Below are 58445 nucleotides of genomic sequence, written 5' to 3'. Positions count from 1 at the left end.
TCAGCCCTGCCAGGAGCCACCTGGGCCCCGCGGGGATGGCTGGCGCATGCCAGGGTGGGGCCCGAGGGCCAGGAGAAATGGAAGAGGAACAGGCTGAGTCTCGTACAGTCGCCCAGGAGTTTCTGAACTGGTTCTTACGGCGCCATGTGTATCCCGAGCAAAGGGAACACCGGAGAAGGGAGCGGGAGTGCCAGCGGGTGCAAGCTCTGGTCAGCAGGATCATGGCTCGGGTGCATCAGTGGAATACGCTGTTGTTCACGGGGGAAGCCATCCTGGTGGGCAGTCAAGCCCAGGACCTCCACGTCCGGGCAGAGTCCAGCAGCAGCGACTACGACTTCCTGGCCCCCATCCAGTACAACACGAACGTGATCCTGCTGGGTACCCTGTACAGCGCGCCGTGCACAGAGCTCCACTTCCTGCCTTCCTGGCTGAGCCTGAAGTCTGGCGTGCCGGTGTACCGCTGGGAGAACAAGCTGGTGGTGGATTACAACAAGGTGACACTAAGAAAGATCTTGGATGAGAAGAATGTAGACTGGGGCAGGAAGGATCTAGGCTTGGACCTCACGGAGGAAGACATCAAAGAAATAAATGGCCGACAGGTAAGTGAGATCATATCAGAATGTATCCTCCAGAGCCGTCCACACACTCAGCTCTGCCGGTGCCCCTCAATCCCGACCCGCAGCCCCTGCTAACCCAGCCCTGCCCCCGAGCCCTGCCGGTGCCCCTCACTCCCAACCCACAGCCCCCTGCTAGCCCAGCCCTGATCCCCAGCTCTGCCGGTGCCCCTCACTCCTGAGCTGCAGCTTCTTTTTATTTTGGATTAAAGCATCTGAATAAATTTGATTTCACCCCTTTTCAGAAGGATCTTTGGAGGGGCGGCATCGATCCATTTCTGGTAGCTCGAAAGTTCCATGAATTTGTCGAGAATGCTCTGGCTGAGGGTAAGTGTCGGTTTTTGTATTAATCCATTAGTGTTGCATTAATTAATCAAGGCTTGAAATGAAGATGATAAATAAACCCTGTGACACTCCTCAAACTAATCCCCAGATATGCTCGTATCACAGTCCCAACTCTCCCAAGATGCTCCGGCTAATCCCTCCCCCAGTCAATACGGCCACACGTAACCCAGTCACTGCAGCTGCAGGGCAAGGGGGTCATTCTCAGGGGCTATTGCTAGAATTAGCCCTGTGCAGGCATTTACCTTAACTCTGTATTTCCTGGGCAATACTACAGGCCAGAGCATGAGTTACCCAGGCAACCTTAACTCTGCGTTAATCAAGCTTTGGTCGGGGATTAGAATCGTAGATTCCAAGGCCAGCTGGCTTTGTCTGCACTAGGAGAATCGACCTCTCCCCTCTGGGCCTCTGTGGGGCAGAAACAGGGTAGAAAACGGTTGTAAATGTCTCTCAAGCCCTAGGCTGGGCCCAATTCCAAACCCGGGCGGCTGCCTTCCACCCTTCTCCTTCCTTCTAGGGCTGGATTTTTTAGCTCATCTCTGTTAGGAAGTTCCAAGATGGTGAGAGCTTTCAAGGAAAAGCCTCTGGTCCATGGCAGTCAGAATCCTGGTCCCCTCATCGATCCATCTGGTCATTCCAGACCAGGAGTGCTTTTGACCCGGGCAGTTGACCAAATCTGGGGAGCTGTTGGTTGTTCCTGTTAGGAGGAGAAATTGATGATAAGAGTCAAGTGTTTTCTTTGATGCAGTCTTGTTTGTTGACAAAGTTTATGCAGAAAGTCCTGTTTCCCTAAACATAGTAGGAATCAAACAACAGAAAACCAGTTTCTCTGCTCACTGTCCCAAACATGCCTTTCCTAGGGTTACCAAACGTCTGGGGTTTCCCGGACAATATCTCTTTTTTTGAGCTTCCATTCTCTGTCCGGGTGAATTTCTGAAATAACAGGAAATGTCCTGGATTTTTGCAGAGCAGATGCTGTAGCTCGGGGGCGAGGGATAGCTCAGTGGTTTGAGCATTGGCCTGCTAAACCCAAGGTTGTGAGTTCAATCCCTGAGGGGGCCATTTAGGGATCTGGGGCAAAAATTGGGGATTGGTCCTGCTTTGAGCAGGGGGTTGGACTAGATGATCTCCTGAGGTCCCTTCCAACCCTGATATTCTATGAGTCTATGAGAAGGAGCCCTGATTGGTCTGCTTCCCGATGGGTCTGTCCCCTGCATCCACAGCTGATTGGTCCATTCCCCGGCATCCGCGGCTGCCAGATCCCACCCACCCAGGCCCCAATTCCCAGCCCTGGGGAGGGGGGTCCCGCAGGGAGTCGATGACTGATGGCTGTCACTGCCTCCTGGGCTTGCGCCAGCCGCTCAGCCACCGTGACAGGGAGAGGCACTGCCCCCCACCTCCAGTGAGCACCCCACTGCAGGTAGCCCCTCCAGCTCCCCCAACTGTGCTCCCCAGTTCCCTTCCCCCCCCCAGTGTCCTGTTTTGGGGAACCTGAAATATGGTAACCCTAGCCTTTCCAGCCAGCACTCTGCCCAAAAAGCTTTTCTTTTAGCCACATTGCCAGCAGCGCTTCTATTCCTGTCTGCTGGGCTTTCTTCCTGCTTCTGTGTGTACGTGTGTACACACACACACACACACACACACACACACACACACACACACACACACACACACACACACACACACCCAACAGTGCCCAGCTAAGCCCCTGCCCACTAGTTCACATTGCCCCAGGTTACACCCAGTCCATAACAACAAGGTTTTTGTTTAATGCAACCTTTAACTAAGGCCTGGTCTGCGCTACAGAGTTAGGTTGACATAAGGCAGCTTACGTCAACCTCACTCTCTGTGTCTACACTACAGCCTTATTCCTGCTGATGGAAGTGCCCTACATCACTGACATCATAACTCCACCTACACGCTAGGCGTAGGGCTTATGTCGGTGTAGTTAGGGTGACGCAGGGTCCCTGTAGACACCGCGTTACTTACATCCGCTGTTGGCTGTCATTCATTCAGCTAGAGCCCTGCTTCCCCCACAGGTTCCCGGCTCCCTGCTCCCAGCTGGGCTGCCGCCTGGGCTCACTGATCCCCACTGGGAGACCTGCTTCCCCACCCAGGTTCCCCGCACCCTGCTCCCAGCTGGGCACCCCACCGGTCTGAGCCAGACAATAGCAGCGTGAAATCGGCAAGTATGTCAATTTCCCTCTTGGTAGGCTCTGTGCTGTGAAATGGAACCTGCCCCGAGCTCACAGCTGGGGGTGTCACCCCGGGCAGATGGGGGCCTCCAGCTGTGAGCCCCATGTGGCTGCCAGTGCCCCACAATGCCCCACTTCAGTCTGTGCAAGTGCTCCTGGTGAGGACACGCTGCCCCGGCAGAAGGAGGGCAGCACGGACACCACCAGCCCATTGAATTACTGCGGTGGTTATAGGTTGACCTACATTAAGTTGACCTAATTTTGTAGTGTAGACAAGCCCTAGAGCCCTTCATTTTTTACTGGTTTTTACCCCGCCCCTGCAAAAAAAAAACAACCAAAAAAAACCCCTCCTGGGTTTACAAAAGCTCTTATTCAGCTTTTACCAATTTTCACCCAAATTGTGGATCACTCAAGTACATGAAAATACCAGTTATGTTAAGGAAATCCAATCCGTGACATCCGGTAGACATGTTTATGTTAATAATGAATTCGTCTAAGTGTAAAAGCGAGGCTGTCTGTTAAAGCAAGGTAACGCAGTGGAAGATACACACACACGTCAGTGCTTGACTCCTAAACAAAAGGAAGAGCCAGTAGCTGGCTGTCTGCTCCAGAAGGAGAGACGGTGGCTCAGTAACATGTGGCCCAAACCCAGCTCCCTGCGCTAGAAGGAGAGATGACATCTCAGTTAGCCTCAGCCACCATCTCTCCTTCTGGAGCAGGGAGCCAGGTCCCGGGAGCTTTTAGGACTGGAGCACGGATGTACTTTTCTTGATTTGTTGCTTTTTCTCTGTCTTCCCCCCCCAGTATCCATCCCGATGTTGACCCAGAAAACTGCGACTTTAATTTTTTGCACCGATTCTCATCCATCTTTAAGTTTTTTTAATAAACTCTTATGAATTCCCAAATAAAATCCGAAGGTGAAGGGCCTTGCCTACACCAACTTTTCACGGCCTTACAAGGATTTAATTAATCCATTTTACAACCGACATCCATCTATTTCTGGCACTGTTTAACTAAGGATCTGTTTCCACAGCACACTAGTGTGTATTTCCATTTAGACCTGGGTGACATTTTTCAGCCAAAACTTTCCTTCAGTGAAAAATGCAGATTCAGGTCAGCTGAATCATTTTGCAAATTCATGCCTATTTTGGCCAGTAATTTAAAACAACAGGTTTAAAACAAACAAAAGGAAGTATTTCTTCACACAACACACAGTCAACCTGTGGAACTCCTTGCCAGAGGATGTTGTGAAGGCCAAGACTATAACAGGGCTCAAAAAAGAACTAGATAAATTCATGGAGGATAAGTCCATCAATGGCTATTAGCCAGGATGGGCAGGGATACAACCTCTTGCTCCAGGTGTCCCTAGCCTCTGTTTGCCAGGAGCTGGGAATGGGCGACAGGGGATGGATCACTTGATGATTACCTGTTCTGTTCATTCCCTCTGGGGCACCTGGCATTGGCCTCTGACGGAGACAGGATACTGGACTAGATGGACCTTTGGTCTGACCCAGTATGGCCGTTCTTATGTGATGGGCATGTGTAGGACCCATGGATCTTGAAAGGTGCATTATGGGGAGTGTCGATCATCGTAGTAGTGGAGATGTGTCCCCAGGTTTTGCATCTGTTGTTCTGGCAGGGTCTGGTGCTACTTTGAGTTGGTGAGTCCTGGTCTGTGGGGAGCTTGCTTCTGTTGGTGAGGTTGGAGCTTGTTTGAAGGCCAGAAAAGGGGGTTCGGGAAAGATTTTTTTCAAAATGGGGTCCCCATCAGTATGGGTTGTAATTATTTGATGATACCCAGTATGGGCTCCAGTCTGGGGTGGTAGGTGACAACTGTGTGCAGTTGGTGGGATTTTTTCCCCCCTGTATTGAAGCAGGTTATCTCAGCATATTTTGGTGACCCGTTCCATGACGCGATCTACTCCTCTCATGGAGTGTCCTTGTTTGGTGAAGCTGACTCTGAGTGTGTTAAGGTGGTTGTCCAGGACTTTCTCCTCGGAACATATTCTGTGGTATCTGAGTGCCTGACTGTTGAGAACAGATTTCTAGGTGGGTTTGGGGTGGTTACTGGATCTGTGAAGGTAGGTGTGGTGATCTGTGGGTTTCTTGCGTGTGGTTGTCCATAGGGTTCCATTGCTGAAGCTGATCGCAGTGTCCAGGAAGTTGATGCTGGTGTGGGAGTGCTCCAGAGAGAGTTTAATGGATGAGTGGGGGTTGTTGAAGTTGTGGTGGAAATCTCTGAGGGAGTTTAAGTCATCTGTCCAGAGGGTGTAAATATCATCAGTGTATCTCAGGTGTATCATCGGTTTTCTGGTGCACTTGTCCAGAAATTCTTCCTCAAGGTGGCCCATGAAGAGTTTGACATATTGGGGAGCCATTCTAGTACCCACGGCTGCTTCCGTGGTTTGAACAAAGTTCTCATTGTCGAATGTACAGTTGTTATGGGTGAGGATGAAACGGACGAGTGTGGGGCGGGTATCTGAGGGTTGTCCCTTGTCTTGAAGCTATTTGAGGCAGGCAGCTCTGCCGTCATTGTGAGGGATGTCAGTGTACAGGGAGGTGACATCCATGGTGGCCAGGATGGTGTTCTGAGACAGGTTGTTAACGTTGCCGAGTCTGTGGACTGTGTCCTGTAGGGATCTGATGTGTGCTCTGTCTCTTTGGCAGCAGCGAACCTAATAATTTCTGTGAGTGTTGAATGAGAGGGACTGGACCTGCAGGGAGAGGTCTCTGGGGAACTCGGGATGGGCTTCACTGATTGTTTTCTACACGGCAAGGTTTGGACTGTCAGATTCTCCAGAAGTTCGCGGGTGAGGCGGACAACTGGGGTGGCAGGGAGCTGGCACACAGTCTGATCTCCAGCAAAGCTCTCTGTTGCTAAGGCAGTGAGGTAAACTGGCTTACGGTTCTAAGTGCCCCGAGCAGAGCATCACACCGGGGTTGTATGGATTTTCTTTACTGGGATAAAAATCATCCTGTACGTGAAGTAGTTAATCAGAGGAACTGCTAAGTGTAGAACAGGCCCAGCTGATCGTATTTCCGGTGTGTGTTGATTTCAGCACTTCCGACAACCCGTAGCTGTAACTGTGAGCCGGCCAAGACTTGATTAATATAGACACAAAGAAATCCGACTTCTTCCAACCCTGCAGGAATCTCATCGTTTTCTTCCAGTTTTACCTTTGTGATCAGCCTTCTATACAAGACTCTGAGTGTCATAGATTTTAACTAGCCCTTTTCTTCTCCCATCTCTGCTTTTAGAGAGAAGCAGCCCTGCTCCCGGAATTAGTAAGTATTAAAGAGATAGAATAAGGCGCTTTGTAAGCGGAGAAATTACAAGCACCACCTATGAGGGAAATGCAGAAGGGAAACTGTTAAATTGCATAGGGTAAAATGGGAAATACATTTAAAAGGGGGCTGCAGGTTGGGATTCAGAGGTATCGGCACAGTTATGGGGGGAGCCCAGGGCTGGGCTAGCAGGGGGCTGTGGGTCGAGATTATGGGGCACTGGCACAGTTGTTTTCTGAGAAATTTTACCCTGTTCCTTCTTAATCTCTCGCACAATGGAGTTCCCAGAGTTAGGGGTTAGGGAGTCAGGATTCTTGGTTTCGATCTTCAGTTCTTCCACTAACTCACCATGTGCCCATGGAGATGAAGTTAGTCACACAATGTCACAGAGACTCAAAAGAAGACTCAGAAATAGAACCTAGGAGTCCTGGGATCTTGGCCCTCATTCCCTTAATCTTTGCCCTTCCATCATCTCAGATCTGCAAAGCTTTTATCTCTGTCTGCTTTTGACTCCCACTCCGCTGTCTTGCCCTCTCCAAGGCAACGTTAGACTGAGCGACTTTGCAAAATGCTCTGCCGTGCAGCTCAGCCTGGAGGTGGACGGCCAAGCTGTGTCTATAGACCTGGTACCCACCATCCGGAATAAAGTGGACATGTCCATGGATTGGCCAAGGCAGGATCTCAGGTGGCTTTCTGAATGGTGGGACCAGGAGCAAGACACTGAGCGGATCAAACCCACCTGGAATATCATGGAAATTTACAAAACTGGGGCCGATCTGGTGGCCAAGAATCTGTACTGGAGGTAAAAATGCAAATCTCATTTGTTCTAGCAGAAGGCAATAAAAACACACACAGAGGGGGGCTCAGCCCCTCCAGCATGGGGGAGCACAGACACACACACACACACACACACACACACAGAGCAGTGCACATCCCCACCAGCAGGGGGCAGCAGGGACACACACACACATACACACACAGCAGGGGCCATCCCCACCAGCAGGGGGCGCAGGGACGGACACACACACACACACACACACACACACACACACACAGAGCAGGGGCCATCCACACCAGCAGGGGGCGCAGGGACACACACACACCCTGGTGCAGGTGTGGGATGGGGGTCAGTCTGACCCCGTACTCCCATTCAGCCCTGTCTCATTTCGCCGACCCCTTCCCAGGCTCTCCTACTCCCTGGCTGAGACCCGACTCCTCAGGGACATTGACCTCGATGGTGCTGGGTGGAGGCGGGAGGCGCTGCAGCTGCTGAAGCAAATCAACATGGAGAAGTGGGTACCGCACTATGGCAAAGTCCTGACCTCCTACCACCTGAAGGTAACTCAGACAGAGAGGGCAGAGTGGGAGGGGGTGGGGAATGGATGATACGAGCATCCACAGGTATAGGGGAGAAAGATCTAGTGGGTTAGAGCAGCAGGGGAGGGGCGGCAGAGAGGGCTGGGTTTTATTCCAGCTCCGGGAAGGGGAGTGGGGTCTAGTGGTTAGCGCTGCGTGTTTCTTCTTCCAACTGTTTCGCTCTGGGTTCTCCATCTCAGGTGCCCATGTGCCCCAGATGCCTTTGTTGGGAGAATTTTGGTAGCGGTGCCCATTCCGCCCAAACACGACCTCCAGACATCCTCGTGCCCCATACCGAGGATATAGAGAGGTGAGCGGGAGAACCACCCTCAGTTCCTTCTCTGCCACCTGACAGCCTAAGATAGTGTCTCGTGTGCCCACTTCACCTTTGCTTAGCTTAGTCAAGCCTCCAATTTTAGTCACAATTAGAGTGCAGTGCTGTTTAGCTCACCTCATTTATTTCTTTATACTTTGTGGGGGGGTCTGTTTAATGTTCCCCTTGCCCCCTCCCTCCTCCGCCTGCCCCTTCCCCTCCATTCTGAGAGGTTTATGCTTCGGGAGTTGTCATCGACTTGGTATGCCGGGATCCCCAGGATTTCAGCTTTCCCGGTCAGTGACGGACATTCCCGGTGTAACTGCTGCCTGAGATACCCCCAAATCCCAGCTAAGTGCAAAATCTGCTCGGCGGTTAAAAGGAGAGCTTGTAAAAATTGGAGATTAAATTTAGGCTCTTCACGATGGAGCTCTCCCTCTGACCAGTCAGGGGTCCAGGCCCAGATACCCCTTGGACATTGGCCTCTGAGTGAAAACAGTGCTCTGCTGATCTCAGTCCCTGCAAATTCCCGACCAGATTTTCCTGACGTGAGGGTTTCCAGAAGTGGACTTCTTTCCGACCACCACCAACAGAAAGTGTAAGAAAATCTGTTCGAGAGGAGGTCTGGGTTATCAATCCTTGGGAGATGCCTTCCTCATTCCTTGGACAAGAGCTCTTCTTCATGCATATCCTCTGACACCATTGATTCGGAACAAGATCAAACGAGACAGAGACGGAGTCACTCTAGCTGCACCAACTCGCTCGAGCCAGGTCTGGTTCTCTGACCTGATTCATCTCACTTCCTATCCAGCCGCAGCTTCTGGTCGTTTCCTGTCTGTTGCCCCAGGACTCCAGTTGGTCTCTCCACTTCAACATGGCCATCCATGGTTCCTCAATGGTTCTCGGGGATAGAGGTTTCCTGCTCAGCAGATATAAAACAGATACAATGATCTCTACTAGAAATACTTACCTTCAGAAATGGAAGAGATTTTACCATTGGGGTCCCCAGTGACAGTTTTCACCTGTTCATTCTTCCCTCTCCGATGTTCTTAATTATCTGATGGATTTTGAGAAATCAGGTCTTTCTATGAGTTCCATCAGAGTTCGTTTCGTGGCTATTACAGCCTTTCATTCCCCTGTGCAAGGACTTTCAGTCTTTGGTCCAAGAGGTGAATCTAGCTAAATCGCTCAGTAATAGTGACCACAATGCAATTAAATTTAGCATCCTTGTAGGGGGGGATAATTAACCCCCCCACACACACACACTGTAATATTTAACTTTAATGAGAAGCAATTTGCTAAAGATTGTGACGGGCTTGTACCAACCCTGCGCTGGAGAGGTGAGGGTTAACAAACTGCTCTGGGCCCAAGAAGCCACGCCCCCTCGCCCCTACTGGGCATGCTCCCAGTGGCAGGAGCGTTGAAAAGGGAGCCGCTCGGCTCAGGCTGGGCTGACGGAGGAGGAGGGCGGTTGTGGGCAAGAGCCTCCTGCCGGGAAGCCTCCGGGGCTCCAAGCCGCCGGGGTCGAGCCGCCTAGCTGCAGCGCGGGAAGCCAGCCGGCTGCGGGAGCCGAGAGGGACGACTTGCTGTTCCCAGCGAAGGAGTTGCCGGACACAGAGCAGGGCGAACACAAGAAGGACCCCACGTCCAACCCCCGGAGATGCCGCTGGAGGGACGAGGGTAGAAAGCGACGCAGGGAAAGCGCTCTGGGGTATCAGGACATGAACCCTGTGTCAGGGTCCCTTGTTTTGAAGGGCCCTAGGTCAGAACTTGGTCGAGTAGGGTGGGCCTGGGTTCCCCTACCATCCCCACACTTGCCACTAGGCAATACTCCCCCTCTGCTATTGCTGCTAGGCAAAGCGACCCCTGGGACCGCCACTGGTGGATGTTATATCCTGGAGCGTCACCATTAGGTGGCACTATCCGTCCGAAGCCCCCAGCCAGCCCCCCGACAAAGATACAGAAACTAACAGTACAAATTTCTTTCAATACATCAGAAGCAGGAAGCCTCTCAAAGAACCAGTGGGACCACTGGACGATGAGGGGCTAAAGAAGCCCTCAAGGAAGACAAGGCTGTTGTAGAGAAGCTAAATGAATTCTTTGCATCCGTCCTTACTGCAGAAGATGTGAGGGAGATTCCCACATCAGAACTGTCCTTTTTGGGCACCAGATCAGAAGTACTGACCCACACTGATGTGTTAATAGAGGAGGTTTTAGAACAAGTGGCTAAACTAAACAGTAATAAGTCCCCAGGACCAGATGGGATCCACCCAAAAGTTCAGAAGGAACTCAAATATGAAATTGCAGAACTACTAACTGTGGTATGTAGCCTATCGCTTAAATCAGCCGCTGTACCAGATGACTGGAAGATGACCAAGCTAACGCCAGTTTTAGAAAAGGGTGCCAGAGGTGATCCTGGCAATTACAGGCCGGTAAGCCTGACTTCCGTACCAGGCGGCTTGGTAGAAACTACAGTAAAGAACAGAATTATCAGACACATAAGCATGATTTGTTGGGGAAGAGTCAACTTGGCTTTTGTAAAGGGAAATCATGCCCCACCAATCTGTTAGAATTCTTTGAAGGTGTCAACAAACAAGTGGACAAGGGGGATCCAGTGGATACAGTGTACTTGGATTTTCAGAAAGCCTTTGACAAGTTCCCTCACCACAGGCTCTTAAGCAAAGTAAGCTGTCATGGGATAAGAGGGAAGGTCCTCTCATGGATCAGTAACTGGCTGAAAGATAGGGCTGGAATAAATGGTCAGCTTTCACAATGGAGAGAGGGAAACAATGGGCTCCCCAAGGATCTGTACTGGGACCTGTGCTGCTCAACATACTCATTAATGATCTGGAAAAGGGGGTGAACAGTAAAGTGGCAAAATTATTCAGGATAATTAAGTCCAAAGCTGGCTGCAAAGCGTTACAGGGGGTGTCACAAAACCGGGTGACGTATCAGTATTGATAAGTGCAAAGTAATGCACATTGGAAAACATAATCCCAACATAACAATACATAACAATGGGTTCTCAATTCGCTATTTCCACTCGAGAGAGAGATTTTGGTCACTGTGGATAGTCCTCTGAAAACTTCCACTCAGTGCGCAGCAGCAGTCAAACGGGCTAACCGTGTGTTAGAAACTATTAGGAGAGGGATAGAAAACGAGACAGAAAATGTTTCATCTTGTGGGACGTCACGGTAGAGACGGAATGGAGGGCGGTTCGTCCGCTCGCCTCTAGGGCTCGCGGTGTGGGACACACGGGTGTGTGGAGCTCACGCACAACGCAGGTGCTGCTACCAAAAAATCTCTGCTGGACGGCGCAGGGGTGTGCGCACCTGAAGGGCAGCATCCGTCGGGGCCCGGTTCTGGGAGAACTCCAGCTGCTACGCGAGGTGAGTAACTTCTCCTTCTCTCGCAGATGGTCCTGTTTTGGGCTTCTGACCTCAACCCAGAGCCCGAGAACTGGACCACGGTGCTGGATGCTCTGGGGACCCTGCTGAAGGTGCTGGAGTTCAGCCTGGAGAAGAAACAGCTGCCCAGCTACTTCCTGCCTTCGATGAATTTCTTCGACTGGCACCGGAGTGAGGAAGAGAATTCCCTGAAAAACCGGGTGCTGGAGGTGCTCAGACTGGAGGTGAGGCTGATGAGATGCAGCCCAGAACAGTACCTCCAGCTGAGCTACGACCTGGCCAAGCCCCAAGGCCCGGGACCCTTCATCCAACGGGAGCGGGAGCTGGACGAGTTTAGAAGGAAGCATCAGAAACTCTTTGAAGAGTTCAAAAACCTGAAGGAAGAAAAACAGCCGGGACAGGGAGCTGCGAGTATCTTCTTCGCCCAACACAGACACTTGGGCTCGTGTCTGCAGTTGAATATTCTACGCCAGGGGTTCTGAAACTGGGGGTTGGGACCCCTCAGGAGGCCGTGAGATTATTACATGGCGGGGTCAAGAGCTGTCAGCCTCCACCCCAAACCTCGCTTTGCCTCCAGCATTTATAATGGTGGTAAATATATGAAAAAGTGTTTTTCATGTATAAGGGGGGTCGCACTCAGAGGCTTGCTGTGTGAAAGGGGTCACCAGGACAAAAGTCTGAGAACCCCTGTTCTACGCTAACTTCACTTGGCTTTGGATTTACCCTGGGGGAACAGAGTCTGCTTAAAAACCATGAGACTTTATTAAAAAAACCAATGTTTTTAAACAATAATAAATGCCAGGTTCTGTTTATTGGCCTTCAGAGTTTTGCAGTGGGTGTCACATGGGGACGCTCTGGGTTGAGCCAAGGGGAGCTGGGATCAGAATCCGGCCCTGACCCCACTGCAGTCGGGGGGTGACTCCGGTTTGACCCCAGAATCCAGCCCTTTGGGAGTAGAAACCGAACCTCTTTTCTCCTTTCGCCCTCAAACGCCGTTCGGTGGCTTAGTAGAGCACGTCCGCTTCCTTTCCGAAGGCCCAGCCCGCTCCCTCCCTCCGCACGCCGGGCTCCATTACGCCGGCTCACGGAGATGTCGCCGTTCCTAAATCTTCGTTGTCTCGTCTCTGTCGTCAGCGAGCCTGCGTGTGGCCCCGCTCCCCTTCAGTGCGTGTTGGAACGTGGGCTCGTTCTCCACGGCCTAGAACGTGTGGGAAAGCACCTGCCGACCGCACTCCTTTGAACAGCCGCTGCTTCGTGCCAGGCAGTCGTACCAGGCTCCTTGATACGGCTGCCAGTCAGCTGCGACCGGCAGGGGGTGAGTCCACCACGCTCTGCCTGCCCCCCTGGGAGCCCACTGTCCGCTGGGTAGGTATCCCAGGGAGCCCAGCGTGTCGTAATGAGCATGCTGGCTAATTCTTGCAGTGCATTGAGGAATACCCCCTGCGGGGACCCTGAGGCTTGGGGGCGGGTGGGGGGGAGCAGGCAAACTCCCACCATCCTGGCCACTGCATCCCATGAATCATCTGGTTCCTTGCCATTTTCAGGGAGCTGTCAGAGGTGCAGGCTCCCAGGAGCCAGTGACAAGAGGGGCAGGATGGGGTGGGCTGGATGGACAGACAAACGGAAGGGCAGGGAGGGAGGGGAACATGACAGGGTTGTGTGTAGTGAGGAATGGGGGGATGGAGTGCTGGGGGGGGGGGGGATAGACAATTCAGCCTGCACTGAAATCACACCCAACAGCTGGCCCATCTCTGCTATTTGCCCCCTTCTGGCTCCCACACACCCCTGGCTATTCCCCTGCCCCTGCCCGGCAGTGCTGACACCTGCCTTTCCACTGGCTTTTCCTATACAGCTCTGGGTGATTTCACTCCACGCTTCTGCCTCCCCAGCATGCCCCCCGCCCACCTGGGTCATCACCCCCCAGCCTCCTCCCTCCCTGTTAATACCCAGCCACCCACCCACCCCAGCAAAGTGTCACTCAGCAAATGGGAAAACAGAGGGACCCTGACACCCCGACACACTATCCCCACCCTGTTCCCCGGGGCATGTGGCACCCTTTGGTGGCAGCAGTGGGCTAGTGCCAAGGGTGCCCATACACACAGCTGCCCCCTGGTGGCAGCAGTGAGATATGGCGCAGACACACATCCCTGTGCACCCAGGTGCTCCCTGGTGTTCGTAGTGGGGTACTGCAGAGACTTTCCCAGCTCCTGGCAAAGAGGGGCTAGGGACACCCTCCCTGCTCATCCTGGCAAACAGCCATTGATGGACTGATCCCCCATGAATCTATCTAGCTCCCTTCTGAACCCCATTACCGTCTTGGCCTTCACAATACCCTCTGGCAAGGAGTTCCCCAGGTTGACAGTGCGTTATGTGCAAAAATACTTTCTTGTGTTTGTTTTAAACCTGCTGTCTAATTTCATTGGGTGGCCCCTTGTTCTTGTGTTATGAGAAGGAGTAAATAACACTTCCTTATCCACTTTCTCCACACCAGCCGTGATTTTATAGACCTCTATCATATCCCCCCTTAGTCTCCTCTTTTCCAGGCTGAAAAGTCCCAGTCTCACTAATCTCTCCTCATACGGAAGCTGTTCCAGACCCCTGGAAGCCGTTCCAGACCCCTTTCCCAGGAAACCTTTAGGGCTAGACACCGAAGGACTGGCTGACCGCGCGGTACTTTGCGTAAAATCCAGACTGCTATTGACCTGGCAACGTGGCTGGCCCTGGGGTCAGAAGAGCACTTTGTGCAGCCAGCAGAGATTTTACGTAACTTCTCCCTGGACTGGAGCTCGGTGCTGGTTGGGACCAGAGAACGGGACGGCAGGGAAGGGGGCTGGGTGGCTGCTTTTTTCAGCTTCTCCATAACCAGGGTGGGGGATCAGGAGCTCCGTGTGTGACGGGTTGGGGAGTCGAACGTCAGTGTTACCCACCAGTCGCTGGGAGGATCTGCTCCTCCCCCCCTCCCCCCGGCAGCCTGCCCTGCCCTGGGCATGTCCAGCGTGGGCTGCCCCAGGCTCCCCGGGTCACACGAGCCAAGATGATCATTAGGCTCCCTCGTTAATCTGGGGCGTGACAGAAGCCTGACATGCTCATTGAGCTCGGCAGAGCCAAAGCCCTAAAATGTGGCTGTGGATTTTGCCAGGCCGCCTCGGGACAGAGGCCGGAAGTTGGCTCAGTTCCACCCATCCCGGAGCCACTGTCCTCACCTCCCTGGGCTGTGACGTTTGTGTCACCGACGCAATCGCTGGAGAAAGCACACCCCACGGCCTGGCTGGGAGCCAGGACTCCTGGGTTCTCCCTGGCTCAGGGAGGGGAGTGGGGTCTAGAGGGGTTAGAGAAGGGTGGCTGGGAGCCAGGACTCCTGGGTTCTCCCCGGCTCGGGGAGGGGCGTGGGGTCTAGAGGGGTTAGAGAAGGGTGGCTGGGAGCCAGGACTCCTGGGTTCTCCCTGGCTCGGGGAGGGGAGTGGGGGCTGGTGGGTTAGAGCAGGTGGGGCTGGGAGCCAGGACTCCTGGGTTCTCCCCGGCTCGGGGAGGGGAGTGGGGGCTGGTGGGTTAGAGCAGAGGGGGCTGGGAGCCAGGACTCCTGGGTTCTCCCCGGCTTGGGGAGGGGCATGGGGTCTAGAGGGGTTAGAGGAGAGGGGGGCTGGGAGCCAGGACTCCTGGGTTCTCTCCCCAGCTCTGGGAGGAGAGTGAGGCCTGGTGGGTTAGAGCAGAGGGGGCTGGGAGCCAGGACTCCTGGGTTCTCCCCGGCTTGGGGAGGGGCATGGGGTCTAGAGGGGTTAGAGCAAGGGGGGCTGGGAGCCAGGACTCCTGGGTTCTCTCCCCAGCTCCAGGAGGGGAGTGGCGGCTAGTGGGTTAGCGCAGGGGGGACTGGGAGCCAGGACTCCTGGGTTCTCTCCCCAGCTCTGGGAGGAGAGTGGGGGCTGGTTAGGGCAAGGGGGGCTGGGAGCCAGGACTCCTGGGTTCTCTCCCCGGCTCTGGGAGTGGGGGGTGGTGTTTCGAGTGGGGGCTGGGAGCCAGGACTCCTGGGTTCTCTCCCTGGTTCAGGGAGGAGAGTGGGGGCTGTTGGAGGATTTGCTGCCTGGCTCCCCTCCCTTGGCCAGTTCCCCGCAGTTACACCCGTTACAGAACCTCCCATGTTCAGACTCTCAGCGCCAGCGTCTCCTGCTGCGCGAAGCCCTGGGACTGGGACCCCCAGGGCTCCTTCTCTGATCCAGGCCGGCTCCCCCTGCGATCGCCAGTGTTGCCCCCCTGCCCCTCCGCGGGGTCCCCCCCGAGCCGCCCACCCCAGAGAACCAGGCAGCTGCCGGCTCCCCGCAGCCCGGGCTGAGAGCGACCCAGGAATGAGCGTGGAGCCAGGTCCCCCAGCCGCAGTGGCCCCCAGGCCGGATACCGAGATACACCCAGCTCCGGGCAGACGGAGCCCCCAGCCCGGCGGCCTGGGCTGAGGCGGAGTTGCTGTAACGCGAGCTGTGATGAAAACGGCAGCAGGCCGCACACCAGAGCTGGGCGCAGTCAGGGAGGCTGGAGAGAGGCCAGAGGCGGAGCCGGCTGCATAGCCCGTGCCAAGGGGCCCGGCGTAACACAGGTTTGCTAAACGCGTTCCCTGCCCTCCAAGTCAAACGCTGCCTCAATGCACCCCCAGATCTGTGGGGCGACAGCTCCGTGCACCCCCCCCCGCCCCGCCCGGCTCCAGATCTCTCGGCCAAACCCCTGAGCCGCAGCAGCCCTCCGGGCACAGAGACAGGGAGGGGGGGAGCTGGATTTTATTAAAAAAACAAACAGAAGAGAAAAAACCAAAAGGGAGCAGGGAAAGGGGGCTTGGGGGGGCTCTGGGGTGGGGGGAGGGGATTGGGGGGTCCTGGGGTCGGGAATCGGGGTGGAAGGAAGGGAACGGGGGAGGAGATCGGGGGTTCTGGGGGACAGGGTGCTGGGGGGCTCTGGGGTGGGAGGAGGGGATCGGGAGGTCGGGGAGGGGAACTGGGGGTCCTGGGGGCGGGGATCGTGGGTAGGGGGAGGAGTTCAGGGGTGCTGGGGGAGGGGATCAGGGGGTCCTGGGGGACGGGGCGCTGGGGGGCGCTAAGCGAAGCAGAGGGAGAAGGCTCGGTAGCTGAAGTTGGTGAAGACGTCGACTTTGTGGCTGCTCCCGGCGGCCGTCAGCACCTGGGGGGTCAGACCAATTCGGGGGGGGGAAGAGTCAGTGGAGCCAGGATCCTGGGATCCCCTTTGGAGCTGGATTAGCTTCATTGGAGTCCCTGCCCCAGAGCCCCCCTCTTCCCAGCCCCCTGCCCTCCCCCTCCCCCCCCCCGACTAGATGCCTGACTCTACTCCAAGCCCTCCCAATTAGGTACCTTCCCCTCACTCCAATCCCAGCCCCTTCCCCAGCTCCAGGCCCCGCCTCTCTCCCAGCCCCTCCCACTTCATTCTAAGCCCCTCCCACCCCCCACCCCCCCCCGCGTGAGTGGGGCGCCCCCTACCTTGTGCTCAGGGGAGCGCTCGTTGACGCAGAGCGAGTGGACGGAGCGGGGCGTGCAGGGGATCTGAGCCCTGATTTCCCCGCTGATCTGCAGGTGGTTGATGGCCGGGCTGTGCCCTGCGGAGAGGATCTGGGGGGCAGAGACGGGGCGGGGGGTTAGTGAGAGACCTCGGGAGATAACGGAGGGAAAGAACGAATGAACGTGCGGGGCCTGGAACGAGTGGCGGGATGGGAATAGAAGGAGAGAGGAGAGAAGAGAAAAGACGGGACTAGACTGAATGACGAGAGCATTAAAAAGAACCAACAAACGAAAAGGGGAACGGGACAAAGAGGGAAAAAGCCGCAAGGAATGAACAAAAAGGCAAACGAACGAAGAGACGAACACAGGAACAGAGCGGCTGGACAGGAACAGAAGAAAAGAACGTCAGAAATCAAATGAAGAAACAAGAGAGAGAAGGAACAAGGAAAAAAGAGTGAAAAAGTGACCTAGGGGCTAGAACGACAAAAGGAAGGAAGGTAGGGCTAGAACAAAGGACTGACTAAAAAAGCGAACAAATGAACAAGCAGGGGAATGGGGAATGCCCTCACAAATGAAGAGGGCAAGAAAAAGAACGAATGTAAAAAGAAAGAAGGAAGGAAGAAGGTAATAGAAAGAAAACTATGAACAAACCAACAGGAGAACAGAACAAATGGAGAAAAAGTGAATAAAAACACGGAGAAAGAGAACGAAAGGAGGAAAAACAGAACGAAGGTGTGAATGAACGGAGAAGAGAATGAATGAAGAGAGCAAGAGAAAGAACGAACAAAAAAGAATGGAGAAAAGAACGAAAGAATGAACGAAGAGGGAAATAGACATAAGAACGGCCAGACTGGGTCAGCCCAAAGGTCCATCTAGCCCAGTGCCCCGTCTGCCGACAGTGGCCAGTGCCAGGCGCCCCAGAGGGAGGAAGGAAGGAAGAAGGCAAGAGAAAGAAAGAACGATAAGAAAAATGAAGACAAACGAATGGGAAAAGAACAAACGAAGGAAGAACCCCTGTGACGAATGAACGATAAAAGAGAAGCAAAGAATGAAAAAAGAGCGAATGGACAGGAAAGGGAACAAATGGAGGAACAGGACGGAAGGATGGATGAACGAATGAATGCTAGAAAGAATGAATAAAACAAATGAAGGAATAAATCAGGGAACAGAAAGAGGGAAGAAAATGCGTGAATGAATCAGTAAAACGAACGAATGAACCGGGGAGGAGAACGAATGAATGAAAAGCGCGAACGAACCCGCAGGGCAACAGGAAGAACCAACGAACGGAGGAAGAGAACAAAGGAAGGAAGGAACGGACGAACGCCCACCTGGGTGAAAGAACAAACGCCCCCCGAAGTGGCCCCCCACCTGCCCACCCGGGGAAGGACGCGATGCCCACCCAGGCGTGTGCCAGAAGAGGCCGGACCGGAGGGGAGGAGACACGGAGGAGCCCGGGCCTGGCGCAGGCCGAGGGGTGCAGGGCGGGGGGCACTCACCAGGTCCTGGTAGAACATGACGTGCTGCTGGGAGTGGGGCAGGGGGAAGACCGTGGTGGGGGTCACGGAGCGCAAGTGCCAGAGGGTGAGCGCCGGGCCCCCCCCGCACACCTGGGGGAGAGACGGAGTCAGACGCCGCAGGGACCCCCACAGCCCTGCTCCCCCCGCATCCCATGAGCCTCGGCTTCTCAGGCCAACCCCCCACACCCAGCTGGGAGGGGGAAACTGCTACCGGGCCCAGTGCGTCCCCGGGGCCCCCCGGCCGGGCGTCACTGGGCGGGGCGCGTCCCCGGAGCCCCCCGGCCGGGCGTCACTGGGCGGGGCGCGTCCCCGGAGCCCCCCCGCCGGGCGTCACTGGGCGGGGCGCGTCCCCGGAGCCCCCCCGCCGGGCGTCACTGGGCGGGGCGCGTCCCCGGAGCCCCCCCGCCGGGCGTCACTGGGCGGGGCGCGTCCCCGGAGCCCCCCGGCCGGGCGACCCTGGGCGGGGCGCGTCCCCGGAGCCCCCCGGCCGGGCGTCACTGGGCGGGGCGCGTCCCCGGAGCCCCCCGGCCGGGCGTCACTGGGCGGGGCGCGTCCCCGGAGCCCCCCGGCCGGGCGTCACTGGGCGGGGCGCGTCCCCGGAGCCCCCCCGCCGGGCGACCCTGGGCGGGGCGCGTCCCCGGAGCCCCCCCGCCGGGCGACCCTGGGCGGGGCGCGTCCCCGGAGCCCCCCCGCCGGGCGACCCTGGGCGGGGCGCGTCCCCGGAGCCCCCCCGCCGGGCGTCACTGGGCGGGGCGCGTCCCCGGAGCCCCCCGGCCGGGCGTCACTGGGCGGGGCGCGTCCCCGGAGCCCCCCGGCCGGGCGTCACTGGGCGGGGCGCGTCCCCGGAGCCCCCCCGCCGGGCGACCCTGGGTGCGGCGCGTCCCCCGAGCCCCCCAGCCGGGCGTCGCTGGGTGCGGCGCGTCCCCCGAGCCCCCCAGCCGGGCGTCGCTGGGCGCGGCGCGTCCCCGGAACCCCCCAGATGGACGTCACTGGGCGCGGCACGTCCCCGGAGCCCCCCCGCCGGGCGTCGCTGGGCGGGGCGCGTCCCCGGAGCCCCCCGGCCGGGCGTCGCTGGGCGGGGCGCGTCCCCGGAGCCCCCCAGCCGGGCGTCGCTGGGCGGGGCGCGTCCCCGGAGCCCCCCGGCCGGGCGTCGCTGGGCGGGGCGCGTCCCCGGAGCCCCCCGGCCGGGCGTCGCTGGGCGGGGCGCGTCCCCGGAGCCCCCCGGCCGGGCGTCGCTGGGCGGGGCGCGTCCCCGGAGCCCCCCGGCCGGGCGTCGCTGGGCGGGGCGCGTCCCCGGAGCCCCCCCGCCGGGCGTCGCTGGGCGGGGCGCGTCCCCGGAGCCCCCCCGCCGGGCGTCGCTGGGCGGGGCGCGTCCCCGGAGCCCCCCCGCCGGGCGTCGCTGGGCGGGGCGCGTCCCCGGAGCCCCCCCGCCGGGCGTCGCTGGGCGGGGCGCGTCCCCGGAGCCCCCCCGCCGGGCGTCGCTGGGCGGGGCGCGTCCCCGGAGCCCCCCCGCCGGGCGTCGCTGGGCGGGGCGCGTCCCCGGAGCCCCCCGGCCGGGCGTCGCTGGGCGGGGCGCGTCCCCGGAGCCCCCCGGCCGGGCGCGGCGCGTCCCAGCAGATCCCTAGCCCCACAGCTGAGGAGACGGTGACTTTACCACCCCAGGTGCAGTGGGGGGGCCCCCAAACCAGAGCCCCCAGCGCCCCCTGCTGAGAACTCACGCACCATCCAGTCACAGTCTGTTGCCAGGCAACGGATCCACTTCCCGAGCTGGGGCCGGCTGCATTCCTGGGGGAGGGGAACGAGGGCCCGTTATGGGGGGAGCAGTGGGGGCTGGTGGGTTAGAGCTGGGGGGTCTGGGAGCCAGGACTCCTGGGTTCTCTCCCCAGCTCTGGGAGCGGAGGGGGGGCTGGTGGGTTAGAGCAGTGGGGGCTGGGAGCCAGGACTCCTGGGTTCTCTCCCCAGCTCTGGGAGCGGAGGCGGGGCTGGTGGGTTAGAGCAGGCGGGGCTGGGAGCCAGGACTCCTGGGTTCTCTCCCCGGCTCTGGGAGGGAAGTAGGCTGTGGTGGTTAGAACTGGGGGACGGGGGGAGCTGTCGTTACCTCGTATTTGTGCACTTCGATGAGCTGGACCTGTGCCCCGGTGCGTAGATCTGCGACACAGAGAGCTTGGTGTGAGGGGGGGCAGGGCCTCCTTCACCCCCCCCCCCCAAGTCATCACCTGCCCCGGCAGAGAGACAGCGGCGGGATGCGCCATTCTCACCGCTCAGCCGGGGCAGGGGGGCACATGGACGGGTCCCCGCACATCCCGGAGGACACGGATGGGCCCCAGGCTCCGAGCCACCCCCTCCCCCAGCCCACGGGCCCCCCCGAGGATGGGGCCAGGGTGTCAGGACGGCGGCGCCGTGGGGGTCCTCCGGCTCCTCACCCCACATGCGCACGGTGCCGTCCTCGCTGCCCGACAGGCACTCCTGGGCCTGGTCCCGCAGCGCCAGGCAGTGGACGTAGTCGCTGTGCCCCCGAAACTCCTGCTGGGGAGACAGGGAGAGAGAGTGGGCAGGGGGCACGGACAGACGGGGTGGATGGGGATGGACTGACACAGAGGGACAGACAGACAGGAGGACGGACAGAGAAAGACGAGGACGGACAGACGTGAGGACGGGGATGGACAGACGGGAAGAAAGGCACACACAGACGGTGACGGACAGACGAGAGAATGGGGACAGGAGGATGGGCACACACAGACGGGGACGGACAGACGGGAGGACGGGGACAGGAGAACGGGCACACACAGACGGGGACGGACAGACGGGAGGACGGGGACAGGAGAACGGGGACAGACAGACGGGAGGACGGGGACAGACAGACGGGAGGACGGGGACAGGAGGACGGGGACGGACAGACGGGAGGACGGGGACAGGAGAACGGGGACGGACAGACGGGAGGACGGGGACGGACAGACGGGAGAACGGGGACAGGAGAACGGGGACAGACAGACGGGAGGACGGGGACAGACAGACGGGAGGACGGGGACAGGAGAACAGGGACGGACAGACAGGAGGACGGGGACGGACAGACGGGAGGACGGGGACAGGAGGACGGGGATGGACAGACGGGAGGACGGAGACAGGAGGACGGGCACACACAGACGGGGACGGACAGACGGGAGGACGGGGAAAGGAGGACGGGGACGGACAGACGGGAGGACGGGGAAAGGAGGACGGGGACGGACAGACGGGAGGACGGGGAAAGGAGGACGGGGACGGACAGACGGGAGGACGGGGACAGGAGGACGGGGATGGACAGACGGGGACGGACAGATGGGAGGACGGGGAAAGGAGGACGGGGACGGACAGACGGGAGGACGGGGACAGGAGGACGGGAGAACAGGCACACACAGATGGGGACAGACAGACAGGAGGACGGGGACAGGAGAACAGGGATGGACAGACAGGAGGACGGGGACAGGAGGACGGGGACGGACAGACGGGAGGACGGGGACAGGAGGACGGGAGGACAGGCACACGCAGACGGGGACGGACAGATGGGAGGACGGGGAAAGGAGGACGGGGACGGACAGACAGGAGGACGGGGACAGGAGGACGGGGACGGACAGACGGGAGGACGGGGACAGGAGGACGGGGACGGACAGACAGGAGGACGGGGACGGGAGAACGGGGACGGACAGACGGGAGGACGGGGACAGGAGGACGGGAGGACAGGCACACACAGACGGGGACAGACAGACGGGAGGACGGGGACAGACAGACGGGAGGACGGGGACAGGAGAACAGGGACGGACAGACAGGAGGACGGGGACGGACAGACAGGAGGACGGGGACGGACAGACGGGAGGACGGGGACAGGAGGACGGGGATGGACAGACGGGAGGACGGAGACAGGAGGACGGGGATGGACAGACGGGGATGGACAGACAGGAGGACGGGGAAAGGAGGATGGGGACGGACAGACGGGAGGACGGGGACAGGAGGACGGGGACGGACAGACGGGGACGGACAGATGGGAGGACGGGGAAAGGAGGACGGGGACGGACAGACGGGAGGACGGGGACAGGAGGACGGGAGAACAGGCACACACAGATGGGGACAGACAGACAGGAGGACGGGGACAGGAGAACAGGGATGGACAGACAGGAGGACGGGGACAGGAGGACGGGGACGGACAGACGGGAGGACGGGGACAGGAGGACGGGAGGACAGGCACACACAGACGGGGACGGACAGATGGGAGGACGGGGAAAGGAGGACGGGGACGGACAGACAGGAGGACGGGGACGGGAGAACGGGGACGGACAGACGGGAGGACGGGGACAGGAGGACGGGAGGACAGGCACACACAGATGGGGACAGACAGACAGGAGGACGGGGACAGGAGAACAGGGATGGACAGACAGGAGGACGGGGACAGGAGGACGGGAGGACAGGCACACACAGACGGGGACGGACAGATGGGAGGACGGGGAAAGGAGGACGGGGACGGACAGACAGGAGGACGGGGACAGGAGGACGGGAGAACAGGCACACACAGATGGGGACAGACAGACGGGAAGACGGGGACAGGAGGACGGGGACGGACAGACGGGAGGACGGGGACAGGAGGACGGGAGGACAGGCACACACAGACGGGGACAGACAGACGGGAGGACGGGGACGGACAGACGGGAGGACGGGGACAGGAGGACGGGAGGACAGGCACACACAGACGGGGACGGACAGATGGGAGGACGGGGAAAGGAGGACGGGGACGGACAGACGGGAGGACGGGGAAAGGAGGACGGGGACGGACAGACGGGAGGACGGGGAAAGGAGGACGGGGACGGACAGACGGGGACGGACAGATGGGAGGACGGGGAAAGGAGGACGGGGACGGACAGACGGGAGGACGGGGACAGGAGGACGGGAGAACAGGCACACACAGATGGGGACAGACAGACAGGAGGACGGGGACAGGAGAACAGGGATGGACAGACAGGAGGACGGGGACAGGAGGACGGGGACGGACAGACGGGAGGACGGGGACAGGAGGACGGGAGGACAGGCACACACAGACGGGGACGGACAGATGGGAGGACGGGGAAAGGAGGACGGGGACGGACAGACAGGAGGACGGGGACGGGAGAACGGGGACGGACAGACGGGAGGACGGGGACAGGAGGACGGGAGGACAGGCACACACAGATGGGGACAGACAGACAGGAGGACGGGGACAGGAGAACAGGGATGGACAGACAGGAGGACGGGGACAGGAGGACGGGAGGACAGGCACACACAGACGGGGACGGACAGATGGGAGGACGGGGAAAGGAGGACGGGGACGGACAGACAGGAGGACGGGGACAGGAGGACGGGGACGGACAGACAGGAGGACGGGGACAGGAGGACGGGAGAACAGGCACACACAGATGGGGACAGACAGACGGGAAGACGGGGACAGGAGGACGGGGACGGACAGACGGGAGGACGGGGACAGGAGGACGGGAGGACAGGCACACACAGACGGGGACGGACAGATGGGAGGACGGGGAAAGGAGGACGGGGACGGACAGACAGGAGGACGGGGACAGGAGAACAGGGATGGACAGACAGGAGGACGGGGACAGGAGGACGGGAGGACAGGCACACACAGACGGGGACAGACAGACGGGAGGACGGGGACGGACAGACGGGAGGACGGGGACAGGAGGACGGGAGGACAGGCACACACAGACGGGGACGGACAGATGGGAGGACGGGGAAAGGAGGACGGGGACGGACAGACGGGAGGACGGGGACAGGAGGACGGGGACGGACAGACGGGAGGACGGGGACAGGAGGACGGGGACGGACAGACAGGAGGACGGGGACGGGAGAACGGGGACGGACAGACGGGAGGACGGGGACGGGAGGACGGGAGGACAGGCACACACAGACGGGGACAGACAGACGGGAGGACGGGGAAAGGAGGACGGGGACGGACAGACAGGAGGACGGGGACAGGAGAACAGGGATGGACAGACAGGAGGACGGGGACAGGAGGACGGGGACGGACAGACGGGAGGACGGGGACAGGAGGACGGGGACGGACAGACAGGAGGACGGGGACGGGAGAACGGGGACGGACAGACGGGAGGACGGGGACAGGAGGACGGGAGGACAGGCACACACAGACGGGGACAGACAGACGGGAGGACGGGGACAGACAGACGGGAGGACGGGGACGGACAGATGGGAGAACGGGGATGGACAGACAGGAGGACGGGGACAGGAGGACGGGGACGGACAGACGGGAGGACGGGGACAGGAGAACAGGGATGGACAGACAGGAGGACGGGGACGGGAGGACGGGGACGGACAGACGGGAGGACGGGGACAGGAGGACGGGGACGGACAGACAGGAGGACGGGGACGGGAGAACGGGGACGGACAGACGGGAGGACGGGGACAGGAGGACGGGAGGACAGGCACACACAGACGGGGACAGACAGACGGGAGGACGGGGACGGACAGACGCTACCCTCCCGTTTCAGTGCGTTCCGGCCCATTTTCCCAGCAGTGACCAGGGCGGGGGGCTCCCCCTGGTGGCCCACCCCTGCACCCACCGGCTCCCATGGCCCCCCCAGCTCCACGGTGACCCCCCCACACTCACAGTGAAGGCGCCGGACTCCAGGTCCATGGCGTGCACGGCGCAGTCGCCCCCGGCCAGCAGGAGGCTGTTATCCTGCGGGGGAAGGGCAGAGAGACAGCAGGTAAGGGGGGGCTGGGGGACCGAGGGGTGCCCCCCTTCCCACAATGCACGGCGGCTCACCTTGGGGTTCAGCTGCAGGCTGTTGATCTCGGGCACCTCCAGGCTGCTCCTGGCACAGGAGAGAGAGGGGGAGTGTGAAAGCGAAGGAGGTGGGGGTAGGGGGACGGGGGCGCTCACCTGTACGGGGGTCTGCGGCTCCAGGCTTCCTTGCACCCCTGCCAGGGAGAGAGACGGCGTTAGGAGGGACCCAGGCGTCCGGGGCGGGAATAGGCGGCGTTAGCAGGGACCCAGGCGTCCGGGGCGGGAATAGGCGGTGTTAGGAGGGACCCAGGCATCCAGAGCGGGAATAGGCGGCGTTAGGAGGGACCCAGGCGTCCGGGGCGGGAATAGGCGGCGTTAGGAGGGACCCAGGCGTCCGGGGCGGGAATAGGCGGCGTTAGCAGGGACCCAGGCGTCCGGGGCAGGAATAGGCAGCGTTAGGAGGGACCCAGGCGTCCGGGGCGGGAATAGGCGGCGTTAGCAGGGACCCAGGCGTCCGGGGCGGGAATAGGCGGCGTTAGCAGGGACCCAGGCGTCCGGGGCGGGAATAGGCGGCGTTAGCAGGGACCCAGGCGTCCGGGGTGGGAATAGGCGGCGTTAGCAGGGACCCAGGAGCCCGGGGCGGGAATAGGTGGCATTAGGAGGGACCCAGGAGCCCGGGGCGGGAAGAGGCAGCGTTAGGAGCGACCCAGGCGTCCGGGGCGGGAATAGGCGGCGTTAGGAGGGACCCAGGAGCCCGGGGCGGGAGCGGCGGCCTCAGCAGGGACCCAGGCGTCCGGGACACGTGGGGGAGGGCAGCGGCACGTCTCACCTTCTTGACGATGTCGCTCCAGTTCCAGGCCCTGAGCTCGCCGTTGCCGGAGCTCAGCAGCTGCCGCTCGGTGGAGACCATGGCGTAGACCGGCCCGTCGTGGGCTGCGGAGGGGAGCGAGGGGGGCGTCAGCGCTGGGGCAGGGCATCTGGGGGACGCCCCAGCTGGGGCAGCTGGATTCGGTGCGTGATGGGAGCTCCCTGGCACGACCGGGTGCTGTGCATTCTGAGAGCTCCCCAGCTTGGTGCAATGCATCCTGGGACCCCTCTGGCTTGGCAACACGGGGCACGACACATCCCGGGATTATCCCAGGTTGGCGCAAGTGGCCCCAGTGCACGCTGGGAATCCCCCCTCACTCCCCCGCCAGCGAGAGGCACCTACCAGTGAAGGACACCACCGGCTTCTTGCTCTCCTCCTTGGCTTCGGAGCTCAGCGCCGCCGAGAGGCTGGGGGGGAGCAGAGAGGAGTGAGCGGAGGGGAGCAGCCCCAGGAGGGGCAGGGGGTGACGGGGGCAGGCTGGGGGTTACCTGAAGATGGCGATCTCCCCATAGTTGTTCCCAGCTGCCAGGTACTTGCCGCAGGGCGAGACGCTCTGGGAGAAGACGGTCATATGCAGCAGCTCCAGCGCGCGCTGGGCGTCCCTCTGGGGGCGGGAGGGGGGTGGGTTAGGGGATCAAGTACTGGGACATGCACTCCCAGTATGCACCGGGCCGGGCCGCACCAACCCGGGGGGCTCCCAGCCTGCCCCGGGCCGGGTCGCGCCAACCCGGGGGGCTCCCAGCCTGCCCGGGGCCGGGTCGCGCCAACCCGGGGGGCTCCCAGCCTGCCCGGGGCCGGGTCGCGCCAACCCGGGGGGCTCCCAGCCTGCGCCGGGCCGGGTCGCGCCAACCCGGGGGGCTCCCAGCCTGCGCCGGGCCGGGTCGCGCCAACCCGGGGGGCTCCCAGCCTGCCCGGGGCCGAGTCGCGCCAACCCGGGGGGCTCCCAGCCTGCCCGGGGCCGAGTCGCGCCAACCCGGGGGGCTCCCAGCCTGCCCGGGGCCGAGTCGCGCCAACCCGGGGGGCTCCCAGCCTGCCCGGGGCCGGGTCGCGCCAACCCGGGGGGCTCCCAGCCTGCCCGGGGCCGGGTCGCGCCAACCCGGGGGGCCCCCAGCCTGCCCGGGGCCGGGTCGCGCCAACCCGGGGGGCTCCCAGCCTGCCCCGGGCCGGGTCGCGCCAACCCGGGGGGCTCCCAGCCTGCCCCCGGCCGGGTCGCGCCAACCCGGGGGGCTCCCAGCCTGCCCCGGGCCGGGTCGCGCCAACCCGGGGGGCTCCCAGCCTGCCCCGGGCCGGGTCGCGCCAACCCGGGGGGCTCCCAGCCTGCCCCGGGCCGGGTCGCGCCAACCCGGGGGGGTCCCAGCCTGCCCCGGGCCGGGTCGCGCCAACCCGGGGGGGTCCCAGCCTGCCCGGGGCCGGGTCGCGCCAACCCGGGGGGCTCCCAGCCTGCGCCGGGCCGGGTCGCGCCAACCCGGGGGGCTCCCAGCCTGCGCCGGGCCGGGTCGCGCCAACCCGGGGGGCTCCCAGCTTGCCCGAGGCCGGGTCGCGCCAACCCGGGGGGCTCCCAGCTTGCCCAAGGCCGGGTCGCGCCAACCCGGGGGGGTACCAGCCTGCGCCGGGCCGGGTCGCGCCAACCCGGGGGGCTCCCAGCCTGCGCCGGGCCGGGTCGCGCCAACCCGGGGGGCTCCCAGCCTGCCCCCGGCCGGGTCGCGCCAACCCGGGGGGCTCCCAGCCTGCCCCGGGCCGGGTCGCGCCAACCCGGGGGGCTCCCCGCCTGCCCCGGGCCGGGTCGCGCCAACCCGGGGGGCTCCCAGCCTGCCCCGGGCCGGGTCGCGCCAACCCGGGGGGCTCCCAGCCTGCCCCCGGCCGGGTCGCGCCAACCCGGGGGGCTCCCAGCCTGCCCCGGGCCGGGTCGCGCCAACCCGGGGGGCTCCCAGCCTGCCCCGGGCCGGGTCGCGCCAACCCGGGGGGCTCCCAGCCTGCCCCGGGCCGGGTCGCGCCAACCCGGGGGGCTCCCAGCCTGCCCCGGGCCGGGTCGCGCCAACCCGGGGGGGTCCCAGCCTGCCCCGGGCCGGGTCGCGCCAACCCGGGGGGGTCCCAGCCTGCCCGGGGCCGGGTCGCGCCAACCCGGGGGGGTCCCAGCCTGCCCCGGGCCGGGTCGCGCCAACCCGGGGGGCTCCCAGCCTGCCCCGGGCCGGGTCGCGCCAACCCGGGGGGCTCCCAGCCTGCCCCGGGCCGGGTCGCGCCAACCCGGGGGGCTCCCAGCCTGCCCCGGGCCGGGTCGCGCCAACCCGGGGGGGTCCCAGCCTGCCCGGGGCCGGGTCGCGCCAACCCGGGGGGCTCCCAGCCTGCGCCAGGCCGGGTCGCGCCAACCCGGGGGGCTCCCAGCCTGCCCCGGGCCGGGTCGCGCCAACCCGGGGGGCTCCCAGCCTGCCCGGGGCCGGGTCGCGCCAACCCGGGGGGCTCCCAGCCTGCGCCAGGCCGGGTCGCGCCAACCCGGGGGGCTCCCAGCCTGCCCGCGGCCGGGTCGCGCCAACCCGGGGGGCTCCCAGCCTGCGCCGGGCCGGGTCGCGCCAACCCGGGGGGCTCCCAGCCTGCCCCGGGCCGGGTCGCGCCAACCCGGGGGGGTCCCAGCCTGCCCGGGGCCGGGTCGCGCCAACCCGGGGGGCTCCCAGCCTGCCCGGGGCCGGGTCGCGCCAACCCGGGGGGGTCCCAGCCTGCCCCGGGCCGGGTCGCGCCAACCCGGGGGGGTACCAGCATGCTCCAGGTCCCCGCCCAGTGCATGCTGGGAGCCCCCCGCCCGGTGCATGCTGGGATTCCCTTCCCCCGTTCCCTGCCCGCGCTGCGGCTCCAGTTACCTCCCCAGGTGCCATGAGGCCTCCTCACACAACGTGCCTCCGCGTCGCGCTACTCTGACGTCATCACTCCGCGTCTCCCCCGGCCGAGGACTACAGCTCCCAGCAGGCTGCGCGGCCCCGCCGGGGCGGCTCGGGCAGCGAGCGCGCGCGGCGCCCGATGGGAAATGGAGTCCTCACGCGCCGGACGGTCTCGTCCCAGCAGAAGGCCGAGGGCTACAATTCCCAGCAGGCCCCGCGCCGCCGCAGTCCATTGGCCCGCTCCTCTCACGTGACGGGAGAGGCTGCGCACGCATCCCGCAGGAAGGCGGCGGCGGAGAATCCTGAGGACGCTGAGGTGGGGGGGAGGGGAGTAAGAAAAAGGAGCCCGGTCGGTGCGAAAAAAATCTCCGTCAGGTCCGTACCGCGCATGCGTCGAACCCCACCCAATCGCTGCCCCCGTCGCGAGACGAAGGGTCGAAGCCACGCGCCGAGGTGCCAACCGCTACACCTGGGGTCGCTCTGCGCATGCGCGCGGGGCGACTTCGGCCTGTGGCGCGCCCGCGGAACGGCAGCCCCGCCCCCTGCGTCTAGCCACGCCCCCTTTCCAGGGCCCGCCCCATCTCTTCAGGGGGTTGTGGCTGGGTGCAATGCATGCTGGGAGCCCCTCCCCGGCCCCGCGTGAGCCCCCCGGTGCCTCCTGGGAACCCCCACGGCCTGGCGTGACCCCCGCGGTGCATGCTGGGAGCCCCCCGGCCCCGCGTGACCCCCCCGGTGCATGCCGGGAGCCCCCCGGCCCCGCGTGACCCCCCCGGTGCATGCTGGGAGCCCCCCGGCCCCGCGTGACGCCCCCGGTGCATGCTGGGACCCCCCCGGCGCCACGTGACCCCCTGGTGCATGCCGGGAGCCCCCTGGCCCCACGTGACCCCCAGTGCCAGCTGGGAGCCCCCCCGGCCCGGCGTGACCCGGCGCAGTGCATGCTGGAACCCCCCCGGCCCGGCGAGACCCGGCGCAGTGCATGCTGGGAGCCCCCCGGCCCGGCGTGACCCGGCGCAGTGCATGCTGGGAGCCCCCCCGGCCCGGCGTGACCCGGCGCAGTGCATGCTGGGACCCCCCCGGCCCGGCGTGACCCGGCGCAGTGCATGCTGGGAGCCCCCCGGCCCGGCGTGACCCGGCGCAGTGCATGCTGGGAGCCCCGCGGCCCGGCGAGACCCGGCGCAGTGCATGCTGGGAGCCCCCCGGCCCGGCGTGACCCGGCGCAGTGCATGCTGGGAGCCCCCCGGCCCGGCGAGACCCGGCGCAGTGCATGCTGGGAGCCCCCCCGGCCCGGCGAGACCCGGCGCAGTGCATGCTGGGAGCCCCCCGGCCCGGCGAGACCCGGCACAGTGCATGCTGGGAGCCCCCCGGCCCGGCGAGACCCGGCGCAGTGCATGCTGGGAGCCCCCCGGCCCGGCGTGACCCGGCGCAGTGCATGCTGGGAGCCCAGCAGCTCAGTCCCTCTGGCGCCGTGCGCCTTGGGAGCCGGCCGAGCCCGTCGGCGGGGTCGCTGCGCGTCTCCGCCGCCCTGTCAGGGTTCCCGCCCCACGCTGAACTCTCGCATACAGGGGTGGGGACCCACATGAAAACCCCCTAAGCTTATTCTTACCAGCTCCGGTTAAAACGTCCCCAAGGCACAAACTATTTTACCTTTTGCCCCTGGATTTTATCGCTGCCACCACCAAGTGTCTAACAGATACATAGCCGGGAAAGAGCCCGCTTGGAAACGTCTTTCCCCCCGAAATCCTCCCCAAACCCGACACCCCCTTTCCTGGGGAAGGCTTGATAAAAATCCTCACCAATTCGCAGCGGTGAACACAGACCCAAACCCTTGGCTCTTAAGAACAAGGAAAAAGCAATCAGGATCTTAAAAGAAGAATTTTAATTGAAGAAAAGGTAAAAGAATCACCTCTGTAAACTCAGGCTGGTAGATACCTTACCGGGTAACCAGATTCAAAACACAGAGAGTCGCTCTAGGCTAAACCTTAAGTGACAAAAAGACACAAACACAGGAATCTCCATTCCATTCAGCACAGCTTATTTTCTCAGCCATTTAAACAAACAGAATCTAACGCGTCTCTAGCTAGATTACAGACTCAGTTCTCAGACTCCATTCCTGTTCTGTCCCCGGCAAAAGCCTCACACAGACAGAGAGACTCTTTGTTTCTCCCCCCTCCAGCTTTGAAAGTATCTTGTCTCCTCATGGGTCATTGTGGTCAGGTGCCAGCGAGGTTATCCCAGCTTCTTACCCCTTTACAGGTGAGAGGGTTTTCCCTCTGGCCAGGAGGGATTTAAAGGTGTTTACCCTTCCCTTTATATTTATGACAGCGTGTAACTCTCCCTTGTCTCCCCAGGCGATGACCCGCGGATGGGTCCCCGACCCTGGCAGCCGGGGGCGGCGGTGACCTCGAGCCCCGGCACTGCCCCTTCCTGGGGGGCGGACATGGGCTGGAGCCGCCGCCCATGGCTGGGCTCCCCCCGCTGCACGGCCCCGACCCCTGACTGGAGGCAGGAGGTGCCCTGCAGAATGCCCTGGGCCGCTCGGGATCAGGGGCTGGTCAGCTTCACCGGCGCGGCACTGCCATGGTGAGCACATGCGGGGGCTGCTGGGACTGAAAGAGCTGGGACGGGGCACTGGGACCCCCTGATTTTGACTCTCTCCTCCTGTTTCAGCACCCGCCAGCTGCCCCACGTGGCGTCGCTGGCCCTCAAACGCCGCCTGGAGAAGGAAGAGCAGTGAGTATGGGGGAGGTGACATCAATGGGGGAGGCCTGGGGGTCCCCCCTTATATTGGCCTTCATCCTCCTTCCTGGTTAAACCCCGCCTGGTTCCTCACCACAGCCTGGCTGCAGTGCATCCTGGGGGATCCCTAGTTTGGCAGGACCGAGGGCGGGACTTCCTGAGAGCTCCCCCGGTTGGCGTGAGTGGGGGCAGTGCCTGCTGGGAGGCCCCCCTCTTGGCGTAACTCAGTGCAATGCGTTCTGGGAGGTTCCTGGCCTCATGTGACTAGGCGCAATGCAGCCCAGGAGACCCGTGACCAGCTTTGCCCGTTACTTTGGGGTTCACTCATTTATTAGGGTTACTCTTGGGGAGGGGGGTTGTGTACATCTATCAACGTACTGCTTGTGTCCCTTGTGTTCTCATACGGAGCTCTGCTTTTCCCCGCTGCACGTCCCCTCCCAACGGCGCGATCCTGCAGGACCTCGGTTCCCTAGGGCTGGGTTCCGTGAAAACACACACACACACCCCACCCCGAGTGGACCAGGTTAATCAGCACTTTCACATCACAATTGTTCTGGTCGTAACCCACTGGCTGAGCAAACCCCAGGGGATTTTGGGGCGCTGCAGGGATCTTTAGCTTAGGGACGAGGAGCCTTGCCGCAGAGCGAATGCGGAACCAAAAAAACCCCACGAGGGGGAGACGGAGAGAGGGAGACGCAACCAGCTTAACCATGAAAGTTATTTATGGCCAGGTAATAACCACCGGGGAGCCAAACCAAACCGTGATCATATTAAATCCAGATTATAAAAGTCAGATTTAGAAAACTTTAACTGATCACACACATCAGGGTCAGGGGGCTGCACCTAGAGAGCAAGAGAGCTGGGTTCTCACCACTCCGTGAAGCTGGAGTCGATCGGGGGTCCCAGGGGGCGGTGGTAGCTGAGGGTCTGGAGTGCTGGGGTCCCAGTGGACCTGCTGCAGAGTTTGGATCCAGGCAGCAGAGCACGGGCTGGAGCGTGGGTCGGGGTTTTGTAGGGGGAGAACAGTGGTTCAAGGGAGACGCTCGATTTGTTTATGGGCAGGCGGATGGCTCAAGGGAGGATCCCAAAGTTGTCGTTCATGACAACAGGAGCTGAGCTTCCTGGCTGTGGGCACTGTTCCCTGGAGGGAGTTCACGATGCAGTTAGGGAGCGTCACCATTTTGGATACCAGTAAAGGGTTCATGACCAGAATTGCTCTGATCACCACTGAGCTGGGGGCGTGGAGGCGTGGGTTCATTAACATCTGGGGCAGAGATCCCCCATCGTGCCGTGCTGCCCTGCTTTTCTGCTCCCAGAGTTCCCTGCGGTCCTTGCCTTGGAATCTCCATTCTGTAGGCTGATGGAGATGCCTCCTTGTCCCATCTTCCATGCAGATGAGGCTAGAGGGGTTTCCTTATTCCTGTCCCCCTTATCCCGGGGTTTAGGGGTGTCTCCCACTGCCTTTCCATTGCTTTTTGTACGCCTTTCTTCTGGCACAGATTTGGTTCGAGCAGAGGCTGGGGCGGGAAGGTCTTTCGTGGGTCAGCCAGGCTGGGCCCTGCGCCCTGGTTCCCCAAGAACAGAGCTGCTAGGTGGCACCCCAGCTTGGCGTGAGGTGGTGCAATGGCTTCTGGGAGCTCTCCAGCTTGGCTGGACTGGTCACACGGGCGCTTAGGCACGCAAGGCTTGGCATGACCGTGCGCAATGCATGCTGGGAACCCCCGTCTCGCTGCAAGTGGGCGCTCTGCAGCCCAAGAGCCCCCCAGGTTGGCACGACCGAGCGCAGTGCATTGTGGGAGCTCCCCTTTCCCTCCCTGCCCGCTGCAGGCAGCCTGGCCCAAAGCAGTTCCTGTCGGAGGAGAAGATGGCGGCCCGCTTCAACACGCTGAGCCTGGAGAACGACCACGTCTACAGCGGCAACGGGTTCCCCGCCCGGGGCCCGGCGCCCGACCCCGCCTGGGCGCAGTGGGTGCAGGATTACGCCCGCTGCCGGCAGCCAGAGCAGAGGTACCCGGGGCACACCATGGGGAGCAGGGTGGGGGAGCATCGTGCCGGGGGAACGGCGGACTCACCCCAGAGGTGGCTGCATCTCAGCGCTGTGTGTTCCCCCCCCAGGCTGCCCCCGGCTGGAGGGAGCGAGGACGCCAGCGGGGCGGAGGCCGAGGAGGGCAGCGTGGTGCTGGAGGGGGAGTTCAGCATGGCCGACTGCACCCCCCTCAGCCTGGCAGAGCCGGGCCTCCTGCAGTACCTGTGAGTATTGCCCCATGGAGGGGCAGGAGGGGGCAGGGACGGGATTGCGTTATCTAACTTCCATCTCCTTCCACTGCCCCAGGAACCCCGCGACGGAGCTGGTGCTGTGGACCCCCCCAGGTAGCCAGGTGCCCCACTCCATCCGGACCTTCATGCTGCCCCCCAGCGCCCTGGCTGCCCCCCCGCTGCTCCTCCCGGGCCGGGGGCAGGGGGCGCAGCCGGAGCAGATGGAGCTGTGATGCAGGACCGTTCCCCATCCCAGCTGGGGAGACGCTGGCTATGGACTCACCCCAGACAGACCCACAGGGGCTGGACGCACCCTGTCGCCAGCGCAGCGAGCTTCCCCGCAGCAGTGCCCCCAGCTGGGGCCTCTCCACCACTGCGACCACAAGATGAACTGTACTGAAGTTTGTGCGTCTCGCCCGCTGCCCGGGAGTCAATAAAGAAGGAGAGAGCCCTGAGGCTGGGGAGGTGTGGAATGTTTTGGGGGCTGCCCCCCACACGGGGAGGGGGAATTTTGGGGGAGTCCCCTCTCTCCCTGCTGGAGGGACCAGCCCCCCTGGGAAAAGATTTCTCGCCCCAGGCGGAGGGCGGGGACGGCGTTTCTCCCGCGGTCTGGGAGTTCAAAGCAGGTGAGGCGCTCGAAAGGGGTTTGCAACCCCCCAGCCAGGAATAGTCCCCTCTCCCGGCAACGCTGCGAGCTTCCCCCAACAGTGCCCCCAGCCAGTGACTACACACCCTGCTGCTGTGAGCTTCCCTCTAGAGGTGCCCCCAGCCAGACACTCCCCCAACACCGGCCCACCCCCAGCGCTGTGCCTTGCCTCAGTGCCCCTCACCGGCGAGTTCTCCCCCAGACTGTCCGCCCCCCGGCGCAGCAAGCTTCCTCACCACACTGGCCCCGGCCCTTGGGCTGAATCCAGTTTCCGTTTCCCTGCTCAGGGTGAGGGGACCATCCACACAGATCCCTCGCTGGCCACCGTCTCCCCCCAGAGCAGGTCTGACCCAAAGCAGAATGGCGAAGCGTAAACGTCCTGAATCTGAATTAACTGGTTTCCTCTTAAGGGGAGGGCGTTCCGGGGCCCCCTGCCTCACACCGCCCCCGGAGAGTCATAACTGGCTAGTGCCGGGGGAAACCGAGGCACGCACAGCGAGGAACAGAGCCCAGGAGTCCTGGCTCTGAGCCCCCCAAGCCAGGAGAGAACCCAGGCGTCCGGGCTAAGCAAGCAGGCTTCTTTTCATACCTAAACTGTCTTTATTGAAGAAACACTTGTCTCCGTGGCTAGGGCAGGGTTAGTGTCAGTTCACCCCCCCGGGGTGGGGCCGGATTATTGCACAGTTATTGGGGGGCCAGCCCCACACCCCACCCTGTTCCAGTGCTGGGGTGAACCCACTTCCAAGCTCCCCTTATTGCCCCCAGGAGGGGGTCCCAGGGCTGCACCCCACGAGCGAACTGCCTCCTTTTGCTCCCAGTGTGGGGGCTGCCCCCCACTGCTGAGCCCCCCCACCCCACTCCTAGTGGGGCGGGAACTCAAAGCCGGGCAGCAAACCCCAGATTTGATCCCAGAGGGGGCAGCTCTCGGAAAAGAGGGGTGAACCCCATCTTGTTCCCAGTGAGGGGGCCATATCCCCACATGCTCCCAGAGTGTGGGGTGCAAGGAGGGGGTTTGGGGTGCTTGCTGCCCCCCATTTCCTACATGCTGCCTTTCCAGTGCTCAAGAGGGTTGGAGTGCATAGGGGCACTTGGGGGGGACTGCGCTGGGGAGATTTGGGGTCCCCTGTGGGAGAATGGAGAGCTGGAGCAGGGAGACACCCCCAAACAAATGAGGGCATAGGGGAATATGGGGGGGTGGAGTAGCAACTCCCATGCGTTCCCCCACTCCAGAGTTGTGGGACCCTGCCGCATTCAGGGGCATGGGCACCCCAAAGAGGCATCTTTCCTTTCACAGTGGGGTGGAGAGATAGGGGTGGGGGGCAGATTGGGGGGCAGGAGGAAAGTTGGGGGCCCAGGACCCCCCCAGGGCAGGACAGTCTCCTCTAGTCCCCCTTCTCTCTGTTCCTTCCACCATCCGCCCACTCCTACCAGCCCCCCAGGCTCCAGCCAACCCCCACCGTCCCCCCTCTCCAAACCCCCCATCCCACAGCCGCAATGGCCAGGAGTCCCCGGGGCGGGGGGGCAGATACCCCCCCCATACACACACAGTCCATCCCTGCCCCGGGGGTGGGGGCAGGGGCTCAGCTCCCCCCAGGTTTCGGGGGGCCCCATCCCTCAGCAGCATTTCTTGACGGGGGGCTTTTTCTTGGGCCTGTTGATCTTCACCACCTCGGGGTGCTGCAGCCGGGCCAGGTTCTCCTGCTTGGTGCGGAGCACCATGGCCGTCACCGCGTTGAACATCTGGGGGGCGGGGCGAGAGGGTGGTGAGCTTCCCCGCAGCAGTGCCCCCGGCCCGATCCCCCCACCCAGCGCCACGAGCTTCCCCGCAGGGCTTCCCTTGGCCAAGGTCAGCTTCCTGCAGCCTCTCCTCCCTCCTCTCCCCATGGTGCTAGGAGCTTCCTGGCAACTCCCCCCGCACACACACAGTGCTGCGAGCTTCCCCACAGCAGTGCCCCCACCAGCTTCCCTCCCTGCAGGGCTGCAAACTTCCTCCCAGCAGTGTCCCAGGCCGAGGCAAACTGCCCTGCAGCCCCATCCCCCCTCTCCCGGAATGGGGCTGGGAGCTTCCCAGGAACGGTGTCCCAACCATGGACTGTTCCTGCACCCCACCCCCCATCCCGAGACACACACGCAGTGCTGCGAGCTTCCCTTCAGCAGTGTCCCCAGTCTGGCTTGCCCCTCCCCTGCCGCGCTGCGAGCTTCCCCACAGCAGTGCCAGTACCTCCTCGACGTTGAGGTTCTCCTTGGCGCTGGTCTCAAAGAGCCGCACCCCCATCTGCTCGCTGAAGCGCCGGGCGTCGGCCGTCTCCACCTGCTTCCGGGAGGGGTCCTCGCACTTGTTCCCCACTGTGGGGAAAGAGGGGGGAGGGTCAGGCACAGGGGTCTGGGCCCCAAGGGGTTAACCCAGAGTCCCCTGGGGTAGGGGGATGGGGCAAGGGGACACATCCCCTTGGGGAGGGCAGTTCTGGGGGAGCTGAGGGGGACCCCAGACTCACCCAGCACCTTGCAGACACTGCGGGGGAAGGGGGACCCCAGGGGGGATGAGGGGGGCCCCAGACTCACCCAGCACCTTGCAGACACTGCGGGGGAAGGGGGGCCCCAGACTCACCCAGCACTTTGCAGACACTATGGGGGAAGGGGGACCCCATGGAGGATGAGGGGGGCCCCAGACTCACCCAGCACCTTGCAGACACTGCGGGGAAGGGGGACCCCAGGGGTTTGAGGGGGGCCCCAGACTCACCCAGCACCTTGCAGACACTGCGGGGGAAGGGGGACCCCAGAGGTTTGAGGGGGGCCCAGACTCACCCAGCACCTTGCAGACACTGCGGGGGAAGGGGGGCCCCGGGGGTTTGAGGGGGGCCCAGACTCACCCAGCACCTTGCAGACACTGCGGGGGAAGGGGGGCCCCAGACTCACCCAGCACCTTGCAGACACTGCGGGGGAAGGGGGGCCCCGGGGGTTTGAGGGGGCCCCAGACTCACCCAGCACCTTGCAGACACTGCGGGGGAAGGGGGTCCCCGGGGGTTTGAGGGGGCCCCAGACTCACCCAGCACCTTGCAGACACTGCGGGGGAAGGGGGGCCCCAGACTCACCCAGCACCTTGCAGACACTGCGGGGGAAGGGGGGCCCCGGGGGTTTGAGGGGGACCCCAGACTCACCCAGCACCTTGCAGACACTGCGGGGGAAGGGGGGCCCCAGACTCACACAGCCCCTTGCAGACACTGCGGGGGAAGGGGGTCCCCGGGGGTTTGAGGGGGCCCCAGACTCACCCAGCACCTTGCAGACACTGCGGGGGAAGGGGGGCCCCAGACTCACCCAGCACCTTGCAGACACTGCGGGGGAAGGGGGGCCCCAGACTCACCCAGCACCTTGCAGACACTGCGGGGGAAGGGGGGCCCCGGGGGTTTGAGGGGGCCCCAGACTCACCCAGCACCTTGCAGACACTGCGGGGAAGGGGGACCCCAGGGGTTTGAGGGGGGCCCCAGACTCACCCAGCACCTTGCAGACACTGCGGGGGAAGGGGGACCCCAGAGGTTTGAGGGGGGCCCAGACTCACCCAGCACCTTGCAGACACTGCGGGGGAAGGGGGTCCCCGGGGGTTTGAGGGGGCCCCAGACTCACCCAGCACCTTGCAGACACTGCGGGGGAAGGGGGGCCCCAGACTCACCCAGCACCTTGCAGACACTGCGGGGGAAGGGGGGCCCCAGACTCACCCAGCACCTTGCAGACACTGTGGGGGAAGGGGGTCCCCGGGGGTTTGAGGGGGCCCCAGACTCACCCAGCACCTTGCAGACACTGCGGGGGAAGGGGGGCCCCAGACTCACCCAGCACCTTGCAGACACTGCGGGGGAAGGGGGGCCCCGGGGGTTTGAGGGGGCCCCAGACTCACCCAGCACCTTGCAGACACTGCGGGGGAAGGGGGTCCCCGGGGGTTTGAGGGGGCCCCAGACTCACCCAGCACCTTGCAGACACTGTGGGGGAAGGGGGTCCCCGGGGGTTTGAGGGGGCCCCAGACTCACCCAGCACCTTGCAGACACTGCGGGGGAAGGGGGGCCCCAGACTCACCCAGCACCTTGCAGACACTGCGGGGGAAGGGGGGCCCCGGGGGTTTGAGGGGGCCCCAGACTCACCCAGCACCTTGCAGACACTGCGGGGGAAGGGGGTCCCCGGGGGTTTGAGGGGGCCCCAGACTCACCCAGCACCTTGCAGACACTGCGGGGGAAGGGGGGCCCCAGACTCACCCAGCACCTTGCAGACACTGCGGGGGAAGGGGGGCCCCAGACTCACCCAGCACCTTGCAGACACTGCGGGGGAAGGGGGGCCCCGGGGGTTTGAGGGGGGCCCCAGACTCACCCAGCACCTTGCAGACACTGCGGGGGAAGGGGGGCCCCGGGGGTTTGAGGGGGGCCCCAGACTCACCCAGCACCTTGCAGACACTGTCACAATTCTGCCCAATCTCGTGCAGCCAGCGCTTGACGTTGACGAAGGATTCGGGGTTCGTCACGTCATAGACGATGATGACACCGTGGGTGTTGCGGTAATACCTGCCCCAGGGGCGTGGGGGGACGAGACAAGCCATGGGACCCAGGCATCCGAGTAATCAACAAGCCCCCACTCCCCTCCCAGAGCCGGGGAGAGAACCCAGGAGTCCTGCCTCCCAGCCCCCCCTGCTCTAACCCAACAGACCCCCAGTCCCCTCCCAGAGCTGAGAACAGAACCCAGGAGTCCTGGCTCCCGCTCCCGCCCCCCCCCCCACTCTAACCACTGACCCCCTCCCCTCCCCACCCCAGATGGGACCCCGGCGTCCGGCTCACGTGGAGGTGATGGTGCGGAATCGCTCCTGCCCGGCCGTGTCCCAGATCTGCAGCTTGACCCGCTCGCCATTGATCACCAGGGTCCGGATTTTGAAATCGACGCCGATGGTGGTGATGTAACTGCCTGCCGGGGGAGGGCGGCAGGGGGGGACGGAGGAGCGGGGGGGGGGGGGGACGAGGGAAAGGAGAAAGGAAGGAGTGGGCCGGGCAGGACAGAGATGGAGGGGAAGAGAGAGGAACCAGGAAGGGGAGGGAGCCGGGAAGGAGAAAAGGGAGGAAAGGTGAAAAGGGAGGAAGAGACGAGTGATGCATCCGGCCAAGGGGGGTCCCGGGGCTCTGTGAGGATCCCCCCGAGACACCCCCAGACCCAACAGTGCCCCTCCCAGTGGGGTCCGTCCCAGGGAGGGGGGCTCGGAGCCAGGAGTGTAGTCGCTCCAGCCCAGATGTGAACCCCTGGGGACCACCCCAAGCACCCGGAGGGAAGGGACACCCCCTCCCCCAAGAACCTCACGGCCCATGGTGGGGCAGAGGGAGGATTTGGGGACTGGGGTGAAGTGGGAAGAGGAATTGGGAGGCCAGAGGAGTTTGGGGGGCAGTGAGGGAAGGAGGCTGGGGACCTGTGGGGGGGTTGGAAGAGGGGGCAGCCAGGCGGTGGGGTGGGGGGGGGGGGGTACTTACCGGAGAACGTGTTATCTGCAAACCGCAGGAGGAGGCTGCTCTTCCCCACCCCTGTGGGGAGAAAGGGCTGGTTAGGGGGAGCGGCCGGGACCCCCCGCCCCCCAACGCTGGGTCCCAGAGCGACCTGCCGCACCCACAACACAAACAGACGTGAACCACTCCCTCCCAGAGCCACCCGGGGTGTTTACCCAGCGAGTGTCACCCTCACCCCACCACCTGGAGAGAACCCAGGAGTCATGGCTCCCTACCCCCCCCCCCCCCCGCCCCGGCTATAACCACCAGACCCCACTCCCCTCCCCGAGCCAGGGGGAAAACCCAGGAGTCCTGGCTCCCAGCCCCCCCCCCCCCCCCGCTATAACCACTAGACCCCACTCCCCTCCCCAAGCCAGGGAGAGAACCCAGGAGTCCTGGCTCCCAGCCCCTGCTATAACCACTAGACCCCACTCCCCTCCCCAAGCCAGGGAGAGAACCCAGGAGTCCTGGCTCCCAGGCGTGCCCCCCCGCCATAACCACCAGACCCCACTCCCCTCCCCGAGCCAGGGAGAAAACCCAGGAGTCCTGGCTCCCAGCCCCCCCCCCCCCCGCTATAACCACTAGACCCCACTCCCCTCCCCAAGCCAGGGAGAGAACCCAGGAGTCCTGGCTCCCAGGCGCCCCCCCCCCGCCATAACCACCAGACCCCTCTCCCCTCCCCGAGCCAGGGAGAGAACCCAGGAGTCCTGGCTCCCAGGCGCCCCCCCCCCCCCATAACCACCAGACCCCTCTCCGAGCCAGGGAGAGAACCCAGGAGTCCTGGCTCCCAGCCCCCGCTATAACCACCAGACCCCACTCCCCTCGCCGAGCCAGGGAGAGAACCCAGGAGTCCTGGCTCCCAGCCCCCGCTATAACCACTAGACCCCACTCCCCTCCCCAAGCCAGGGAGAGAACCCAGGAGTCCTGGCTCTTGGCCTGTCTCGAGCCCACAGGGGGTGCCCAGCTGCTCTGGAGGAAGGGGGTGGGTGGCGCTGGGACTAACTGGACTGAAGGGAACAGCTGCCTTGCCGGGTGGGGAGAAACCGGGACAGGACACGGGCGTCCGGGGCGGCTCCGCTCGCTCCGTTACAAACCTCACCCCAAGGGCAGCCAGGGCAGGGCAGGGCACCGGCTGAGATCTGGGGGTCCTCGCCCCCGATCTGCCCCCCAAAATAATCTCTCCCCCCCACTATAGGTGTGGTCTGCACAACTCCCAGGACACACCCCAGAGGGGCACAGAGAGAGTAGGTAGAAAGAGGAGGACTGAAAAAGGGGGGACAAGAAACCCCACCCCACCTCTGTGTTATACAGGGGTTGATCTCAATGCATTTCAACCCCGGGGGGTTGGGTCTATTTACCCCGCTGCACTCATGGGGAAACTGAGGCACAGATGCGCAGGGAATTGTTCAAGTTCACAGAACTGGGAATAGAACTCCCAGCCCCCCCTGCTCTAACCCACCAGCCCCCCCTCCCCTCCCAGAGCCGGGGAGAGAACCCAGGAGTCCTGGCTCCCAGCCCCCCCTGCTCTAACCCACCAGCCCCCACTCCCCTCCCAGAGCCAGGGAGAGAACCCAGGAGTCCTGGCTCCCAGCCCCCCCTGCTCTAACCCACCAGCCCCCGCTCCCCTCCCAGAGCCGGGGAGACAACCCAGGAGTCCTGGCTTCCAGCCCCCCCTGCTCTAACCCACCAGCCCCCGCTCCCCTCCCAGAGCCGGGGAGAGAACCCAGGAGTCCTGGCTCCCAGCCCCCCCTGCTCTAACCCACCAGCCCCCGCTCCCCTCCCAGAGCCGGGGAGAGAACCCAGGAGTCCTGGCTCCCAGCCCCCCCAGCTCTAACCCAGCAGCCCCCACTCCCCTCCCAGAGCCGGGGAGAGAACCCAGGAGTCCGGGCTCCCAGCCCCCCCTGCTGTAACCCCTAGGCCGCAGGGCGGGAAGGGCGGGTGGCAGAGAACAGGCCCAAGGGGAAAGCGCAGCGGGGTGCAGAGCTGGGAGCGAGGGGAGGGAAGAGGCGCGGGGGGGGGGGAGGAGAGAAGGGGGACAGCGGGCGGGGGGGGGGGGGAACGGGGGGAAGGAGACAGGCCGGACAGAAGAGAAATGACCCAGAGGAGACGGAAGAGGGAGGGAAGGGGGGGGGGAAGAGGGGCCAGGGCCAGGAGAGGAGGGAAGAACATGGAGGGAGGGAGGGAAACTTAGGAAGGGGGAGGGGGGGGAAGAGAAGGATGGGGGGGGGGGAATCTTCCCCAGGGGGCGCCAGGAAGCGGGGGGGCGGGGGGAGGCCGAAGAGAAGCTGGAACAAAGGAAGGAAACAGAGACACGAAGCGGGGAAGGGACTTGGAGAGAGGGAGCGAGGGAAAGGAAAGAAGGAGGCAGAGGGGGGCGGGGGCAGGGGAAAGGGGCCCGGGGGGGGGGGGCAGGGAACACACCATGGGGGAGGCAGGGGAAGGGGGTCCCGGAGAAAGGGGGGAGGCAGGGGAAGGGGGTCCCGGGGAAAGGGGGGAGGCAGGGGAAGGGGGTCCCGGGGAAAGGGGGGAGGCAGGGGAAAGCGGGGTCGGCAGGGGAAAGGGGGGAGGGAGGGGGAAGGGGGTCCCAGGGAAGGGGGGTCGGCAGGGGAGGGGGGTCCCGGGGAGGGGGGGGCGGCAGGGGAGGGGGGTCCCGGGGAGGGGGGACGCGCCAGGCCCGGCCCCTACCCGAGTCCCCGATGATGAGCAGCTTGAAGAGATGGTCATAGTCCTTGCCAGCCATTCGCCTGCCGGTCCCTCCCTCCGCCTGCCCGGTCCGCTCCGGTCCGGTCCCTCCCTCCGCCTGCCCGGCCCGGCGCCCCCGGGCTGCGGGGGCTCAAAGTCCCGGCCCCCGGGAGCTGCCTGGGCGCAAGGGGCCTCTGCTCAGGGGGTCATGGCTGGGGGGCGCCTCTCCCGGGGGGGTCCCCTAGTCCCGGGCCCCCGGCTGCAGGAAGGGGGGGGCGGGCAGAGCCGGGTGCGGACGGGAATCGGGCCCCCCAGAAACCCCCCTTTTCCAGCGGCGTCCGCGGCCCGGCGGTGGGTGGACCCGGGATCAGCTGACCCAGAACCTCCCTTCCTGCGGCCTCGGCCGGGCCGGCTGGGCTGGGAAGGGGCGGGGCCTAATGAGGGGGCGGGGCCAAGTGACCCCCCCCCCCCCGGAGACGCCCAGTCCGGCTGATAGTCCCTGCCCCCTCCCCCGGAGCCCCAAACACCCACGCTGCCACCCCATGCACCCCTCCCCCCAGCACCCCAAATCCCCACCCCCCCAGACCTCCTCCCCTGCACCCGCAAACACCCACCCCTCCCCCTGCACCCCCAAACACCCACCCCCCAGACCTCCTCCCCTGCACCCCCAAACACCCACCTCGCCCACCTGTGCCCCAAATCCCCACACCTCCTCCCCTGCACCCCCAAACACCCACCCCTCCCCCATGCACCCCAAATCCCCACCTTCCAGACCTCCTCCCCTGCATCCCAAACACCACCCCGCCCCAATGCACCCCTCCCCCAGCATCCCAAATATCCACACCTCCTCCCCTGCACCCCCAAACAACCCCACCCTCATGCACCCCACCCCCTGCACCTCCAAACACCCACTCTGCCACTATGAACCCCGCACCCCAAATCCCCACCCTCCCAGGGCCCCTCCCCCAGATTGGGGGGCCCCCAGGCTGAGCCCCATAGATGGTCAGGTCCACCCCTCCCAGAGATGGAGTCACCCCCCACTCTGTCCCCTTGCCGCCCAGGAAATGGGTTCCCCCTTCCCCGTCCCCCCAGATACCCCCCTTCATCAGCCCCCAAGAAGATGGCTCCCCCGACTACCACACACACTCAGTCCCTATCCTCCAGTTGATCTCCCCCAAAATCTGGGGTCCGTCCCCCCCACAGCCCGTTCCCTGTGTCGGGGGGGGGGGGGAAGGTGTCTGGGCTGGAGTTGTCCATCTGTCTGTCTGGGCCCCATTCCTCCACCCGGAAAGGACATTCCAGCCTGGCCTCCCGTCCACCCCCCACACACCGCCACAAGCACCCCATTGTTCTCCCGCCCCCGGGGCAGCAACCACAGCCGCTCGCTCCTCTCCCAGAGCCGGGCAGAGAACCCAGGAGTCCTGGCTCCCAGCCCCCCCAACCCACCTCCCCTCCCAGAGCCAGGGAGAGAACCCAAGAGTCCTGGCTCCCAGCCCCCCCTGCTCTAACCCACTAGACCCACCTCCCCTCCCAGAGCCAGGGAGAGAACCCAGGAGTCCTGGCTCCCAGCCCCCCTGCTCTAACCCACTAGACCCACCTCCCCTCCCAGAGCCAGGGAGAGAACCCAGGAGTCCTGGCTCCCAGCCCCCCCTGCTCTAACCCACTAGACCCACCTCCCCTCCCAGAGCCAGGGAGAGAACCCAGGAGTCCTGCCTCCTTGTAGAAATGACACACACACACACAGCGATTAGTAACCATCTCTCTCTATACTTGCTCGGTGCAAATGATACCTGCACAAGGCAGCGGGATAGAAAAATCCCCGGTCACAACCCGAGCGCGTTAACTAGAGACCGACAGCCTCTGCGTCACCGTGGTTAGTAAGGGAGCGTGTTCCCTGGGTCGCTAGATAGACCTTTGATCCTATAATAACCCAAGGTGCACGGGGCACCCTGAGCAGATAAGGTAGCAAAATATTCTGCCCCCGGCTGGAGGGGGGTGAGCCCTGCTCTGCGTGTGTGAGAGAATCTAGAACCTCACAAGTTCTGCGGCTTGAGCGGGAAATACTCGCCCAAAGTAGCAGTTAAGAGGGTGCTTCGTGGAAGGGGAGTAGGGCCTAGTGGGTTAGACCGGCAGAGGGGGCTGGGCATCAGGACTCCTGGGGTCTCTTCTCTGCCACTGCGTGACCTTGGTCAAGTCCCTTCGCCTATCTGTGCCTCAGTTTGCCCCGTGTGAAGTGGGGATAAGGGTAGGAACTCAGTTTACGGGGGCTGGGTTGAGGGGGTTAATCAGTGTTAATAAAGTGCTAATCAAGTGGAAGGTGCTGGCTAAGGGCCAGTGCTGAGGGTTATTACATGGCCGCTTTTCTCTTGGCTTCTCTAGTGTTCTGGCCAGCCACCTTTTGTGCCTTGTATTGAGTCACCTAGAACCTCCCCACCAAACCTGAAGCAGATATTTTTACAGATGCCTTATTCTGCACCTTCTGTCTGTCCATAATACACGTTAGTCCTGAGTCCTCATCTGAAAAACACAGATGAGCAATGCATCTTGGTAGCTAGAGATCCATGGGCAAGGGAGTGAAGAGCGGGCTAATCTAGAACAGGATGTAGGGTGATCTAGAAGTGTCAGTTGGCTGACACCAAACCTCCCGTTGGGAAGCATAGAGGGGCAGGAGGATTTGCCAGCAATGAAGAGTCCACTTGAGGTGAGTTCTCTGATCTAGAACTCCAAACAGGATATGATGTAGGACCATGTCTTTGTCAACAGGGTGCATCCACTTGGAGTGAACGGTGTAACCAAGAACCCCGGCTAGGATCACGCACCATAACTGTTACCACCACAGATAATCCAACTGGCCAATTTAGAAAGGGACGTCTGGGTATCCTTGCACATCCAGTAGCCTAACCTAGAACACTCAATTGGCTCACATGAAACATTCATTTGGCTAATCAGCACCATCCAGTTTGTCAAGCCATGGTGAGAAGGGTTGGATAACCTGGTAAGATAACCTAGAACCCTAGTGTGTTCAATATGGAGAATCCAGTTGAATAGAGTTGGCCAACCTAGATTATGCAGTAGGATAACAGGGAACTCGGGGTTGGTCAATACTGCATATCCAGTTGTATAAAGCTGGCCAATATAGGTCACTCAGTAGGATAATCTAGAACCCTAGTGCAGCCAATATGGAGCAAACAGCTGGTTAGTTAGCCAACAGATTGTGCAATAAGAAAACCTCTGGGCTGCTACTGCAGATGACCCAGTCAGATAGGATTGGGCAACCTAGAGCAGCAATTGCTTGTTCAACATGCAGCATTAAACCTAGGAGGTTGAGGACCTAGAATGGCTGTTGACCCACCTAGAACATCAACTTGGGCAATTGAGAGGGGACGGTTTTGGAAAGCTGGGACTTGCAGTGGCGTGCCTGCAAATCCTCTGGACGGACTCTCTAGCTGAGTGACCTAGAACCTCCTGTTGAGTGACCTTGCAGCTAGTTACCCAAGACTCATCTCAGTGGCACCTCGGTAACCAGCCGGTTTGGCCGCGTCCTTTGTTTGGTGCTGGTGTGTTGTGTCCACTCACCCCATCCTGACCCCTCTGCCTCTCCACTCCCTAGAACCTCCAGAACCAGCCCCCAGTGTCTCAGCTTTTTTTGAAGAGCGATAGGAAGCTGGTGCCACTGGGGGCACTGTTCCCGCGCCGAAAGAAAGGCGAGGTCTTGGCCTGCTCCGGGGTCCTGGAGGGAGCCGGGGGGGACATGGGGATCCCTTCTTGCTGCCGCTGGAGCTTCAGCTGCTGCTTGATAATGAACTCCATGTCGTCCTGGGGGAGAAATGGGGGCACAGAGGTGAACATTGCCATAGGCTAGGGAGGGGACCCAGGAGTCCGGGTCACAGTGCTGGAGACTGTAGCAGCTGGGAATGGGACTCAAGTCTCTGGGTCACTGTTCTGGGGGCTTTACCCACCATGGATGGGACCCAGGAGTCCGGGTCATTGTGCTGGGGGCTTTACCCACCATGGATGGGACCCAGGAGTCCGGGTCATTGTGCTGGGGGCTTTACCCAGCAGGGATGGGACCCAGGAGTCGTGGTGATTCTAGCCACTGAGGTAGGAACCCAGGAGTCTGGGATACTATTTAGGGCCTCTACCTGCTAAGAAAGGGACTCAGGAGTCCTGGGGGGAACCTTCCCGCCCCCCAGAGTCGGGACCCACCTGCCAGCCCTCCAGCTCCTGGGACAGCGCCATCTTCTGGCGGATGGCGGCAAGCAGCTGTTGGCTCATGGAGTCCCGCTCCAGAGAGACCTGGGCCAGCTCCAGCTCCATCTGGCCCTTCCTGCGGTGGGGGGGCCACAGGGGTCAGACCCAGCACCCAGCCCTGCTCCCCTCCCCCACAACCAGCCACCGCCTCTTGCCCCATCTCCCCCATTCACCTCCCCTGATCAACGCCCCTCCAGCCCAGCCTCCCCCGCTCCAGCCCCCTCCTGCCCCATCTCCCCCACTCCCCTCCCCCAATCAGCCACATCTCCCCCGCTCCTCTCCCCCATGATCATTCCTGTGTTCCCCGCTCACATCCCCGCCCCCCCAGTTCCCCCTCCAGCCCTAACTCCCTGGATAGTCATTTGGGGGCAGTTCCCACTTGTGAACACAAGGGGTCTCTCTTCCTCAGTGGTGCATCATGCAGGGGGGTGGTGAATAGGGCACGGGGCATTTCCCCTCTAGGGGGCACCAGCCCCGGGGGAGGGGGACGGCCTGGCTTGGGGCAGGGGCGGCATGGGGGTCTCACTTTATTATGGCTTCGTCCCGATCGGCCACGGCCAGTTTGAGGGTCTCGTCCCGGTCGCTCTCCTGGAAGAGGCGTCTCTGGCTCGCCAGCTCCCCCCGCAGGCTGCAAAGCTCCACGTGCTGCAGGGTCAGCTGGGGGCAGAGAGAGGGGGTAGGGCAGGGAGAGCGCCCCCTGCTGGGGAGCCCCCCATGCCCCCCACCCGGGGTCCCACTTATGGCCTCCCACCCCAGCGAGGAGAGAGCCCCCCGCCCCCGCCCCCATACACTCACCTGGTCATGGAGTTTTTGTATCTCCACCTCTTTCTGTCTCAGCAGGTCTTGATCCAGTTGGTTCAGAGCCAAGATCCTTTTAGCATATTCACCCTCCTCTTCCGACCCCCGGGCTGGGGTCTTCGGACCCCCAGGGGCAGCCTCGGAGACGGTCCTGGCCAGGGGCTAACCCAACACAAAGAACAACATCTTTGGCACTGAGATGCAGCCACCTCTGGGGTGCGGCGTGGGGGCTGTTTATACAGGGACCCCCTCACCCAGTGCTTAGATGGGCAATTTCTAGGTTCCCGAAGGAACAGGTTCTAGGTTCCCCAATGATGGATGAATTCTGGGTAATTTCTATGGCCCCAAAGAGGGAGGGTTCCATGTCCATCACCCACTTTGGGGTTCTAGGTACTTTCCAGATTAGTTGAGCCGTGGTTCTAGGTTCCTCAACAACCATTGGGTTCTGGGCGACTTACACCCCCCAAAGAGGAGGTTCTTGGTTTCCCAACATCGGGTTGTTTCTAGGTTCCTCAACAACCATTGAGTTCTGGGTGACTTACACCTCCCCAAAGAGGAGGTTCTTGGTTTCCCAACATTGGGTTTGTTCTAGGTTCCTCAGCAGGGGATGGGTTTCTGGGCAATGGTGAGGCTCACCGAGAGATTGGGTTCTAGGTTTCCCAACAGAAGACTCGTGCCGGTTTAACAGAGGGGAATGTACCCCAGCCCATACAAGGATGTTGGGGACCCCCCAAGAGCCCTTCCGCTCACCTTAGCAGGCCCCCCGTTCTGCTCCGGGCTCCCCTCGCCGCTCTGCTCAATTTCTGACTGCAGGGAGGCGACCGAGGCATCCGAGTCGTGGAGACGAATCTCATCCGTCATCTCCCTCACCCGGCGCTGGAGCCACCTGTTGGAGACTCGGAGCTCCTCTGCCTCGGCCCGGAGCTGCTGGGCCTGGGGGCGGGCAAGGGGAACGAAGGGTTAATACAGCCCCCCCACCGCCGCCGCCGAGCCTCCCTGCCGCACGGCGCCCCCGGGCCGTACCTGCAGCTCCTTCTCGTGCAGCTCCCGGCGCAGGAGCAGGAGGTTCTCGTGCAGCGTCTCCACCAGCCCCTGCACGGCCTCGGTCTCCTCCCGCCGCTGCCGGGTCTGACGCTCCAGCTCCTGCTTCCGCTCCTGCAGCATCAGGTTCTGGGGAGCGAGAGACGGGTCAGAACCGGCGCCCCCAGGAGGGGAAAGGCCCCAGGTCCAGATCCCCACCCTCCGAGCCAGCCAGTCCCCGCCTTGCGGCCAGACCAGAGTCAGCGCCCCCTGGAGGGGAAAGGTCCCAGGTCCCGTTCCCCACGGCGCCCCCTAGAGGAGAAAGGCCCCAGGTCCTCCCCCATCCCCTGAGCCAGCCAATCCCCACCCTGGGGCCGGATGGGAGCCAGCGCCCCCTGGAGGGGAGGGTGTGTATCTCACCTCGGCCTGCAGGCTCTGGGTCTGGGCCGCGTGCTCGGCGCTGCTCATCCCCAGGGTGCGATTCTCAACCCGCAAGGCCATCAGCTCGTCCTGCAGCTGTTGCTCCAGCTGGGAGGCCTGGGGGGGGGGGGGGCAGACAGACGGGCAGATGGATGGGGGCAGGGGGGAGTGAGCTGGGCCCGCTGGGGGGCTCAGACACAGCATCGGGGACCTGCCTGACCTGTGAGCTGAGAGGGGTACGGGGGGGCTCCCTAGGACCCAGCACTGGCCCTTTAAATCCACCCACTCAGGAAATTCACCCCTTGCCCCCCCAACTCCTCCCCCCCCCCCCCCCGCGATCCTGAGCCACTTAAGGGATTTCAGCCCAATAGGATCATGGGACACAGAGGGGATGTCCAGGCAGCCAGTATTACCCACTCCTCCCCTCCCCTCCCTTCCCAGGGAACCCAGGAGTCCTGGCTCCCAGCCCCACCCCCCTCCCGCTCTAACCACTAGGCCCCACTCCCTTCCCAAGGAACCCAGGTGTCCAGGCTCCCAGCCCTGCTCCCCATGCTGTGACCACTAGGCCCCCCTCCCCTCCCAAGGAACCCAGGTGTCCAGGCTCCCCGCCCTGCCCCCTCGCTCTGACCGCTAGGCCCCCCTCCCCTCCCGAGGAACCCCGGCGTCCGGGCTGACCTGGCTCAGCTGCTCGGCTAGGCGCTGGTTCTGCTCCGACAGCTCCTGCGCCACGTGGGAGCTCTCCCGGCTGGTGTCCTGCTGCTCCAGCCGCTGGTGGCCCAGCTGGGCTCGTAGGGCCGCCAGGTCCCCCTCCAGCTCCGCCCCCCGCGTCTGCCACTCGGCCACCCCCGACGCCAGCCGCCGGCGCAGCTCGTACTTCTCCTGCTCCAGCCTCTGCGGGGGGGTGGGGGGGGTGAGACCAGCCCTGGGCAGCCCCCCCAGGCCCAGAGGGGAACCGCCCCACTCCCTGCCCCCCTGATCCAGCCAGCCCCCCCCCAGGCTGGATCAGGGCCGGCGCCCCTAGGGGGGAACAGCCCCATGCCCCATTCCCTGCGCCCCCCAGGCCGGATCGGGGCCGGCGCGCCCTAGAGGGGAAAAGCCTCACTCCCTGCCCCCTGAGCCAGCCAGTCGCGAGCCCTGGGGCCGGATCGGGGAGGCTGCCCAGCCCTGGGGTCACCGCGGGCCCCGGTACCGGCTGCGCCCCTGGGTGGCGCTGCCGGCCGGACCAGTCGGACCGGGTGCCGGGGCGCGTCGGCCCCAACCGGGCAGGGCCGGGGGTAATTACGGGGGCAGCCGGAGAACAGGAGCGAAACTGAGCAGGAGGGTGAGTCACGGGGGCGGGGGGGGGGAGAAAGTCCCAGGGACCAGCCCCCCCTCTGAGCCAGAGAGAGTGTGGTTAGAGCAGGTGGGGGTGGGGCTGGGAGCCCGGACGCCTGGGTTCTCTCCCCAGCTATGGGATGGGAGGGGGGGTCGAGTGAGTCAGAGCAGGGGGGGCTGGGAGCCCGAACTCCTGGGTTCTCCCCTGGCTCTGGGAGGGGAGTGGAGTCTAGGGGTTAGAGCAGGGGCAGCTGGGAGCCCGGACTCCTGGGTTCTCTGCTCAGACTCCTGGGTTCTCGCCCTGGCTCTGGGAGGGGAGTGGAGTCTAGGGGTTAGAGCAGGGGGGGCTGGGAGCCCGGACTCCTGGGTTCTCTGCTCAGACTCCTGGGTTCTCGCCCTGGCTCTGGGAGGGGAGTGGAGTCTAGGGGTTAGAGGAGGCGGGGGCTGGGAGCCCGGACTCCTGGGTTCTCTCCCGGCTCCGGGAGGGGAGTGAGGATGCAGGGGGGCCGGGGCTGGGCCCGGGGGGGTCTCACCTCCAGGGCGGCCGCGTGGTCCCGGGCCAGGGCCTGGCAGCGCCCCCGCAGCTCCTCGTTCTGCTCGAGCAGCATCTTGCCCAGCTCGGCGGCCAGCAGCAAGTCCTGCTCCTTGCGCTGCAGCAGCAGCCCGGGGTCGGCGGGGTCGGGGTCCCCCCCGGCCCCCGCCCCGGGGCCCCCCCGCCGCTCCGTGGCGAAGGGGTAGAACTCCTCGCCCAGCGCGGGGGGCGTCGGCAGGAAGGGGGGGCCCCGCGCCTCCTCCTCGGGGTACGGCGAGGGGGTTGACATGGATGGGGGGTGCAGGACGCCTGGGTTCTCTCCCACTGGATGGGAATGGGGGGCAGGACGCCTGGGTTCGCTACACCCAGTTGAGAAATGGGGGGCAGGACGTCTGGGTTCTACCTGCCCGGAGGGGGAGGGGCGGGTTTCTGGCCCCTAGGAAGGGGAGGAAAGGAGGGGTGCAGGGGGGCTCAGCCTGGTGGGGGTCAGGACTCCTGGGTTCTCGTCCCCTCTGGATCGGAGCGGCAGGTACCCAGGGCTCAGTTCCTGTTTATTTCCCGATCCCTCCCCCCGCCCCCAAGGGGCCGGCACAGGTGAGCGAGTCCTGCCCCCCCCTTCTCCGGCCCCGCCCCCTTCCCTCCTTCCACCCATAGGTGCGGGCGCCGTGGGTGCTCCGGGGTGGGGTGCTCTGCCCCCCGCGCAGCCACGCCGAGCGGGGAGCGGGGCGCTCGGGGGAGGAGGTGGGGCCGGGGCGGGATTTGGGGAAGGAGTCGGAATAGGGGCCGGGAGGGGGGGTCAAGCCCCCACCGGCAGGAGCAGAAGTCGGCGCCTTTGCTTTCACCCCCCGCCCCAGCCCCGATCCCCTGTCCCTGATTCTCTCCTGCCCCCCCACCTCGCCCTGCCCCCCTGAAACCTCCCAGTCCCCCCTCCCTCAAACCCACGGCCCCCCAACACCGGCTCCCGGCCCCCACAAATCCCCGACGAACCCAAAGGCCCCCAAAGCCCTCGGCCCGGACCCCCGACACGGATCCCAGGCCCCCACCTCCCCACCAATCCCCGAACTGCCTCAACCCCCCCCCCCCCCCCCCCCCCCGCGTCCTGCCAGCTGCCAGCGCCGCCCCCCAGCCCATCCCCCAATCCATTAGCGGGGTCCCCTGGGTGCTCGCCGGCCGCGTCCGGGAACCGGCTGCATTCGGGGAGCGATCGATGGGAGCTGGCGGGGGGGGGTGGACAGGTGTGAGGGGGGCGCCCTGGGGCCGGGTGGGAGCCGGCGCCCCCCGGAGGGGATGGGCCCTGAGCCCCGAAGCGTCCCGACGGCGTCACCCGGCTCGAATCCCCCCCCATACCCCTCTGGGGGGGGGCAGCCTGAGCTGTGGGTCAAACCCCTCCCCCGCCCATGCGCCCCTGCCCTCCCTCATACCCTGCCCCCCATACCCCTGCCCCGGACCCCTCCCCCACCTATATACCCCTCCCCCTCCTGGTACCCCACCCCCACCTGTATACCCCTTCCCCACCCCTGCACCCCCGCCTCATACCCCTCCCCCCCAATACCCCTCCCCCTCCTGATACCCCTCCCCCGCCCACGCACCCCTCCCCCACCTATATACCCCTCCCCCTCCTGGTACCCCACCCCCACCTCATATTCCTTCCCCACCCCTGCACCCCCGCCTCATACCCCTCCTCCCCAATACCCCTCCCCCTCCTGATACCCCTCCCCCGCCCACGCACCCCTCCCCCACCTATATACCCCTCCCCCTCCTGATACCCCACCCCCACCTGTATACCCCTTCCCCTCCTGATACCCCACCCCCACCTGTATACCCCTTCCCCACCCCTGCACCCCCGCCTCATACCCCTCCCCCCCAATACCCCTCCCCCTCCTGATACCCCTCCCCTGCCCACGCACCCCTCCCCCACCTGTATACCCCTCCCCCTCCTGATACCCCACCCCCACCTCATATCATAGAATCATAGAATCATAGAATATCAGGGTTGGAAGGGACCCCAGAAGGTCATCTAGTCCAACCCCCTGCTCGAAGCAGGACCAATCCCCAGTTAAATCATCCCAGCCAGGACTTTGTCAAGCCTGACCTTAAAAACCTCTAAGGAAGGAGATTCTACCACCTCCCTAGGTAACGCATTCCAGTGTTTCACCACCCTCTTAGTGAAAAAGTTTTTCCTAATATCCAACCTAAACCTCCCCCACTGCAACTTGAGACCATTACTCCTCGTTCTGTCATCTGCTACCACTGAGAACAGTCTAGATCCATCCTCTTTGGAACCCCCTTTCAGGTAGTTGAAAGCAGCTACCAAATCCCCCCTCATTCTTCTCTTCCGCAGACTAAACAATCCCAGCTCCCTCAGCCTCTCCTCACAAGTCATGTGTTCCAGTCCCCTAATCATTTTTGTTGCCCTTTGCTGGACTCTCTCCAATTTATCCACGTCCTTCTTGTAGTGTGGGGCCCAAAACTGGACACAGTACTCCAGATGAGGCCTCACCAATGTCGAATAGAGGGGAACGATCACGTCCCTCGATCTGCTCGCTATGCCCCTACGTATACATCCCAAAATGCCATTGGTCTTCTTGGCAACAAGGGCACACTGTTGACTCATATCCAGCTTCTCGTCCACTATCACCCCTAGGTCCTTTTCCGCAGAACTGCTGCCTAGCCATATCCCTAGCTATATCGCCGTACCCCGAGGAGGAGGCGCGGGGCCCCCCCTTCCTGCCGACGCCCCCCGTGCTGGGCGAGGAGTTCTACCCCTTCGCCACGGAGCGGCGGGGGGGCCCCGGGGCGGGGGCCGGGGGGGACCCCGACCCCGCCGATCCCGGGCTGCTGCTGCAGCGCAAGGAGCAGGACCTGCTGCTGGCCGCCGAGCTGGGCAAGATGCTGCTCGAGCAGAACAAGGAGCTGCGGGGGCGCTGCCAGGCGCTGGCCCGGGACCACGCGGCCGCCCTGGAGGTGAGACCCCCCCGGGCCCAGCCCCGGCCCCCCTGCATCCTCACTCCCCTCCCGGAGCCGGGAGAGAACACAGGAGTCCGGGCTCCCAGCCCCCCCTGCTCTAACCACTAGATTCCACTCCCCTCCCAGAGCCAGGGCGAGAACCCAGGAGTCCGAGCTCCCAGCCCCCCTGCTCTAACCCCTAGACTCACCTACCCAGAATCCCCATCTCCTGCAGTCCTGCAAATTTCTGCATCATTCTGACAGCATCTTGCAGCCCCTCCTCGGTCTGGAGTCGGGCCTGCATGGGGTCTGGGGGGGGCAGGTACCCATAGCGGGTCAGCCAGTCCTGGTGGCGGGGAGGGGACGAATAGCAGGAAAGGGTTAAAAGCTGGAGAGAAGCGGGGAGCTCCCAGCTACTCCAGCCCAGCCTCTCCCAGCAGGGGGCACTGTGGGGAGGGGCACTGTGGGGGCTCTGGCTCCCTGCACCCCCATTTCCTCTGCCTCCCCCCCGCCAGCTTGCTGCTGGGTGGGGGGCGGCGAAGGAAATGGGGCGAGCTACCAGGCCCAGTTGCAATGCACAGGGGGACGGGACCTAGTAGATCCCTTCCCGGGGAGAAGGAGAACTCGGGAACCCAGGAGGTGAGTGGTGCTGGGATCCAATCAATCCCCCCCCCCAAAACCCTGCCCCAAGCGGGGCCCTTGCACCTGGAGCTGGGATCTCCTAGATCCGTCCCCGGAAGCGGGGTACAGCTGAGAGTCGATGGATCCTCCCACCAGAGACCGTTAGATCCACCCACCGGCGCCCGCTGGAGCTCGAATCCACCAGATCCCTCCCAAGGCGCACACGATGTGGGAACCCAGTAGATCCTTCCCAAGGCGGGACCGATGGGTCCACACTCTGCCCCGTGCCCGAGGCAGACCCAGGATCGGGGGGCTGTTGGATCCAGTGGATCCCAGCCACGGGAATGAGGGGGCAACGTGACCCCATGGAGATGAGCAGAAGCGGGATTGTGTCAATTCTCCTCACTGGGTCTGGGATCCGTTGGGGGCTTTCCGGGGGGGGCATGCAGGGTACAGGATCAAGTGGATCTCCCCCACAGAGCCAGGCAATAAGCGCTGGGATCCAGTTGATCCTGCCCATGATACAGATTGGATGGAGTCGATCCCCTTGACTATTTGGACACAGAGTGGATCCCACACATGGTGGGTGGAATCAAGTAGATCCCACAAGCAGCCGCCCAGCGGATCACCTAGGGCAGCAAATAAACATGGGACCAGGCAGCTCCTTCTGCGGAGGCAGGTGGAAGCAGGATCGACTGGGATCTACCCCCCGGGGTGCCCCGCAGCTGTGGGATCCAGTCGGTCCTTTCCCGGGTGACTGGCGGAGGCAGACTGGATCCCGAGGGGGATGTGGCTGCTGGGAGCGAGTCACTCCCTGCCCAGGGTCGTGGGTTGGATCCTGGGGATCTGGGATCCAGTGGGTCTCTCCCAGGGCGCGGGCGGGGGGAGGAAGCAGCCAGGAGTTAATGGGTTTCTCGCCTCCATTCTCCCGCGCCTGCGGTGAGGAGTAACTCGAAACCCCGGTCGATTCCCAACCCGGAGCATCAGGCAGAGAGACAGGGGCTCCCCTCCTCCACCCTACTTCCCTCCCAGAGAACCCAGGCGTCCTGGCTCCCCTCTGCCACCCTACTGCCCTTCCAGGGGACCCAGGCGTCCTGGCTCCCAGCCCCCCCTGCTCTGACCCACCAGACCCCACTCCCCTCCCAGAGCCAGGGAGAGAACCCAGGAGTCCGGGCACTCACCACTCCCTTGCTGAGGCGCTGGGTGCTGGGCCGGCCGGCCGGGCCGTGGGGCAGGCAGAACAGGGTCCCCAGCCCGAGCCATAGGGCCGGTAGCCGCAGCATCGTACTGGCCGGGGGGTGTGTGTGGGGGTGTCTCTCTCCACCCCACGGGGCGCTGAGGACCTGATGGTGCCCAGAGAGATTCTCTGCCCTATATACCAGCCCCCCCACCCGGCTCCTCCCAGCCGCGCCCAGCCTCCATCAATCCACACACAGGAGCCCGGACTCCTGGGTTCCCTCCAAACTCCCCCCAGGCTCGGGAGTTGGGAAATTATCTCAGCAAGTCGCAGAGCCGGCGGGAGGGGGGGAATTGGGGGGGGGGCGGGTCTGTTTCTTTCTCTCAGATCCCGACCCCAATTAGCCGCTCTGCCCCCCTGGAGGAAACCCCCCCCCCCGACCTGCTGCTTTGATCCCACCCCCTTCCTTCCCCACTAATCTCCCTCTATTTCCTCCCGTCACACCCGGCTGCCCCCCACCAGCACCCGGCATGTGGGGTTCACATGGAGGGACCCACAGACCATGACCCTTGAAAGGAAAAGGGGCCCCCTCTGCATCATCTCCCCCAAACTCCAGTCACCTCCAAACACTGCAGCCATATCCCATACTGCCTAGCCATATCCCTTCCCTACCTGTATACCCCTCCCCCGGACCCTTCCCCCACCAGTATACCCCTCCCCCTCCCAATACCCCACCCCCACCTGTATACCCCTTCCCCACCCCTGCACCCCCCGCCTCATACCCCTCCCCCCCAATACCCCTCCCCCTCCTGATACCCCTCCCCCGCCCACGCACCCCTCCCCCACCTATATACCCCTCCCCCCCGATACCCCACCCCCACCTGTATACCCCTTCCCCACCCATGCACCCCCCGCCTCATACCCCTCCCCCCCAATACCCCTCCCCCTCCTGATACCCCTCCCCCGCCCACGCACCCCTCCCCCACCTATATACCCCTCCCCCCCGATACCCCACCCCCACCTGTATACCCCTTCCCCACCCATGCACCCCCCGCCTCATACCCCTCCTCCCCAATACCCCTCCCCGGCCCACGCACCCCTCCCCCTCCTGATACCCCACCCACACACTCCCTGCCCCCACAGCCACACTCCCGGCGTGGCCCCCCCCCGTCGTTCGGGGTTATGGGGTAACTCGGGCAGCTCCCCACATCCTGTTGTTCTCCGGGTGTTGGCGAAAGCGGCTGTTGGGCAAACCCGAGCCCGGCCGAGCCGCCAGCTTCACCCTCCGGCCGCGGGGCGGGGGGGCTAGTGGTTAGAGCGGGGGGGCTGGCAGCCCGGACTCCTGGGTTCTCTGCCCGGCTCTGGGAGGGGAGTGGGGACTGGTGGTTAGAGCGGGGGGGGGCTGGCAGCCAGGACTCCTGGGTTCTCTGCCCGGCTCTGGGAGGGGAGTGGGGTCTAGTGGTTAGAGCGGGGGGGGCTGGCAGCCAGGACTCCTGGGTTCTCTCCCAGGCTCTGGGAGGGGAGGGGGGACTAGTGGTTAGAGCAGGCGGGCTGGGAGCCCGGACTCCTGGGTTCGCTCCAAGGCTCTGGGAGGGGAGGGGGGGTCTGGTTTCGTTGCCTTTCACTGGTTCCCATCAGCCTCGGGCTGCGGTTATTTTTATCCCCAGTAACCGCCTTGGAGCCGCTGGCCCTGAGCTCCCTGCATCCTCCAGCCTTGTGACTCGGGGAAACCTTCTTCCCTAGACCCTGGGGATGGGGGCCCGGAGCTGGAGAAGTCAGGGAGACCCCCCCTTGGGATGGGGAGGGGGGCTGGGCACACGGGGACCCCTCGCCCGGCGCTGGGGCAGCTGGGGGGGGGCTGGGCACACGGGGACCCCTCGCCCGGCGCTGGACACAGTCTGGTGGTCTCCGGCCCCCGGGGCTGTGGGGCTGAGGAAGGAGATGGATGGCAGAAAGGTGGGGGAGGGGTCCCTGCCTTTGATCTGCCCGGCCCAGGGTTAATTGCCGGGCAGAAGGGGCCTGAATGTGGGGGGGGGACGGGATCAGAGACAGCTTGGGGGCTCCACTCCCCCCTCCGCTGGCTCTGCCATGTTTAGGGTGCGCTCCCCAGCCAGGGGGCAGGGTGTGGGGATGGATCGGGGGGGGGGGCTGGGATGGGAGTGAGGGGGATTTGGGGGCTGGGGAAATGCGGGGAGTCGGGGGGGATTTGGGGTAAGCTCAGGCTGTGGGAAGTTCTAGAGGAATTGGGGAGATTGGGGGATGGGCAGGGGAAGCTGGGGGGCTGGAGGCAGATCTGGGGTGCTGGGGTATTTGGGGGAACTGGGGGGCTGGGGTATTTGGGGGGAGCTGGGGGCATTTCTAGGGGGCTGGGGGAGTTGGGGGCAGTTCTAGGCGGCTGGGGTATTTGGGAGACCTGGGGGGCTGGAGGCAGATCTGGGGGGCTGGGGTATTTGGTGGGAGCTGGGGGCAGTTCTAGGGGGCTGCAGTGTTTGGAGGTGACTGGAGTTTGGGGGAGATGATGCA

At 63.4% G+C, this 58445-nt stretch overlaps 5 protein-coding genes across 13 annotated transcripts in view; 2 read left to right on the top strand and 3 right to left on the bottom strand.

Moving 5' to 3' along the window:
- Positions 1-12304, top strand: part of LOC114022343 — a 15695-nt gene extending 3391 nt beyond the window's left edge. Inside the window, exons 1-7 of one of the 6 annotated variants that reach the window (XM_037898762.2) lie at positions 1-599; positions 860-941; positions 6410-6436; positions 6914-7238; positions 7621-7774; positions 7993-8102; positions 8643-12304. The exon at positions 1-599 is cut by the window's left edge and continues 3390 nt beyond it. In XM_037898762.2, the coding sequence (XP_037754690.1) occupies positions 36-599; positions 860-941; positions 6410-6436; positions 6914-7238; positions 7621-7774; positions 7993-8102; positions 8643-8652 (1272 nt within the window). In that variant the 5' untranslated portion in view covers positions 1-35 and the 3' untranslated portion in view covers positions 8653-12304. The remainder of the gene's footprint in view (positions 600-859; positions 942-6409; positions 6437-6913; positions 7239-7620; positions 7775-7992; positions 8103-8642) is intronic. The other 5 variants (XM_043550003.1, XM_037898761.2, XM_043550002.1 and 2 more) reach the window with 5 other exon arrangements.
- Positions 12305-16260: 3956 nt separating this feature from the next.
- THOC6 (THO complex 6) lies at positions 16261-29528 on the bottom strand. 2 transcript variants are annotated; one of them, XM_037898764.2, is made up of 13 exons: positions 29002-29528; positions 26638-26753; positions 26492-26556; positions 26111-26214; positions 25438-25475; positions 25321-25369; positions 25162-25233; positions 20945-21044; positions 20620-20669; positions 20244-20306; positions 18501-18611; positions 16987-17115; positions 16261-16672 (listed from the first exon to the last, which is right to left on the bottom strand). In XM_037898764.2, exons 1-13 carry the CDS (start codon positions 29014-29016, stop codon positions 16589-16591), a joined length of 996 nt encoding a protein of 331 aa, XP_037754692.1. In that variant the 5' UTR covers positions 29017-29528; the 3' UTR covers positions 16261-16588. The 2 variants fall into 2 exon arrangements, with proteins under 2 accessions (XP_037754692.1, XP_037754691.1); XM_037898763.2 differs by having other exon boundaries at positions 16264-16672; positions 20945-21047.
- A 1687-nt stretch (positions 29529-31215) lies between these two features.
- Positions 31216-34466, top strand: HCFC1R1 (host cell factor C1 regulator 1). Its single transcript, XM_037898765.1, has 6 exons — positions 31216-31272; positions 31368-31599; positions 31687-31749; positions 33583-33762; positions 33871-34005; positions 34088-34466. Exons 2-6 carry the CDS (start codon positions 31382-31384, stop codon positions 34242-34244), a joined length of 753 nt encoding a protein of 250 aa, XP_037754693.1. The 5' UTR covers positions 31216-31272; positions 31368-31381; the 3' UTR covers positions 34245-34466.
- Positions 34467-35221: 755 nt separating this feature from the next.
- Positions 35222-43264, bottom strand: LOC102932847 (ras-related protein Rab-35). 2 transcript variants are annotated; one of them, XM_043549999.1, is made up of 7 exons: positions 42955-43264; positions 42847-42903; positions 40150-40200; positions 39472-39595; positions 39077-39201; positions 36879-37003; positions 35222-36397 (listed from the first exon to the last, which is right to left on the bottom strand). In XM_043549999.1, exons 2-7 carry the CDS (start codon positions 42899-42901, stop codon positions 36272-36274), a joined length of 606 nt encoding a protein of 201 aa, XP_043405934.1. In that variant the 5' UTR covers positions 42902-42903; positions 42955-43264; the 3' UTR covers positions 35222-36271. The 2 variants fall into 2 exon arrangements, with proteins under 2 accessions (XP_043405934.1, XP_037754694.1); XM_037898766.2 differs by having other exon boundaries at positions 42847-43264.
- A 1326-nt stretch (positions 43265-44590) lies between these two features.
- On the bottom strand, positions 44591-52004 carry BICDL2 (BICD family like cargo adaptor 2). Of its 2 annotated transcripts, XM_037898767.2 has the most exons (9): positions 51180-51994; positions 50008-50223; positions 49333-49449; positions 48916-49062; positions 48643-48825; positions 47890-48054; positions 47621-47751; positions 47050-47170; positions 44591-46659 (listed from the first exon to the last, which is right to left on the bottom strand). In XM_037898767.2, the coding sequence occupies exons 1-9, from the start codon at positions 51465-51467 to the stop codon at positions 46480-46482; spliced, it is 1548 nt and encodes a 515-aa protein (XP_037754695.1). In that variant the 5' UTR covers positions 51468-51994; the 3' UTR covers positions 44591-46479. The 2 variants fall into 2 exon arrangements, with proteins under 2 accessions (XP_037754695.1, XP_043404805.1); XM_043548870.1 differs by having other exon boundaries at positions 47621-48054; positions 51180-52004.
- Positions 52005-58445: the final 6441 nt, after the last annotated feature.

This window comes from Chelonia mydas, chromosome 6 (assembly GCF_015237465.2).
Source record: "Chelonia mydas isolate rCheMyd1 chromosome 6, rCheMyd1.pri.v2, whole genome shotgun sequence".
Lineage (NCBI taxonomy): Eukaryota > Metazoa > Chordata > Testudines > Cheloniidae > Chelonia > Chelonia mydas.
The sequence above is the reverse complement of the archived record's forward strand: the minus strand, read 5'-3'. Positions and strand labels throughout refer to the sequence as shown.

Bases quoted from the DNA above. Each gene is read 5' to 3' on its own strand.
- HCFC1R1 (XM_037898765.1), top strand. From the start codon at position 31,382: ATGGGTCCCCGACCCTGGCAGCCGGGGGCGGCGGTGACCTCGAGCCCC. The intron at 31,750-33,582 runs GTGAGTATGGGG...TGCCCGCTGCAG, and splicing joins CGCCTGGAGAAGGAAGAGCA to GCAGCCTGGCCCAAAGCAGT. The intron at 33,763-33,870 runs GTACCCGGGGCA...TTCCCCCCCCAG, and splicing joins TGCCGGCAGCCAGAGCAGAG to GCTGCCCCCGGCTGGAGGGA.
- LOC102932847 (XM_037898766.2), bottom strand. From the start codon at position 42,901: ATGGCTGGCAAGGACTATGACCATCTCTTCAAGCTGCTCATCATCGGG. The intron at 39,596-40,149 runs GTAAGTACCCCC...CTCCCCCGGCAG, and splicing joins TGCAGATAACACGTTCTCCG to GCAGTTACATCACCACCATC. The intron at 39,202-39,471 runs GTGAGCCGGACG...CCCCTGGGGCAG, and splicing joins TTCCGCACCATCACCTCCAC to GTATTACCGCAACACCCACG.
- BICDL2 (XM_043548870.1), bottom strand. From the start codon at position 51,467: ATGTCAACCCCCTCGCCGTACCCCGAGGAGGAGGCGCGGGGCCCCCCC. The intron at 48,055-48,642 runs GTGAGCGGAAGG...GTGTTGGGTTAG, and splicing joins AGAACGGGGGGCCTGCTAAG to CCCCTGGCCAGGACCGTCTC. The intron at 46,660-47,049 runs GTGGGTCCCGAC...TTTCTCCCCCAG, and splicing joins AGGAGCTGGAGGGCTGGCAG to GACGACATGGAGTTCATTAT.
- THOC6 (XM_037898763.2), bottom strand. The intron at 26,557-26,637 runs GTAACCCCCAGC...GCTCCCCCCCAG, and splicing joins GGGGAGATCGCCATCTTCAG to CCTCTCGGCGGCGCTGAGCT. The intron at 16,673-16,986 runs GTAGGGGGCGCC...CTGACCCCCCAG, and splicing joins AGCGCTCCCCTGAGCACAAG to GTGCTGACGGCCGCCGGGAG.